Source organism: Microtus oregoni, unplaced genomic scaffold (genome assembly GCF_018167655.1).
Source record: "Microtus oregoni isolate MIOR12 unplaced genomic scaffold, Mior012 000052F_ref0000163, whole genome shotgun sequence".
NCBI lineage: Eukaryota > Metazoa > Chordata > Mammalia > Rodentia > Cricetidae > Microtus > Microtus oregoni.
Genome location: NW_024543828.1, coordinates 10,523,602 through 10,595,690, shown reverse-complemented (window position 1 = coordinate 10,595,690; position 72,089 = coordinate 10,523,602). Strand labels below are relative to the sequence as shown.

The 72,089-nt window shown below is 43.5% G+C and overlaps 2 protein-coding genes across 2 annotated transcripts; both read left to right on the top strand.

Moving 5' to 3' along the window:
* Positions 1-29,640: 29,640 nt before the first annotated feature.
* On the top strand, positions 29,641-48,395 carry LOC121437480 (zinc finger protein 449-like). The gene is made up of 5 exons (XM_041637348.1): positions 29,641-29,653; positions 30,516-30,961; positions 32,642-32,846; positions 47,233-47,346; positions 47,512-48,395. Exons 1-5 carry the CDS (start codon positions 29,641-29,643, stop codon positions 48,393-48,395), a joined length of 1,662 nt encoding a protein of 553 aa, XP_041493282.1.
* A 13,865-nt stretch (positions 48,396-62,260) lies between these two features.
* LOC121437434 (small integral membrane protein 10-like protein 2A) lies at positions 62,261-62,485 on the top strand. The gene has a single exon (XM_041637323.1). The coding sequence runs from the start codon at positions 62,261-62,263 to the stop codon at positions 62,483-62,485; it is 225 nt and encodes a 74-aa protein (XP_041493257.1).
* Positions 62,486-72,089: the final 9,604 nt, after the last annotated feature.

Here is a 72,089-nt window from a genome sequence, read left to right as displayed (position 1 = left end):
GTTGCCTTGGAGTCCACTGTCAGGTTCGTAGGCTCCCTTTGTGTGTTTCATTGGTTAGCTGGTTGTGTTTGGCTTGGTTTGCTTTTCCTGTGACTGGCCCAGTGCTAGTGATCACTCTTCTAGAACAGTGGTTCTCAGTCTGTGAATTGTAATTCCATTGTGCATATCAGATATTTGCAGTACAATTAACAACAGTAGCAAAATACAGCTAGGAAGTAGAAACGAAAATCATTTATGATTGGGGGTCAGCACAACATGATGAGCTGTGTTAAAGGATTGCAGCATTAAGAAAGTTGAGAACCGATCTTGTTGTAAAGCTGAGAGCCGGGCAGTGATGGTGCACGCCTTCAATCCCAGCACCCAGGAGGCAGAGGCAGATGGATCTCTGTGAGTTCAAGGCCAGCCTGGTCTACAGAGCTAGTTCCAGGACAGCCAGGGCTGTTATAAAGAGAAACCCTGTCTTGAAAGAAAACCAAACAATAAAACAAAAACAAACAAACAAACCAACAAACAAAAAGCCGAGAAAACATCTGTGAACCAAGCTGCCTAGGTCCTATCCTTCTGTTTCTCAAATCTAAGACTTCCAAGAGCCTTGATACTGGTTCAACACCATTGGCGGAATTAATCTGGGCACAATTTTTCATGCTGGTACTGAAAACACATGAGAGTAACGTATGTAGACCTACAACAGATAATGCCTCCTATCTCCTACCCCTCTGTTTTACATTCTAATGCCTAAAGAAATTGCGGCATGGGAATGCTGTGAATTATTTCAAACCATCTCCTTTATTCATGTGGATTTAACTTATTTTGACTAAAATGTAATAATTTTTGTACACATTTGTAGCTTGGTATTTCTGTGCATTTATATAGAGTGTGTACTGGTCAAGGCAGATAATAAATGTTTTGGTTTTTCAAGACTGGGTTTTTCTGTGTAACAATCCTGGCTGTCCTGGAACTCAGTCTGTAGACCAGGCTGGCCTAGAACTCAAAGAGATCTGCCTGCCTCTGCCTCCCAAGGGTTGGGATCAAAAGCATGTGCCACCACTGCCCAGCTGTGAAAATGATTTTTAATGGCACATATTTGTTTCACATTTAAAATATTATCATTTTCCTGAATAATAATATTAATTCTTACTCAAAACCAATCTATAAATTCAACACAATATAATTTATGTGCTTTAATAGGATTTTCTCAAGTAATGACATGAGCAGATTATTCAATTAAGAAAAGCATGCACCTGGCGGTGGTGGTGCACACCTTTAATCCCAGCACTCAGGAGAATGTGTATGAGGAATATAGAAGAGAATTGTCAGACGGTGGTGGTGCATGCCTTTAATCCCAGTACTTGGGAGAATGTGTATAGGAATATAGAAGAGATTTGTCAGACAGTGGTGGCGCACCCCTTTAATCCCAGTACTTGGGAGGCAGAGGCAGGTGGATCTCTGTGAGTTCAAGGCCAGCCTGGTTTACAAGAGCTAGTTCCAGGAGAGGCTCCAAAGCTACAGGAAACCCTGTCTCGAAACACCAAGATATATACCTGATAATGAACTTGACCTATAAGACATGAAAACTTACATGAAGGATTTAGAAATAAAGACATGACTTAAAATGCACCAGAAAAACAAAAGAGATTCTAGACACAGACCTACATGAATAACAATGTGGAAGAAGGGGTAGCATTCTTTTTTTTATTAAGAATTTTTTTATTTTTATTGAGCTCTACATTTTTGTCTGCTTCCCTCCCTGCCTCTCCCCTCCCCTCCAATCCTTCCCCAAGGTCCCCATGCTCCCAAATTACTCAGGAGATGTATTTTTCTGCTTCTCATGTAGATTAGATCTATGTATGTCAGGACTGTCAAAGCCCCATTCCACAAGAGAATGTGTTCTAAATCTCCAGTGGGTATCCACTATACGATGGCTTTTCCTACATGTCCTGCAACATTGCTATATAGTACCAGAATAAATCCGTCTTTCCGTGTTTATGCCCTGGCACTTTTCCATCACTGCTTTTATGCTTTGGGAGCATCATTAACAAAAAACAGGGTAACATTGACACAAGCTACAGATGTTGTGGAAGAGTTCATGTACACAGCTGCATGTGATAATAAACACAGAGGTGATTCATGCAGTTCCCATGCAGGACAGTGAGAAATGGCATGGGATTCCATCATGCCACTTCACAAAGGAACATAATTTCAAATTTAGAATCTCTTTTATTTCTGGAATTTCCCACTTACTATCTTCAGATCATGATTGACCACTAGTAAGTAAAGCTATGGGAATTGAAACTCTAGGCGAGGCAGGACTCCTGCATTAACAGTGATGTGGGGGCGGGGAAGGAGGTGATAAGAAAATGAGAACCTCTGAGGCCCGTGGCTTATTTGGATTTCATTATCTTTTATAGGCATCCTCCGCTGTGCTGTCTCCTTGAGACTGCGTGGGATCGACGAGCCATGGATAGAGGACAACCCGAGGTCGTTCCCAACCCACCAAGAGTGAGCCCCAGGAGGAAGGCAGATGAATACTTAAAGCGTGGCAAAGGCACCAAAAACGTGATGAGCTTTATATTAGGCAGACAACTGGGGAGGCATGAAGATGAAGCGGAAATGTACAGGTGGCTGTGGATGCTGACACGAGGAATGCCAGGCTGGAGGTGGCCGTTGCCCAAGCATCATATTACTTACATTCTTATGCCCATCCCAAATCATGGGAAACCCTCCAAGAAGAATGGAAATTAAAACTTCTTGCTTTTGCTGTTGAATACAAGCTGTATTTTCCATTTCTTTTGGTCTGTGTGTCTTTTTTTTTACTAAATGTTTACTAAAATATTTTACTAACTATCTCATTTAGTATTCATCTATGAATAGACTGTGTCTAGAACTAATCCATTCACCCACTTCCTGCTCTCCAACTTCTCCCCTAGCCCTGGCCCCACTTCTCTCTCCTCCTAGTTTCATGTGCTTCTTAAAAGTTTAATACCCACTGAGTCCATTTGGTGCCGCCTATTGTATATGTTTTAATCTGTCTTTCTATAGTCATGTTGGACAGAGAAGTCTACCCATCCTAACAGTCCATGTAGAAGCTCTCAGACTCAAGATAGTGAGATTGGGTTGCAAATCACATCTCATTCGCTGTCATCTGGAAAATTGGTGTTTATGCATGCCTGTAGCACTTGGCCATTCAGGAGCAAAGAATCTTTCCCCGAAGTCATTTTGGATAGACATCCACCATGTTGCTCTGTAAAGCCTGTCTGCCTTCCCTACTAAAAAGAAATTCTTGAGGGCAAAGCAGAGCCGATGGGAGGTTCTGAGTACCTTTTTATTATGGTGCTCATGAGAACATGACTTAGAAAGCCCAGTTCTATTTAATACAAAATAGGGCACGGAGCATTTTGTATTGGAAATACTATACATTGAGAACCTTGTTAAAGTCTTTTTTCAAAGAAGTGGAATTCCCAAGTGTGAGTTTTTGTAGGAGAGCCAGAGAGAGACAGGGTGGGGTGGGAGGACTTAAATATGTCAAGCCCCAGGTAGATTGAGTAGAATTCTTCTGTTTTGGTTTGGTTTTTCAAGACAGGGTTTCTCTGTAGCTTTGCAGCCTATCCTGGAACTAGCTCTTGTAGACCAGGCTGGCCTCCAACTCACAGGCCTGCCTCTGCCTCCCGAGTGCTGGGATAGAATTCTTCTGACCAACATGATGCTACCTCATAGTCAAGAAAGACTTAAGGAATAGCTCTTGTTAAAACAAAACAAAAACAAAAAACAAACCAGGTTGTGGTGGCACATGCCTTAGTCCTAACACTCAGGAAGCAGAGTCAGGAGTATCTCTGTGAGTTCAAAACTAGCCTAGACTACAGAGTGAGTTCCAGGACAACCAGAGCTGTTACACAGAGAAACCCTGTCTTGAAAAGCCAAAAACCAACCAAATAAACACCAACCTCTATCTTAAGGCTAGAAAGGTGGCTTATCTGTTAAGATCCCTTGCTGCCCTTGCAAAGGTCCTGAGTTCAGTTTCTACCTCATTGGGGGTTCAGAACTGCCTGTAATTTCAGCTTCTGGGGGTCCAGGGCTTTCTTTTGGCCTTGTCAGGCACCAGGCACACACATGGTGCGGTTATAAAATGCAGGCAAATGCTCAAAAACACACAAAAACAAAAGAGTAAAAAACAATAGCAACTTTATCCCTAAAAGGAATGGGCTGAGAAACACCAGAAGTCTACAACAAGTTTACAAGTCTAAAACGGATGTTGTGCAAGAATGAGCCTTGCAGAATGAAGGCAAACGTCAACAGGAAAAAAGAGGGCTAGGAGCCTGAGCATGGGAAATGTGGGTAGCCCAGACAGATGACAAGAAGGATGGAAAGGACAGGTGGGACGACAATAGGTTCCAAACACCTCTCTAAAGTGAAATGGCCAAGACTTGGAGGCGCCACCGTGAAAACATTCCTAAATTTCTTACATTGTTCTTGTTGCTTAATGTGAGATTAAAAAAAAATGAGACTCCATGTAGCCTTCACGGCAAATCGTTTTCTGCATCCTCACCAATTGTAGAGCTTTTTGTTGGAGAAGGTAGGAGTTATGGAGTTTTTTGTTGTTTTTCTGTTTGGTTGGTTTTTGTTTTGTTTTGTTTTGAGACAGGGTTTCTCCTGGAGATCCTGGGACTTGTTCGGTAGTCCAGGCTGACCTCAGAATCACACCTGCCTCTGCCTCCAAGGGCTGGGATTAAAGGTGTGCACCACTACTGCCTAGCTAATAGCGCATATTTTTTTACCCCTTTCTAAGTCTGTCCTTGGCTCTATCTCAGAGGATGTCACTCTGTCTCCCTTTAACTTCCTCTGTTCCAGGTCCTCATGTAGAATATGTTCTTCTCCCTGTCCCCCTTGATAGCTATGCTTTGATCCCATTGCATAAAAAAATACAGCCCCCCCCCCAATATCTATATAGTTCCAGTCTAGGTGCAGAGGTGCGGGTGGTTCTGTGAAAGAGAGAGTACAGTCACTCTTGTGATCGCAACAATGATCAGTCAAGCCCATTAAAACCATGACTGTGGGGAAGAGAGAACGAGCTGAGGCTGAAGGACAACAGCAGGGGAACAAGGAGACACAGCAGAGGAGTGGAGACCGGACAAAAAGCATCATCTCAGGGCCATCCAAGGCCAGAGAGAATTTTGCGGGGAGGCCCACGGGTGGCAACCATATGTGATCCCCCAGTGATCCAAGGGAGGGAAGTACACAAGTAGCTCAGAGCAGAAGAGGATGCTGCTGCCGGATAACTAGAGTTTACCGAGCAGAAGCTGGAGATGTCAAGGAAACCACTAGAAGGCAGCAGGAAGTTCAAGTGGAATGACCTAGTCTCTGACTGGCTGAGGCCTCAGACTAGTTGACGGCAAAGGTTTCATGCCTCACTTCCTGTCCTCCTGTGAAGGTGATCAAACCCAAAGGTAGGAGCTCTAGCTGCTCCTCCACGAGAGGGTGTGTACTCGCTAGGTGTCTGGAGGGGCTGGAGAACTGAAGGACTTCTTGGTGGAGAATGAGGGGTGGAATGTAGCCTTTATGTGTCGATTTCCTGATAATCAGAGCAGAGGGCACAAGGAAGGAGAAGAAAGGAGGACACATTGCATTGTACAAATAGAGTAACCAATACAGTCTGCCATTTTTCCCACACCCAGCTCCACAGTTTCTTTGGTCAGGTTAAAGGAGCCCTTTGACTAACAGAAGGTAACACGTGAAATCCTATCAGATATCGTGGAATGAGGTTACTTTTACCTCAATTCCACTTGGAACAGAAATTTAAATTCTAACTTTAAGGTTAACGGCAAGTTTTCACATATCATGTAGTGTAAAAGGGAAACCCCCTTCATGCATAGTTAATTCTGACAAAATCTCACATAGTAGATCACTACCCAGTGAGATGGCTCTTTTGTTCCCAAAAGACATCAGTGTTTGGAGCTAATACAATTGTGGAGTTCCATCCGTTCCCCGTTAAGCACTCAAAGTGGACACAGGAGTGAATTCCATTGCTCCCACAAAAGTCTTCTTTTTATTTTATACTTGTGAAGCAGAAAACTCAAGTTCTGTCTTGACAGTCTAGGTAGCCCTTTACATATATAGGTCTTGCTACCAAGTAGCTGACAGTCAACAGGGGACAACATGTCAGTGTAGTATCCACGCAGCGGGACCATGGGTGTGTCAAACTGAGAACTGTAGCCATCAAACCACCCAAATCGTATTTTGGGGGAGGAAGGAATGGAAAACTATAGATTGTAAAGAATTTTATAGTGGGGATTCCTGTTCTCAACTCCAAGCAACCTGAGGTGTCATTTGCCAAGCTCAAGCTGGAGAGGAGAGTTGGGGTGAGAAAGAAGGCAGCCCCACTTCATCCTTGCTTCATTTCAACTTCATCTTCAGCTCCATAAAGGCCAACCATGTCCATATGCATCTACTTTCGAATGCCTCTTTTCCTTTGGTTTTCCAGAGGCTCTCAATTCTCCTCTCCTGAGTTTACCTTTTCGTAAGCACTGAGCAGCATATTCTTCCCAGTGCCTGGAGAACCAAGGAGAAGCCAAAGGTGTGAGCATCACTCTCAAAGGCTCTAGGAAAGAGAGGCATGCTGTCTCCCCCTTGTCCTTCCTGGAACAGAGAGAACAGGGGGGAAAACAGAGAGAAATGAAACAAAAGGGGGGATCATCCTTTTGACCCCTCCTTTCAGTAAATGCTCTAATCTTCCCTTTTTCTACTCCAAGTGAGGGTCAGCTTGGAGGAAAGGGAAGGAAAAGGCTGAAGTGTGTGGAAAACCCTGTGTTCTGGCTGCTGCTGATCAGCGCTGTGGTCATGGGCTAATGGAGCTGGGTGTCTTAGACATGCGCATCTCACCCCTGGATTGGGGGTACTTGTTCATGTGTATATGAACTATGGCTTCTTAACAACAGGGTGTCCGAGGCCTGAACTACCTTCCTCTTAATTTCATGTCTTCTCCAGAACAATACCTGTGACGAATGGCAGAGCCCAGAGAGGGTTGGAGGCTCAGGACTGTGCCTTGTGGCCTTCCCTCTACTGTTTGTTAGTTGACCTCGATAACATCACTATCTTCTAAATCTTGTCCTTTGGCTTCTCTTTCGACTCTACCGAGTCAACAGATTCTTTCACCCCAATGTCTGCAATGATCCTTGGTTTTAGTTCCTGGTGTAGAAAAGAAGCTGTTTCAAACTGTGTGGTATTGGAGGACTAGGAGAACAAAGTAAGCGAAGTAGCAACAACGGACAGAGGGAATTAGAAAGCAGTAAATTGGAGATGTGGGCAAGACTGCGTTTTCTTTCTTCCTTCCTTCCTTCCTTCCTTTCTTTCTTTCGTTTTTCGTCTTCTGTTTTTCAAGACATGGTTTCTCTGTGTAACTCTGACTATCCTGGAACTCAAACTTGCTTTGTAGACCAGGCTGGCCTCGAACTCACAGAGACCCGCCTGCCTCTGCCTCCTGAGTGCTGGGATTAAAGGCGTGCATCACCGCTGCTCAACTAAGACTAGATTCTTATAGGACATCATTATGTCTGTAAAGATTTAGTATGACTCAAGCAATAGACATATAGTATTGAGTTTCCCCTTCCCCATTCAGTGCACCATTGGGGTAGGATGCCTTTTCTCCTGATAGCTCCAGCTCATCCACCAGGCTCTGCCTAATAGTCTCCTGGGGCCATCTGCTGACTCAGCTAGGGCCTCTCAGTCTTGACTTGTTAGCCTCCAGGCTCCCTTCTTGCTTCATCGCTGCATCCGAGAACCGAAATCCTTATTACGCACGTCAAAGGAAATGATAAAGTTGTTTACTCGATAGGCCAGCTCAGCTGTTTTCTGGGTATGGGGGAGAAGAGAAAAGGTCAGGGATGAGTCTGCTGTCTGACTACTCTGCCACTCAACTTTTAGGTCCCCAGGAAGCACGTTTACACACACACATATGACTGTGATATACACATATCTATGTGTATGCATATATGTTTGTAAAACAGTCCTTCCATATTCGCATAGTTCAATGAACGATCACAAATAAAACCTGGAACTAAACTCCCCGAAAGAATACAACCTGACCGACACCTTGACATTCCACTCCTGATTCCTCCTAGTCACATGTTTCCTTCCCTTTAACGTTACCAGCATTCTGAATGGTATCCTAATCACTAGTTTACCTTGTTTCGGTTTTTATTGTGTTTGCATTCTTAAATACATTTGTTGTTTTGTTTAGTCTGAAAATGAAGCATTTGACTACCATAGTTGTTGTGGTCTATATTCTCCCAAAATATGTATGTTAGAATTTAGTCTCAAGAAATAGAGTCAGGCGGTGGTGGCACACACCTTTAATCAGGAGGCAGAGAGGCAGGCAGATCTCTGTGAGTTTGAGGCCAGCCTGGTCTACAGAGCTAGTTACAAGATAGCCAGGGCAGTTACACAGAGAAACCTTGTCTCCAAAAGCAAGCAAACAAACAAAAACAAGAAATAGAGGCTTTGGAGTGATCAAGTCCTGAGGAGACTACTCTCATGGATAAGATTAATATCTTTACCAACAGGCTGGGCGAGAACCCCCCTTCCCACTTTCCTGCTATGTAAAGGCCTATGTAGCAACAAAGCAGTCTAGGAAGCAAAGAGTGAGTCTTGACCAAGGGTCACGTCTGCCAGCACCTTGGCCTTGAACTTCCCAGCCTCTGGAACAGTGAGCAATAGCTATGGTTTGTAAAGCACCCAGGCTGAGAGATTTTGGTCTAAGAGCTCAAAAAGACTTACCGTGGCATAAGTGCAGAAGACTGTTGGGAGGGAAACAGAGGCTTCCAAGCAGGAATGGAGGAGTTAGGCTTCTGCCACAAAAACTCCCATGAGCGCGGGGAAGCTGCTCCCCTGTTGAAGCCTTGGTGCACAGCCAGTGCATTGTAGTCTCTAAGAAAGTTACAGCCACAGACTCAGGAGCCTCTCCGGAGGGCCAGACACTTTCTTACCTGTGTCTAGATTCTAGGCTCTTGCCCATTCCAAACCTTTTTATTGAGAACCTTCAGCCAAGGTTTTCACCAGGTATTTCTACTCCTTCTATGAGAGAAAGGTCTTGAAGATGCTTTCTTATCTTTCATTTTAATTACTACTCCTAGCCCTACCCCTTTTTCTATTCTTGGGTCCACAAGAATGAGCCTTCTGTTGAGGGCTCCCTTTTCAATGAGACTATTCTCCATCTCTGTGCTGGCCGAGGATTCTTGATCCAGTGGTATTTTCAGGAAGAATATGGAGCAGGAGGGAGGTGACATTTGCACCCACTTAGCCTATTGCTAGCTATTACAGCGGTTAAAGGACTGGCTGCTACCATTTTGACTTGGCTTAGCAGCTACCTTGACACCTAGCAGCTCTTTCCTGCTCTCTCTGGCTTAACTTTGGCCTTGATGGTGTAAGCAAAGAGAACAATCGCATCCGGGAACCTCTGCTTTTCTGTCCCCAGGTGGTAGCTAATTGCTTTCCTACCTTGTAGCACTCTAGTCTGATTCCATCAATGCTTAAATATTATTTAAATTTGTCACCGTTTGGAAAGTTTGTAGATGCTGGCAGTTTCTGAGAGTTACATGACTCAGCTCATGGGTGACTTTCTTTGTATCTCTACAACCAACTTCCACATGCACACAAGCTCCCATTTGTTCAGATGGAGGAAATGGTCAAATCTTCCTGCTTCAAGGCGAGTCCCATCAAGTCCTTTCTGGTTTAAACATTAACCTCTTTGGGGCAATTGGTACTTATTTTGTTCTTTGGTTCAATGGTTTAGAATCTTTAGATTCAAATCCAGTAGTATTTTTCAAGTTTTAATGGTGTATTTATTTAATTAGTGTGCATGCACACACACAAATATGTACATATGTGTATGTACTAGGGCATACATGTGAAGGTCATAGGACAAGGTATGGGAGTCATTTTTCTCCTTTCTCCACGGGGGTCCTGGAGCTAGAACTCAGGTCATTGGGTTTGGGAGCAAGCATTTTTACCTGTGATGCTGTCTCACCAGCCCCCAAATCCAATGTTCTTAACATGGCCGTTCCACCCTTTCATGTTCCCTAGCCACTCCTTCCTTTTTCCCATTTCTTTTCCTTCCTTCGCTTCCTCATCCTTTCTTTTTTGTAAAACCTCCTTTCACTTACTTGCTCCTTCTTTCTATCTCCTCTTGGTAACCTGTCCAATCAATACATCTTCTTCCCTCCTCTTCTGATTCTTTTCCCTCATCCTCCTCTACTCAAACTATCTAGCTACTGATAAATATAGCAAGGATAACATACCTGAAGCCTTGGCACAACACCTTTGTATGTTTGCCATTCCCCACCATACTTCTGATAAACAAAACAGATTATCCCTGACCGTGGCACACACCAACATTTGATATTGGTATCTGTGGTTGCTGTTTTGGCTTAATGGGTTGTGTGCCTTGGGCCTTTTTCTGAGTCCCAGGCTTTGTTTCCTCGACCAGTACTCTTGGTACATCCAGGAAATCCCTTTCTGAGATCTTCAGCTGAACTTCATTCATGTTACAAAGAAGGAAACTCAAGACACCTATCACCTCCAAACCCATTCTCCCCTAATGATAGGGTACCATTTCTGACCTCCAATTGTCTAGTTCTGTTGGAGGGTGCTGATAATAGGTCCCTCAGGTATAGTTATCACTAAAAATGTGTGGCCACTCAAAATCCTCTGAGATTCTCAGCCTCGCTTGTTTTCTGTCCCAATGTTCTCTTTCCTTTCTTAGCCTCTCTTCTGGGGTTACCTCTTGTCACCATATAGACTGTGCACTCTGCAACCGAAGCAGAACCATTCATACACAACACATTCTGGAGTTGGAGTCGTGCACAGCCTACCTGAGAGTGCATTTTGCTGCATCTCCTTGAATAGCTCAGGAACCTCACTCCTTTCTCAGAAACAGAAATCAAGAATTACATCCTTTTGGGTACCAAGAGAACATTAGTATCAAAATTTCTTTTGAATATGTTATGCTAAAAAGATTGAAAATAAAAATCTTGCTATATTTCTACAAATCTGACTTAAAAACAAGTCCAGCACCATAAAAATGTGCACCCAAATTCTTTCTATATATAGCAACCACTGAGAGGGCCTGTTCCTTCTTTCTGATATTTTAAGTTCAGTGATGGCAGATAAGTGGAAATGCCGATCAGCATCTTTAAAATGTTCACTGTTTTCATTTTTCTAGAAAGACAAGCGATTCTAATAAAAGGTAGAAATTATGAAAGAATTCAGAAGAACAAGCGCCTTGTCTGAAACCAAAACTTTAGATTAGATATATTTCTCAGGACTGAGTGTGTGTGTGGAGGGGGGGGTATTCATTGATTCTTGTTTTTCCTACCGTAGGAAGTGTACTAAGTTCTCTAAGCTCTGGCAGCTGGAGCGTCACTCTTTGAGACCACTCTGCTTCTTGACAGGCAGCCACACTGAACTGATTGTAATGAGTTTTGGCCACTGAATGAAGAAGGATGTTCCATGCATAAGCTCAGTGTAATAAGTGTATATGGTACAAGATCCTGGCAATGAGCAGCACAGTCTTCATCCCTGAACCAAATCAACATGCCCCCCCCCCCATCTTCTATGCCCAGGATCTTGATGTCCACTCCCCGGGGAAAGTAGACAAAAGCACATTCACCAAGCATTCAAGCAACTGAAAGAGCTGAAGCTCCGAGAACTGTCGGATGGGATAACGTGAGAAAATAGGGGTACTTACAACGTGCTACAGGGTGGAAGGGTAGCAAACCCACGAGTGAGGTGTGGATAATACAAATTAAATTAAGGCAGAAGAAACATGTGGTGGAGAGAAAAAGGGCCCTCTGTAAGAGGCAGAAAGGGACTCGTAAGAGCAGCACTTGGAGAAGGGAAAGGTGATGGGGCATTTCCATATCACCTGTAGCCTTTGCCATCCCATTGTTTCGCACCATTTCTTCAGAAGAAAAGACAGGAATAAAGCAGGGAGAGCGTTCAGAAGGTGACAAAAATCCCACTAAGAATATCATTTCAAGCTGGGAGGTGGTGGCGCACACTTTTAATCCCAGCACTTGGGAGGCAGAGGCAGGGGGATCTCTGTGAGTTCGAGGCCAGTCTGGCCTGCAAGAGCTAGTTCCAAGACAGCTATGACTGTTGCACAGAGAAAACCTGCGTTGAAAAACAAAAAAATAAAAATAAAAAAAAAATAAAAAAGAATAGTATTCATAATTCTTGCCATCCCATAGACTAGTGGTTCTCAACCTTCCTAATGCTGTGACCTTTTATACAGTTCTTCGTGTTGTGGTGACCCCAAACCATAAAATTATTTTCATTACTACTTCATAGCTGTAACTTTGGTACTGCTAAGAACTGTAATGTAAATATCTATGGGTTTTGATGTTCTTAGGTGACCCCTGTGAAAGACTCCTCCACAAAGGGGTTGCGAGCCACAGGTTGAGAACCACTACCTTAGAAGATTACAAAAATAATATTATTCCCCAAGACCCGGTCTCTGCTCCTTAGGACTAAACAAGGCACATAAGGAAGTTAAGGAAATCTCCTTCCACTACTTAGAAAAGGCCCTTTCTACCAGGCTTAAGCCTTCCCTTTCCCGTGCAGAAACCCTTTGTGACCAGGAGCACAGGAAAAGCAGACCCGCCACAGTGACCTGCCTGGCATAATAACTGTCTTCAGCTTTGGGCCCAAGCCTGACTTCCTCAATCACACTCACCGTCTCACTTGGAAGAACGGCACAATGAATCAGGTTACAAAAGCCAGGCTCAAAAAATGTCCACCGTGCAGACAGAGGCCTCTAGAAGCTCCCAAAGCAGTGAACATTCTTCTTACAAAAATCACCCGAATCCTTTCTGCTCCCTGTAGCTATCAGGTAGGGAGAGGCCTATACACCTTTCACCTCTTCGAGCAGTGATAATAGCAAAAGCATGTGAGATACGAGCACTACAGCACAGTACTGGGAAAAAAATCGCTGATCTTCACTCTGTCCTTAAACTCAGGGTTCAAAAAGTACACCAGTACCTGCATGTCCAACCTAAATACGTGACAACCTCCTTCAAAACGGTATGATCATGACCTGGTGTCTTTCTACACTATAACCCAGATGTCTGCGGTACATGCAAAAAGTCACATACAAAATAACCTAGCCAGATGGTGGTGGTGAACATATTTAATACGAATGCTTGAGGATCTCTGAGTTCGAGGCCAGCCTGGTCTACCAGTCGAGTTTCAGGACAGCTAGGGCTACACAGACTACACAGAGGAACTCTGTCTCAAAAAAGTAATAAAATAAAATAATCCCAAAACAGACAAAGATCCCATCACTCAGGAGACAGAGGCAGGTCGATCTATTGAGTTCCAGAATAACCAGGATTGCACAGAGAAATACCATTTCAAAAAATCAAAAACAAAAACAACCCCCTCCAGAAAAAAAAAACAAACAAACAGAAAAGGTCATGTAGTGGTGGTGCATTCCTTTGATCCCAGCACTCAGAGACAGAGACAGGCGAATCTCTGTGAATTCAAGGCCAGCCTGGCCTACAGAGTGAGTTTCAGGACAGCTAGGGCTACACAGAGAAGCCCTGTTTCGAAGACCACAAGTAAGTAGTATGACATCTTTCAAGAGTAAAATATAAAGAATTGTCAACTACCAACTACCAATGTTCTTTCCTCTAAAGGGAGGAGAACAATGGTTGATACTCAAGATGATGGCAGTTAGAAGCAGAGAGCATGAAGGCACAGATGTGGCAGTCAAGTTGCTGTACCTCATGAAGTGAAGTGAAATGTTTATGTAAGTAAACTGTGAGTATTGAGACTCACCAGAGCCAGGCAGTGGTCACACACACCTTTAATCCCAGCACTCAGGAGGCAGAGGCAGGCGGATCTCTGTGGCTTTGAGGCCAGCCCGATCTACAGAGTGAGTTCTAGGTGGGGAGATTCAAAACAGGGTTTCTCCGTTTAACAGTCCTGGCTGTCCTGGAACTCTGTAGACCAGGATGGCCTCGAACTTACAGAGATCCACCTGCCTCTGCCTCTCAAGTGCTGGAATTAAAGGCACACGCCACCACTCTCCAGCACAAACACTGATACAGTAAACATAAAACTAAAACTTTTGCTCTGTGAAAGATCTTGCTAATAATATAAAAAATAAGCCACAAGCTGTGATAAATGATTTCCAAAGCTCATGCCCAACAAAGGCTAGTGTCAAAGCTATATAAAGGATACTTCAAAATTCAATTTAAAAACAGCTCCATTAAATAACAGGAAAAATATCGCAATAGGTATTTTATGGGAAAAGCAGAACAGGCAGCAAATAAGCACATGAAATGATATAAAGCATTCATGCACACAGTTTGATCCCAGCACAGTGGAAGTAGGAAGCAGGCAGAGCTCTGTGAATTCACGACAAGCTTGGTCACAAAGCAAGTTCCAAGCCAGGCAGGGCTACATAGTAAGACACTGCCTTAGAAATGTAAATGAGAGCTATAATAAGACAAGACATGTGGGGTATGAGAAAGGCTCAAATGAGGAACAATGCTGACACTCAGTACTGGCAACAATGCGGAGAAACCGAGCTGTTCATGCACTACTGGCTGCAGTATAAAATGATATATTCACTTTGGAAAATAATTTAAACATTTCCTTACAAAATTGAAGATGCAAAAAATGTTTTGGTATTGTTAAACAGTGTTCTGCTATGCGGTCTTAGCTGGCCTCTGCCTCCAGAGTGTTGGGATTGAAGGTGTATGTATGTGATCAGTCTGGGTTTCAGTATGCCACTATTTGGATGGCTTTGCCGTGTATCGATTCAGGTAGACTATAGTACTTACGGGCCAAACACTCATCTAAGCATTAGTGTGATAGTACTCTGTAAGTTGCTCCATTCACAGTTAGCTGATTTTTAAGAAAAGGGGACTACTCTTCATAAGTTGGGTGGCTCCCATGCAATGAGTTAGAGAACAAATACATTTTCCTAGAGAAAGAAGAAATCCTGCCTCAAATTGGCAACATTTTTGCTTATATGATAGGCTTCACTCTGCCAGCCTACCCTATAGTTTTCAGGCTTACAGCCCCATAATTTGCATAAACCAACTCCTTAAAATAAATATCTCTGTATACATACATACGTATACATGCATGTTCATATGTACATGGCCATGCATTACTATGGATTTATCTTTAAACAGCTAAACATGCATGAGTGTTTCTATGTGTGCATATGTGAGTGGGTTTCCTATAGCCTAATGATCCTGTTGCTCCGAACAACCCTGACTGATACAGATTTTAGTACCAAGAGTGGTTCCACAGGAACAGAATCTTAAGGTTAAGAGTCTTGGCATTTTTTCTTTCAATTTGATTAAACGTGAATGCACCGACTCAATTTCCTGAGTGAGAGAAGACTCTTGTTGTCTGTGCTATGGCAGGAGAAGCAGATAAGGAAAATTTCAGTATTAGGTAATCTTATTAAAAGACTTACAAAAGGTTGAGATCTGAGGTGATCATGAACTGGACATCTGGACACATTGACACATTTTATCATAACTAAGGAGTGTGATAAGGCTAGCTAATTGATCTAAGCTGGGCTAAAGAGAATGGGAATGAAAAAAAAAAGAGAATCCATATCAAACACCACAAAAAATTACCAGAAAGCTTCTAGACCTGCGCCCAAAGGAACCCTTATCTCCTGTAGTCACAAGCTGAAACCTGCATGAAACCACTCTTAAGGATAACTTTTTTTAAGGGCATTGATTGAAAAGAAAAGCTATTCTGTAACACCATCATGTGGATGTAAGGAGAAATCCTCAGAAAGCTCAGGATTCAGAACCTTCAAATTCCGCCACATATTCTCTGACAATTAAGAAAGGTGTCTTTCAGGTCGGACATGGTGGCTCACACCTTTAATCCCAGCACTCAGGATGGAGAGGCAGGTAGATCTCTGTGAGTTTGAGGCCAGCCTGGTCTATAGAGCGAGTTCTAGGACAACCAAGGTTGTGTAGAGACCATGTCTCCTAAACCAGAACAAAAGAAAATTTAAAAAAAAGTATCTTTCTACCAGTTTGAGATGAACCCTGAAAAAACTTTAATGACTTCTATTAGTTAGTTGCTTTTCAAGACAATGATGACTCGCCTCAGGATTTCCCTCATAAACAGACTTTTGTATTTCTAGACTGAACACTAACTAGTCTTAAATTCTAGCAGACCTCAAAAGGTGAGGTAGAAGAAGAAATATGCTACAGCTAAAGATTAGTTTATTTTCCAATTCATAAGAACACAAATTTAGACACTGTGCAAATGGATGCTAGAAGCGTGGGATAGGACCCGGAAGAAGGCTCAGCAGTTAAGAGCATGGACTGCTCTTTCAGAAGATCTGATTCTCTGAACTCACACGGTGACTCAAACTATCCATAACTCAGGTTCCATGGGATTTGCTGCCCTCTTCTGACCTCCTTGGGCAGTAGGTACACCCATGGAGGACAGACACACCGGCAGGCAGAACAGTCAAATACATAAAAAATAAGAAAAAAAATCTTTAAAAAAAAGGTGAAAAGGAAAAATCTTATGAACCATTCACTGAGAATTTTTTTTATATTATCATCTTTGTTTTCGCAGTTTCTAAGGGGTTAGGGTTTTTAACTTTTTTATTTATTTCATGGATATTAGTGTTTTGCCTGCATTTATACATGGGCCCCACATGTGTGCCTGTGGAGGCCATAGGAGAATGTCAGATTCCCTAGAACTGGATTTGCAGATGGCATGTAGGCACTGGAACCAAACCTTGATCCTCTGCAAAAGTAACAAGTCCTCTTAACACCTGAGCCATCTCTCCAGAGTCAGACATGTTTTATAATTATGATATTGGCAGAAATCACAAGAATGAGCTTCCTGGTTTATTGTATGTTTATTAAAAGCTTTTTATTCAGTAAACAAAAGAAAACAAAGCTTTTCTGTGTCAAAAATTGTGTGATTATAATTATAAAGTTTCTCCTCTTCCATTTTCTCACTCCATATTGTAATATGCAACCCTCCTTGGTTACCTTTAATTTTATAGCCTCTTTTTTTCTAATTGTTATTACAAAAATTATTTTTAAAAACCCAAAACTTCAGAGTTCAAAAATCTGAAACAATGTGGGAGTAATGTAAAGTTGGATTGAGTTGAACGTACTGATGTTAGGTGAGAACGCAGTGCTTCCGAATCTAATGCTAAAACCCAGAGCCGGGGACATTAGCTCAGCAGAGCTGTTGACTGGCATGTTCAACGACCAGGAAATCATTTCATTTATCTGTGGAGTGAGAATTACTACAAAAATATTGTAAAGGGTATACAAGGTGTAGAAAGAGGTCTACTAGTTTCACTGAAGCATGAATGAAAGTGTGCCTTGTGTTAATCAGAGTTGAAATGATTGAACTGCCTTGATATACTGTATACAGATTCTTAGGGAAATTACAATGCTAAAGACCCACTTACCCTCAGTGCAGATTTTAAAACTACAATTTAGTAACTATGTAGCATACATATGTGAAAAAGGCCCCCCTCCCGGATCTTTTGGATCTCTTTGATTGTTCTTCTCTGCAGAAGAAAAATTTCAGTGGTGCTAGGTGGTGGTGCTGTACTCCTTTAATCCCAGCACTCGGGAGGCAGAGGCAGGTGAATAGCTGTGAGTTCGAGACCAGCCTGGTCTACAGAGTTAGTTCCGGGACAGATAGGGCTACACAGAGAAACCCTGTCTGAAAAAAACTAAAAAAAAAGGGGGGGGGACTGGAGAGATGGCTCAGAGGTTAAGAGCACTGGTTAGTCTTCCAGAGGTCCTGAGTTCAGTTCCCAGAAACCACATGGTGGCTCACAGCCATCTGTAATGAGATCTGGCGCCCTCTTCTGGTGTGCAGCCATACATATCAGCAAAACACTGTATACATTATAAATAAATCCTTAAAAAAATTCATTGACAACTGCTCCCCATGAACCTGTTTACATAAAGTGATGGAGGTGACTGAACACCAGGGTGGCATGAACCAAGTCAGGACACTTAGAGACTTCCGGCATTGACTTAGCTGTTCAGAATGGCCCTTGAAGAGAGCCTACTGACGGGATGGATGGAAGACCTAGAGAAAATTCACAGGAGACTAACTGCAATAGTCCAAACCTCAGCCATTTTCAGATCTGAGCCAGTTACGTACCTAGAGCCTCCTGAATGAAAGGGGAGGCAGAGGCCAAGCACCCTTGAGAAAGGACAGGCTTCCTTCTTGCTACAATCTCAAAAACCTATTCTTATAACGGCTCTGCCAGGTTTCCCCAAAGGGAATTAAGGTCTCTTACCAGACGAATGGGAAGTAAGGAAAATGCCATCAGACATTTCAGAGACGTTGCTGACAGGAGATCTAAGCATCACTGTGATGTATCTACAAGTTTAGAGTGGAGGACTATGGAGGTGAGGTGATTAATGGAGTTTCAGCTCAGGTCCATTCTCCCAGTGAGACAGATAGGTCTCTGAAACCACCCTGCAGCTAATTCCCCACTTCCCAAATGTTTAACTGGAAAAAATACACTCAGCACTTGCTGTAATTCCCACAGCCTTACCTTCGCCTGTAGAATGAGCACTATTACAATGTATTAACACATGTGGTATAGTGATATTTTGAGAGAGGAATATAAGGCGAGAGGAGACAGGTGCTCAGTGCAGTCTGCGATGCAGTCTCAAGCAGTCAGTCTGAGGATGCAGTCAGAGCATGCAGCTTGAGGATGCAGTTTGAGGAATAGTAGAGACAAGATGCTCAGTCTGAGAATTCGGTAGAGATAAAAGGTATCTCTAGTAGCTGGCTAGTGCTTCTCTAATCCTTCAGCTTTCACACCATGATAGCTGACTCCGAGTTTTTATTATTAAGACCAAAGAGAAGTCGTGTTACAATGTGGATATTGTTAGAACAGCCTTTCCTGTAGTAAAGTCGTAAATTAACATCAGTGTTTCACTCCTGTCTCTAGTTAGGGTGTGGCTACCTGGCACCCAGGTAAAAAACCTGGGAGGAACCAGGTGTGCGCTCTCTCTCTCTGCAGGGTGCCCACCAGACAAATAGGATGTTGGACCTCCCACTCTTGTAGCGTGAGTTTCCCCTTTTCAACCATTAAAATATAGCTGTTATTTTTGAGCTGGTATGGTTAACTAGATGTGATTGGTCGATAGAGTTTCCCCATCATCCTACCACAGTGATTTTCAACTTTCTGGTCTACATCATAATGACTTCACAAAATTCATTTTAGTAAAATATCTTATTAATTCTTTGAAATTTTCATACACGCCTACAATAATTTTGATCATATTCATCCCCAATTCCTCTCCCTAAGTCCTCCAGTAGCCATTCATATCCACACAACTTTTATGGACATAAAAATGTCCTCTTTATTATTTAATAGCCCACCAAATCTAGTTTGTACTGCCCTTACATTCAGGGGTGTGGGGACATCCACTACAGCTTGGTTCACCTATCAGGGGCCACTGTAATGGTCTGCTCTGTTCCCTTTAAGAGACAAGCCCCGCCCACTCCCTCCCCAGTCCACACCTAAGGTAGGCACATCTTCCTTCTTGCCTGCAGCCCAAGTCTTTTCTATAAGTTCCAGTCTCTGACCTCCATCTTTGGAGGCCCTGTCCCTGTGCCCGCCAAACCTTGACCCCTCCCCAGAGGAAGGTCAAGACAGCTCGCCAAAATCTTGACCAGTCCCCCAGTCTATTTAAACTGCTCCCCCAGAAAGTTCCCACATGGTCTCTCCCCCACCCCCAGTTTATGGTCCCGATTTCCCCTAGGGGCCACCCAAGAGCACAGGAATACCATTAAACCTGGATATTTTTAATTTTGCTTGTTGTGATTTGGCGTGATTGGGATTTTTGCACAGGCAGAGAGCTCGCTTTAGAAAATTTCCTAACACTTTCCTTTCCTTCTCTCTCCCAAAGAGGTAGCTGCTGCCGTGGCTCCTCTCCTCTCCCCTTTCTCTCTCTCTCTCTCTCTCTCTCTCTCTCTCTCTCTCTCTCTGTTTCTTTTTCTCTGCTCTTACCCCTTCTTTCCTTCCCCCTTTTCCCTTACCCCTCCATAACCCACTAAATATATCCAACCTCAACGTGCACCTCCAACGTGCCTATCCGTGTCTTTAATCTGCCATGGCTGAGGCTCCTCTTGGGACTGGCTGCCCCTCCAAGGTCTCTCACCCACCTTGCAGCTCCCTGCCTAAGCTCCCTGCCTAGGACCCTTGGGCTGTCATGGCCTGCAGGCCACTCAGGGGCTCCCTGCCTGGGACTGGCTGCCTTTGTGACCTGCCATGGTTTCGTGCCGCTGCCCATGCTGCCTACTGCCACCACTGGGGCATTGTTTTATTTTTACCATTATAGCCACACCCTTCAAGGAAGCGACCTCTTCCTCCCCCAGGAGCTATCAACTGTTCATAGTCTTTCAGTTAGGGGTAGGGGATTCCCTCCGTGATGCAGTGTCCACTGGCTTGATCTTGTGCAGATCTTAGTACACAAGCACAGCTTCTGGAAGTTCACGTGTACAATGTTATGCCCAGATCACATAGTCCCCCCAAAAAACAACAAGGAGACCGAGTTCCATATGTAAAAGCAAAGAGCTTTTTGTAATGGTCTGCTCTGTCCCTTTAATAAACAAGCCACGCCCACTCCCTCCCTCAGAGGCAAGCTGATCTTCAGCTTCCAGCCTGAGTCCTTCTTTTTGTCTCTCCCCCAAAGACGCAGCTTCTGCCTCACTCCATTCTTCCCCACTTCTCCCCTTCTCTCCTCTGTCTGTCTCTCTCTCAGTCTCTCTCCCTGTTTCTCTCTGCTCTTTCCCCTTCTCCCCTTACCCTCTCTCCCCTTCCCTTCTGTTGTTCCTTTTGGAGACTACAGCTCCCAGCATTCCCCTGGACTACGGATACCAGCGCGCACAGGCGCAGGACATTTCTCCCAGACGCCCCTGCGTTCCCCGTTAAAAACAGGGGTCGCCACGAGCCCCCCCCTCCCCCTCCCTTTCCTTCCGTCTCTTCACACCCACCCCTCACCTGTTGTTACCCCCCCATTAAAGTGCACCCACGTGGGACTGCCGCCTGTGTCTCCTTCCTAACCCCACACCCGCCGTGTGTCTCGCAGTCCGTCTCCATCCTCCAACCCCGCAAAAAGAATAACATTTTGGTGCCGTGACTCGGATATCATCATCAAATACGGAGTCAAAGGCTCAGGCGGTAAGCAGATTCTTAACAAAGTTCCTTGACATAACAGGTCAGTCGCTGACTGCAGCAGTGACCCTTAAAATGTTAAGGAATATACGGTTAAAATCTATTTCTTTTAAGATACTTTCTTTAAGCTCCAGGACGCCAGCCCGACCCACCTAAACAAATCAAACACAAGAGGATCATTAACGGAATAAGTATCATTTAATTTTTTTTATCATTCTTAACCCCAGACCTCCTAAAAATCCCCCACCCCAAATCTCCCCTTTAATTTTCCAAACCTCCTCCCAAACCTCCCCTCCCCTTTAATTTTTTTCTCTACTAATGTGACTTTTGTCTTCCAGCATCTTAACTATGACCCAGCTACTCAGGAGGAGTCAGACAGATGCGATGTCTTCAATCAGCCACCACAAAACGCCAGCGAACAGGACATAACCAACAGGACATCGTCAAAATAATCGGACACTCCCTGGATCCCTCAACGCCCAAAGCCAGCAGGAAGCAGTCATGAGAGACCGGGTTATGCCCCCATTCCCTACCCTTTAAGACCCCCCCGAATTTTTTTTTATAAAACCAAAAGGGTGAAATGTTGTTCCTTTTGGAGACTACAGCTCCCAGCATTCCCCTGGACTACGGATACCAGCGCGCACAGGCGCAGGACATTTCTCCCAGACGCCCCTGCGTTCCCCGTTAAAAACAGGGGTCGCCACGAGCCCCCCCTCTCTCCCCCTCCCTTTCCTTCCATCTCTTCACACCCGTCCCTCACCAGTTGTTACCCTCCCCCATTAAAGTGCACCCACGTGGGACCGCCACGTGTCCGTGTCTCCTTCCTAACCCCGCACCGCCGTGTGTCTCGCGTTCCATCTCTACCCTCTAACCCCGAAAAAAGAATAACACCTTCCATAACCCACTAAAAAAATATCCAACCTCACTCTGCATGGTGTGCCTATCCATATCCATGTCTCCACCTGCGGCATGGCTCCCTGCCCAGGACCAACCAACTTCAAAGACCTGTGGCATGGTCGTGGCCTGCTCATCTGTCTGTCTCTGCTCATGGGACTCGCTGCCTCTCTTGGCCCACTGCAGGCACTCGGGCAACTGTGCCGTCCCTGCCTGGGACTGGCTGCTCTTGGGACCCACTGCCCTCTGTAGCCACTTGGGGACCTGCAGCATTTCTGCCGCTGCAGCCACTTGGGGATCCACAGTATTTTTACTTAATCCATTACACCTTTATTTTTATACAAGTTCGTGAACTCGGACTCTCTGTGTGTCCAATATATTAGCGTGATTGGAGAGCCCCTGAGCTCAGTTGGGGTTGGATTTTTAAAATAGCAAAGGTAGGGGTGAGGGATTTCTAAGGTTCAGGACCCCTGATTGCCTGACATTTGTTTAGGAATGTCCTGGTGAAAAGCAATGGGTGCATGTTGGCAGGTGATCCTATCTACAATGGTTGGAATGTTAGAAATTTCCTTTGGAGGGTCTGTTCCTGGGTGGTGTTTGGGTGGTCACAATTTGTGGTCTTGTCTTAGGGTAAACTACTGAGACTTGGGCTTCTATTGAGCTTGTCATGGCTGGGTCCTACATGCAGCAGTCCTGCCATGTCCAGTGGACACTTTCGCCCCAGTACTTCTCAACCTCCATTTATTTCAATCTATACATCTTCTACAATGGTTCCTGAACCTTGGGAGGGCACAAAATTCTTTATCACATTTCCCTTTCATTAGATTACATTTTAGCCTTTTACACTGATGACATGCTGACTGGACCAAATGAATTAGAGGTAGCAACTACTTTAACTGCAGGGCTTTTTTTCCCTATCAATCAATTGCTTTTGAAAACACAATAACTGCTATTCTGCTTCTGAAGGTAAAAGCCATTCCAAAAGCATTTCTGTTTCTAGCCCCCAGCTGGTTGTTTTTCAGTAGCAACCTAAGCTCACTCTTCATCACCATGGGGGGCCAACATAAAAGGGATCTGTTTACAGGAAACTGACAGCAAAGTTTCAACAGAATTAATCTGGCCCCAACAAGAGAAAGGGGTGGTTCAAACACAACGGTTTTTTCAAAGTCACACATCCATGCAACTATACATATGTAACTACACGTGGAGGGTTTGGGGAGAGGGCCCCAGTCAGCATTTATCTTTACCCCTTCCTTCCATCTTCTTCCAATAGAATCAAGCCTGTCCCTGACCACCAGAGAAGCTGATTTGAGAGCCATGAGTACCTCAAAGTCTCACTGCGAACAACTTTTTCAAGTTCACGATTAACTCTTCTCTGAAAAAGGAAAAGCAGGCTGCCAACCCTGACTTTAGTAACTGATAGTGAAGGGTCCAAGAATAAGATTATAAAAATGTAGATTCCAGAAATAAGAATGTAAAAGTAAAGAAATATAAAGTTGTACGCCTCGGAGAATGAGAGCAGGCTGTCAGCAGCTTGGTCAGCAGCTCAAGGATTAACTATTAACAGCAGGTTACTCCACTTTACAACTGGCTGCTCTGTTTACAAGAGTGAAGCAGCCCTCTACAAACTGATGGCCAGCTTTTAGATAACCCCCGTGACCACTCATGACGCGAGCTGAGTTAACTTTTAAATGATGGGATGTACCGTGAGTTTTGACTTTTTGGTTGTGCATTTTTCCATACCCTTCCCTGCAATGAGAAACTGGCAGTGTCATGGGAGGTGCAGAGCCTTGGTAAACACTATCAAGGGATACCAGGAAAGACAATAGATTAAGAACAAGCACTAGTTTAACTGAAAAAAAAAAAAACTCTGTTAATGGAAATTGCAAAGAAGGGCAATTTGTATCTGAGTTTTACCTTGAGATTGTAAACATTCTTTTGTTATTGCCTAATTCTTGCTAAAAAAGGAGGAGTTCGGAAGCTCTCCTTTGCCACAGCCTTACAAAACCCATCTCTGGTTGCAGTCTAAGCTAGCTGATAAGCTTTTTGTGCCCCATGAAGATTTTTTTTTAATTTTTTTCCTAGAATCTGGTTTCTGGAATCGTTTGCTTCTGGTTTATTAGACTTTAGTGGTCTGTCCCCATCTTTGCGCCACCCGTGTGGACCCGACAATAGTTTTAGCACTAACTGTGTCAGCAGAGTGATTAAAATGCACACTCTGCCATCTATCACAAACAACCTCAGAAGACTTGGAGGATTTCATCATTAGAGTTTTACCTATAGGGAAAGTGAGGCTAGGAGAAATAGTGTCTTGTGTTAGTGTCATGCAGATGGTAGGCGACAGGCAAAATCTGAAAGCACCTTTATTCATTCATTCATTTATTTATTTATTAAGACAGAGTTTCTCTGTGTAATAGTCTGGCTTTGTAAACCACGCTGGCCTGGAACTCACAGAGAGAAAGCACCTTTTGATCTAAGGACACAGCTGATGTTTTTATTGAAGTAACTCCGTCTTCCTATGGAAGCCAAAAGCAATACCACAGTATTTACTAGAGTTGGGGTTTGTGGAGAAAGCTTCCAGACTAAGCTATAAAAGGCATCACAGGTAGAGATAGGACTTCTTAGTGTAATCCAGAAAATCTGAATGGACAATGGATAAGTGGATAAAAAAAATAATATATACATACAGTGACATTTTAGTCAACCATAAAGAATGATATTACCAACTAGATGTGATGATGCATGTCAGGTATAATTCTTAAGAGGAGCCTGTCTGCCAACACAAATAATTCCAATCAGACCAAATTAGACCGAATAAAAGATGCCCACGTTTAATGCAGTGCCCCCAGATGGCCAGGAGCATGGTGAGGGGAAGAGAGTGAGGAGGAAGGAGACCATGGGAAACCCGAGACCATGTGTTCCTTTTCTGGGTGGCAGCCTCAATAGCCTGTGGGAGTGGCCCCTCTGCTTGGCGGGCTTTTTTTGACCCTCCTTGGGGAGGGGTCACTGCTTGGCAGGCTTTCCTGGAGGTGGAGTCCGGACCAAGGCAACTCTCAGGGGGAGGGGTCTTCCAAAGATGAATGCCGGGTATTATAGTGAACACTTACAATCCTACTATTTGGAGGCCAAGACAAGAGGATCGTCTAAAAAGCAAAGAAAAACAAAAGAAAACAAAAGACAGAAAATGGAACTAAGACATTTTCAAGAAAATTGATAGAACTGGAGATCATAAATTAAAAGAACGTGAAGGTAAAAGGGAGATTATTAGGGACGTGGGGGTGAATATGACCACAATATATGGCATGCATACATGAAAAGGCCATAAGGAAAATCTTTACTTTGCACAATTAGTATACGTTAATTAAAATAGTAGATGGAACATGTGGCCATATTGGTGTCCGAGGACCTTGCTGCCATGGGGCCATGCCAACTGAGTATAGCCTGTGCAGCCACATGGGGCTTCACCAGGCTGGTGCCATGGGGCCATGTCTGGGTCTGTGGCCCAACAGCAGCCAGGATCTGGACTGATGTGCATGGCTGGGTTACCACAGAGGGTCATAGGAACCATGCATGTTGAAATCCAAGAGCCACGCTGAGCCAGTACTGTCTCTCACTGGCCCCAGAAGAGGTGTCCCTGCCTCTGCTGGACACTGCAACAGGTGAGCTAGCAATGCCCCTCCACAAGAGAGCTGACCCCAGCACTCAGGAGAGATGGCCCTGCCCTTCACCACAGGCTTGGGAGAGCTGGTCACAGATGACATGGGCTGAGTAGAGCTGGTTCTGCCCCTCACCTGAGGGGGCAGTCCCAATGGCCCAGCCTGACCAGCTCAGCTACCACCCAGTCCCACATCCTGGGCCTTGGGTTGGCCCACCCTAGCATCTACCCCATCTATGGCCTGATGGAGTCAGTGAAGGGACTGGTCCTGCAAAATGATACCGCAGGATCTCCATGACTTGGGGCAACAGCAGGGTATCTGAGAGGAGTTTTGATGAAGACCCAGTGATGATGGTGTACCAGAAACTAGAGACGTTGAACCAGACCAATGAGTCATTGCAATGAGCACTTTTACAGGTGGGACTGACTGGACACAGGGTATATATAGTGCGTGACACACTGCAGCTCCCGATGCCACTAGGATGAAGGAAGAGATATTGGAACGATGAAGGAAGAGATATTGGAACAATGGAGAATCTTTTTGTTATTTGTTTGCTTTGTTTTATTTTTTAATTAATTTGGGAGGCATACTGCAGGGGTGAGGGGCAGATATGTAGGGACTGTGATGTAAGCAGGATTAGGGTGCATGATGTGAAATTTCTAAAGAATCAACAAAGAATTATGTTTAAAATAAAAAAAAAACAAAGAAAAGGTAGATGGATAATATTACACAAACACATTATATAAAGGCATTTTCAAAGAATAATTATTTTTAGAAAGGAAAAGGGTTGGGAATGTAGCTCAGTGGTAGAGTACTTAATTAGAATGCATGAGGTCGGCTGGGCAGTGGTAGTGCGGCCCTTTAATCCCAGCACTCGGGAGGCAGAAGCAGGAGGATCTTTGTGAGGTCGAGGCCAACCTGGTCTACAAGAGCTAGTTCCAGGACTGGCTCCAAAGCTAGAGAAACCCTGTCCAAAAAAAGGATGCATGAGGTCCTAGGTTCAATTCCAACACCAATTCCCAGAAGAAACAAAAAACAAAAAACCTGAGTGCAGCAGCCAGACAACAGAGTCTCAGACCTTAGAGCCAACTACGAAGCAGAAAAATCTTCCCTCGTAACCTACTCTCCAAACCTTACAAGTACTCTCCAAACAAATCACATGAGTTTTTTAAACACACACACATACACACACACACACACACACGCACACACACAGTTATAGCTTCTTCACAGCTCTCTGAGTACAGCACCTGCACTTTGCTGTGGATTTCCTAGAACAGGCGGTCAGGAACTAACTGCTCTGGCATCAGCATCCCCACGCTCTGCTCCTCCATGCACATCTTAAGCTGAATTCACCCATGGCAGTGCCCCAGGGAATGCCTAAGGGTTCTTTTGAGAAAATGAAAAATAGAACGCCTCTTGGAAACAGAATTCTCAGAAGCATAGGTGGGCAGCCTCTAGGGGTGTGTCTTGGGTCCAGCAGGGACAGGTTGTACCTCCACACACAACTGCAGTTTTACTATCAATCACCCTTTCCAGTTGGCTCTCAGATCAAAAGAATAATCAGACTCCCATACCACCTTAGTGGAAATCAGTTACTCTTGCTATCAAGAGAGCAGCAGTGAGTTCACAGGACTTTGGAGTCAGGGGCTCCAGCTCAGCTGATGAGAACATCTTTGGCTTGGGTGGAGCTGTCTTCAGTGCCTGCCAACAACCCCACTCCTCCCATGTCTGTCTCACTTCCCAAGAGATCCTCAAGGAGACACAGGAACAGGAAGTTTGTTCCTCGATATCTTGGGCCCACTCAGGCCTAGATACAGAATCTCAGGCAGACAAAAAAAGCCCTAGCACTAAAATCAGGCACCCATAGACCAATAGCCCCAGCTTGGTCCCAATATGAGCGTGGTTTTCCAGTCAGCACCATTGTATCTGGTGGCCTTTGGACTGAGTCTCAATCCTGAGAGTGGAAAGTTTGTTTCCAGGGGCGGAAACAGTGGGGGACCAATTTGAAGTAGTGCCAGCGGGCTAATCCTAAAACTCCAGAGACCACTGGTGGCCATACAAAGTGGAGAGGAATGGGAGGGTTTCGCTAGATGGAAGCTCCAAGTCTTCAAGAGAAAAAAAAAAACTAAGATGTATCCCCAAGGCCACTGTGACACACAGAGAAGACAGATCAGATTCAGCATCCCAGAAAAACTATTAAAGTGCGAATCCTTAAGCTCCAAGCTCTTTCGCTCTCCAGGGTGTCGGGTGGGGCCCAGAAACATGAATTTTAAAATGCTTTCCCTAGAACCTCCCCCCTCGAGGCTTGAGAATCACTGCATGGGTCAAGGCTGTTTTAAACGAAGTTATTCCCCCACCTGCACTGATTACTCTAAAGCTGCTGGGAAGACGTCCTTACTTGACTCAGGACTCAGGGCTCGTCCCACCCACTCCCCTAGGACCCAGAAGCTATAAGACCGGAAATAGGAGCTCTTCCAAAGTCGCTTGAGGCTAGGTGGAAGCCTGGGAGAGTCCCAGCCATTCCCACGTCAGCATCCTTCTGGGCTAGAAGAGCGGGCAGCGCGGAGCCTACCGGGAGATGTAGTACTGAACGCGGCTCCGCGCCTGCGCCTTGAGCAGTTGCCGGTGAGCTTGGGAGAGCCGTGGGCGCAGAGGCGGTGAGTCCCGGAGTGGCCAGAGGGCGTGGCTGTCCCTGGGGCGCGGGCACGGGTAGCGGGGCTCCTTTCGCTGGCTGGGGCCACACAAACTGGCAAATTTCATATGTGCCCTGGGCGCCAGGCCCCAGGAGCAACGAGGAGCGGCGGGCCCCTATTCGTTCAGGGACCCCGCCGCCGCTCCCTGCGACCCGGCCAGGCCTTGCTGGGAGTCCTCCAGGACTGGGAGTGCCCATCTGGGTGGTCGGGCATCGTCATCTAGGAGCTTTGGGGGAACCACATCCCTAACACTAGCATCGGATTTTAAGCCAGCTTTTAGGCTTTTGGGGGACATGTCACGCCTGCCGTTTCCCAAAGCGCCCTCTTTTCTTACATTGCTTTACGGGTAGGCCCTGTGGGTGGATTCACTGAGAGAGAGAGAGAAACCACTGTTCCTTAAAGAAGTGAAATTTTCACTAGGTAGGGCCCAGGAAAGGAAACCTAGAGGGTCGCTTCCCCGGTAGACGTGGTGGAAGGTTTTGGGTCAGCCAGGGAAAGGCTAGCCAGCTGTGAGGCTGGAGAAGATTAACTGAGTGGGTCCACAGCCAAAAGACTGCAGATCCTTGGGTGTCCTCCAGCAACGGTTACACGCCCGGGCTCAGGAAACTAGAAGCTTCCTAGGAAGGAGCCTTGACCAACGAGAAACTTCACTTAAGTCTTTACCTTGTGCCAGGCACGCTGCTATTCACTTTCGGTGCCATTTGGTCCTTGAAGGATATTTTAATGAAGTTGATGCTATAACTATGTGTGTGTTGCAGTCAGGGGCATTTGGGTGTGAGGATTACACAGAAAATTATGCCTAACCCCTGCCACAGAAGCATAGGTCACTGTCCCGGTGACAGGAAGCATACATAGGTTACTGTCACAGTGATGGGAAGCATACATAGGTTACTGTCACGGTGATGGGAAGCATAGGTGACTGTCATGGTGACAGGAAGCATATATAGGTTACTGTCAGGGTGACGGGAAGCATGCATAGGTTACTGTCACCGTGACGCGAAGCATGCATAGATTACTGTCCCGGTGACGGGAAGCATACATAGGTTACCTGTCACGGTGACAGGAAGCATAGGTCACTGTCACGGTGACGGGAAGCATGCATAGGTTACTGTCACGGTGACGGGAAGCATACATAGGTTACCTGTCACGGTGACGGGAAGCATAGGTCACTGTCACGGTGATGGGAAGCATACGTAGGTTACAGTCACGAAGACGGGAAGCATAAGTAGGTTACTGTCACGGTGACGGGAGGCATAGGTCACTGTCAGGGTGACGGGAAGCATACATAGGTTACTGTCACAGTAACGGGAAGCATAGGTTCCTGCCCACAGTGACGGGTGATAAGGAGTCAGTTTCGGATCAATTGACTGAACGGGAGGAGAATCGGACTATTTTTTTCTTGACTCACATCAGAAATCTTAAATAAGACAGGTATATACGGTACTGCCTCAACAAATGCAGAGAGATGGGGGGGGTCCATAGTATACCTGTATGTACAGATATGGCCAACCCTGTGACCCCACAGATCACACTAAAATGTCTTGACACTTTTAGTTATTTCAGAAGTGTTGCATTATCCCTATTTTTTTTTTGAAATCTCCCTATAGGAAAAAAGACTTGGGATTAGACTGGGGATAGTGGGGGCATATAAAAAGGCAGTTACCTTTGTCATTGTAAGATATTAGCAAAGTGCTTCTGGTAATGTTATTTCCTGAGCACCTTAAATTTATGTGGCATAACTGAGAAAGTAAGTTGAATTTTTGGTTAAACTTAGAATACCATATGTTGTTATTATCATATTGGATAGCATGTTCTAGAGGATATGTGGGGAAGCTCTTGAGATTTTTAGAAATATTAGAAACTGATTGTGTCTATAGATGTTGTTCTGGGAGGTGCGTCCCCAGCTTCTATCTGACTTGCAAAACCGCCAGAAAAGACTGTGAAGTGCTCCTTTAAGTTTTTGTGGGAGAAAGCAAATCTAAGTAAGTTAAAGACGGTGAGTGTGCCATCTTGTAACTGTTGCTTTTTCTCCTTTTTATGTTTTCCTGTCTTCAGCTGTAGGTGGCTCCCCCAGATCATTACAGAGAGGAAAAACCTGGACTCTGAGCCATAGACCCCAGATACACTGTAAAACTCTCGAAGAGGTGATAGCTGTGGCCCTGGGTTGTGCAATCCAGGCCTCCTTGAACCAGGGCTCTGTCCTGCAAGAGTATGACACAGACTGTGAGGTCTTCCGCCAGCGCTTCAGGCAGTTCCAGTACACAGAAGCTGCGGGGCCTCATGAAGCCTTCAACAAACTCTGGGAGCTTTGTTGTCAGTGGCTGAAGCCAAAGATGCGTTCTAAGGAACAAATCCTGGAGCTGCTTGTGCTCGAGCAATTCCTAACCATTCTCCCCACAGAAATAGAGACCTGGGTGAGGGAACACTGCCCAGACAATAGAGAAAGAGTTGTGTCCCTCATTGAAGACTTGCAGAGAGAGCTTGAGATACCAGAACCACAGGTGAGAAAAAAAAATGTGGAGTCTCTGTTCTTAGGGGAACAAAAAGAGGTACCCAGGCCAGGGGTCTGTAGCCATCATTTTGACTCTGATTCCACAGCCCCAAAACTTCTCCAGAGACTTTTCCAGGGTTCTCTTCTGCTGGAATCAGCATGTGGGTCTGAGATTCTCCCCTGTATCTGACCCCATGCCCTCTCTAGGACACACATATGAGAATGCCCCATTTGGTATTATTAAATGAAATTTGCAGACAGCATAGCTTATCTAGAAACATCAATTACAGTTATCCATACTCTGCTCTATGGCTTCCTAGCCAGTTCCTGTCATGGTATGATTGATTGTGACCACTAAGTTTCTAGGGGTTTTTACTTTGTTAATGACTTTCTTTTCAAAACAGAAGGAGGAGAGGATAGGGTGAATGTGGCCTGCACATTCTAAACTCTTTACTATTGTTTCTTTCCAGAATGATCTGGCTGGCATTGAGTCAAGTAGAGTCTAGAGAGAGTACAAGGAAGGCAGCGCAGTTTAGTGTAAACTGATATGCATTTCTCCAGTGCATGTGATCACTGCATGGGAGGACATGAAGTGGTCACATGCCAACCCCTCTGCTTTCAATTACTGTGATGGGACAGTCAGGAATTCTGAGCAAGGCTCCAGTGCTATGAGCAGTGTTGTCCCTGGTGATGTGATTGTACAGAGTGGCCAAAAAATCAGTTCTTGGTAAAGGAAAAGAAAATCTGTGGTTTTCTCTGGTTCGCACAAAAGTTCTAAACTAATAAATGTGCAAAAGCTGTTCAGTTTCTGCCTGATCACCAGGATGTGGTTCATACTAGGTTCTTTTTCTCTACATGAAGATTTGAAGAAGGAGTCCCATGTTTGGGAGAGTGTAGGAAGAGCTCTGATTGTAAGTGATGTGCCCATTGCTGGCCCATTAAATTCCAGTAGCACCGGCTGCCCGCATATTGCCTTGTATTCAGTACCACCCCTGGACGCTTCTGCTAGGGAAACCATCAGTGAACACAGGGCAAGCTGAACACAGGGCACTTTTCCCAGAAGGCAATAGCAAGAGCTTCTGTCTGACATTCACAATCTCTGGGGCTTGGGACACAGATTACTAGAGCAGTTGGCTTCACTGCAAGTAGTGGCTTGCCTAGGAAATCACCAAGGTCCCTGCATCCCTAGGATGTAGTTTTCATTACTTTCCTTAGCTTCCTGGTTTGGGTGAAAATAGATGATTTTTGTCTTTGGGAGGTCTGGGCATCTCTGCACATCTCTAGAGTTGCAAACCACTCCTGGCACTTGATCACTTAAATGCACTTAACAGTGCAGCTGGATCAGCTGTGAGCACACTCCCCAGAGACTTTGTATGAAGGAAAGAGCAGGTGGAATAACTCACTAGGAATTATTTGTGTTGATTACTATTGAAATCCTGATACTTTGTAGATGTTGTAATAAGGCCATCCTGGTACAGTCAACTTACCTGTTGTTGGTTGATGGTTGGTTGGTTGGTTGGTTGGTTGGTTTTTTTTAATGCATTGCCTCCCAGAACCCCTGGAGACCTTAAAGCTACATCTGTGGCTCATGGTACTGTTGGTGAGGAATGGCTGACTTTGAAAGTGGTAAACTGGCTTTAGTTCCAGTGGAGTCTCAACTCGGGAGTGATGTGTGTGGCCTCTCTCTCAGATTGACATGGATGACATGCTCTTGGAAGAACTGGCACCAGTTGGAACAGTACCCATGCCATCCACCTTGCACCTGGAGGCACCTGCGCTCCAAGTAATGGAACCTGTCCAGGAGCCCCCGGTGCCAGATGCCTGGATGCCACAAGCAGGGCCACAGGAGCTGAGCTACAGTGCTAATGGTGAATGCCAACCCTTTCTGGACCCTGGTAAGACACGACTTTTCTTTTCATTCTGGGTTTGTGTTTGAGAGCTAAAGAACTGGGAAGGTTTTGGTTTGAGTTAGAAATATGAATCCCCCAATGGCCCTGAACCACTGCCATAAAGAAGTGGAGGGCTGAGAACAGGAGGTAGATATCTTTTTCTAGGTCCCCCAGTGCAGTGAGTGATGCGCATCGGATCGAGTGGCCTTGGGAGTTGGGTATAGTGATGGCCTTGCCCAAGAGACTTTTCACCAAGAATGTTATTTGGGAAAACCTCTTGTGGGAGTTCGGATCCTCTGGTGAAAACACAGTTGTTCACCAAGTTTTGAGCCTGTGATGTGAGGTAGAGGGAGGGCAAGTTAGTTCCTTTTATGGCATGCAAAGTCCCATTTTAGAAGAGGACTTTGCAACATGCTTCCTTCAGATCCTTAAAAAGGGTGCGGTTCTTTATAGAATAAGGTGAAAAAATGTCAATTTCACCATGCTGTGGTGGCACATGTCTTTATTCTCAGCACTTGGGAGTCAGAGGTAGGCGGATCTCTCTGAGTTCGAGGTCATCCTGGTCTACAGAGTGAGTTCCAGGACAGCCAAGACAATACAGGGAAACCCTCTCTCAAAAAGCAAAACAAAAAAGGTCAATTTCATAAAACCCCTGACTAGAATGGTATTTTTAGAATGTGGTGAGGAGACCTCAGGCATTAGTTTAATACAGATAAATGCTACACACACTAGTGTTTGAAGCTCACTGACTCTGGCATAACAGGCGAGTTCTAGAAGGAGCTAGGTCCAGTAGAGAAACGCAGCTGGGCCCTGTAGCCTTTGTGCCCTTGTGTTTCCCTTCCCTTTGGGGTTCTCTGCTCCATTTCTCCCCTCACTGGCTCATGTGTGGCTGGAACCCTGACTCCTGGGGGTGGTGCATTTTGAACATGTTGGCACTTGAACTAAACTGGGTAACACTGAGACAGCAAAAGCAAACAGCAAAATGGAAATCAGTGAGAACAACCCAAGTTACCAAAGCAAAGTGCCTGATGCATGAGTAACTAGCAACAGCTAAGGCCTAGAATTCCTTTTTACAATTCCGTATTATTAATTCAGCCAAGATTAGGAGCACCTGAAAAGAACCAGACCAGACACTGGGAAATTGTTGATGCACAAAGCAAAAAAGCAGCCTTCGCCATTCTGGAGCTCCAAGTCTGGTGGGCAGTTGACACATTCCATGTATGATATGGAAAGTAATCCTGGAGGGCATAGGTGACAATGAAGCACATTGAGAGACACCTTACCACCAGTTAAGAGAACTGACTCCAGGAGGAGGGGTTAGGGGGAATGCCTATGGGAAGGGACCAGGATGGGCTTGCTGAGTGAGAGCCGCGCATACAGGGGGGGAGAGGACTCTGAGCAGAAACACTAGGGCCAGAAAGAACACCTGCATCTGCACTGGGAGGGACCGACTGGAGTACGAGCCAAGTTGGTGATCATGGAGAGGAAAAAGCAATTTCAAAAATATTCAGCCTATGTGAAACATAAGACTTGTGACTGACTGACTGGTTACTGAGTAATGAACGAGAAAGGTGAAGGATGCAGCCTAAGTCTCTGGCCTTTGACCTGGGTAGATGGGAATGTCACTCATTGGTATGGAGAACTCAGAGGGAGACTGGCTTTCAAAGGTCAAGATAAGGTATGACCACACCAGGCCAGAATAGTTTTAAATGATGGTAAGAAAGAAAAAAGAAACACTGTAAAGTCCATACTTACACATATTGGTTGAAGCAGAACTATATAATATTATTGTTTATATTCTAGTATTTATATTGCCTTCATTTCATAGTCTGTTGAGAAGTTTAAATTTAGCTGGGCGATGGTGGCTCATACCTTTAATCCCAGCACTCGCAAGGCAGAAGCAGGCAGATCTGAGTTTAAAGCCAGCCTGGTCTACAGAGTGAGTTCTAGGTCAGCCATGGGTACATAGAGAAACCCTATCTTGAAAAACAAACAAACAAAAAAAAAACCCAAAGTTTAAATTTTTGTACATATATGTTTGTAATTAATTTTAGAACTTAGCCATCCTACTCAGTTATAAGTCTATATACTCATTCTGATTTTGCATGTGATTTCTTTCTTATCTCAATATTGCACATATATAATCGCAGAGCAGTAGTATTAATATTATTAGTCATATTCATTTTCATACTTTCTAAAACACAAGTTTCTATCTCACTCAGTCCCAAAGCCATTCAGTCTCAAAAAACACACATAGGCTTATATTAATCATAAACTGTTTGGCCTATTGCTTATGTTTATTACTAACTAGCTCTTATGACTTATATTCCCTCATAATTCTTGTCTTTGTTTAGCCATGTGGCTTGGTACCTTTTCTCAGTGAGGCATTCTCATCTTGCTTCCTCTGCATCTGGCTAGTGACTGCATCTCTGCCTTTTCTCTTCCCAGAATTCTCCTAGCCTGGTTGTCCCACCTATACTTCCTCCAAGGCTACTGGCTAGTCTGTGTTTTATTAAACCAATATGAGTGACAAATCTTTACAATGTACAAGAGCATTATCCCACAGCACATTGACATTCAGTGTATTTTTAAAAACAGGTATAATGTATTAATGAAGCAAGTATTAAATAAAAATCGGAAGAAATTAGCCTGTTTAAAATGATATAAAATGGTGCAAGACTTATTATCACATTATTTATTTAAAAGTTACTTAAAGTTTTGATTTTTAAAAAAAATAAAAGCATCTCAATATTTTGCATGATAATCATTTTGGAAATTGAGTGAAAGATCATAAGATAATGGTTAGTGGGGAAATAAATGTAAAAGTTATATATGAATTTGAGTTTATCTGAAAATCTGGACCATATCCCCTGTTGGTAAAAAATGAACTTTTGGAGGATATAAGTACTGCAATTTATAATAAAATAGTCCCACACTAGCCCAGAATGGAGTATAATAAAGGTTTATTTATTTAGGGGTAGTCTCACATAAAAAGCAGTGACCAGTAGTCCTCTGCGTGAGCAGGGAACTAGAACCAAATCCAGCAGCCAACGAGTCTCATGTGCCCCTATATCTGCATATATAGTACATATGACTATGGCCAAAGTGGGCCAGCCTCCCAAAGGCCATTGGCTGAAGGAGTTTCCACAGCACCTCCCCATTTTGTCTAAATAAGAGTTCCAAACCCAATACAAAACTATATATAATAGGAAAAAATATCAAGTATAAAAATTAGAATTACAACAAGCATAAACAATATCAAGCAAGAAACATATGCTAAATGTTTTAATAGTTATCCTATTCTAAGCAGCCTAAGTCTTATATTAGAAATGGCTTGGTTAAGTCATGAGAGGAAAGTAACTATGGCTATCTAGTCTTCAACCCCATAAAAGTCCTGAAAAGGGAAATAATATTACTTGAGTAAACAGGAAGCACAATCAAGCAACTTCCAAAAGGTGTAAGAAATGACAGAGATAACAGACTACCTGGGCAATCACCCAAAGTCTCATTTGCAACACTGGAGCAACCATCTTTGGCTAAGGTCTAAAGTATCTGACAGACCATTTTCAGAAGCAGGAAAATTTTCAAAACTGTCTTACCCTGTTTTGGCAAGGTTTGACAGTCTTTTTGCTTGTATTCTGCTTGTCCAGTCTGGACGCCATGCATTTTGTCAGCAGTTGAGCAGGGGCAGTTCTTTGTTCAAAGGCCAGTTTTACCAAGAAAACAAACTCCAAGTGGAGTGTCTTCAGTGCCCAACATTCTCTCAGGAATAGATTGGTGCTGCCAGGAGCAAATGTGTCTCACATCAACAGAATACTAAGTTATTTAAATGCCATGTTTTACAGCTCTTTGAAGTGGATGAAGATTATCTATCTATGCAGAATATAATCTGTATGTAACTAAAGTACCTGACTAGTATAACCATAAGTATGACAAACAAGGATGACTATTGTTCTATAATTCTTAATACCTATATAGCTTAAAGACTAAGGCTTTATATTAAAATAGTAAAAAAAACTTTAAACAACTGTGAAGCAAATTGGGACAGTGACCTCCAAATGTAAACAATATATAAATATTTTGATCAGAGGTAGAAATGTATAGTGCAATATGATAAATATATTCCAAAATTGTATCAGTATACAAAGTATCTTAAGCAGAGGTAGAAACATGTACGCATACAATATGATAAAATAACTTTGCATAGGTACACAAATGTTGTAAAAAGAAATAGGAGAATATTCAATATAACAAATATAATTTGAATTTGTATCAATATACAAGAATCTATACCAATATAAGTTTTCTATAAATAATAGCTTACAAGTATTCTCACTATCACTATTATTATTAGTGTGAGTAAGCTCACACTAATCTACCTATTATCCCATCCAATTCCTTTTTTGCCTTAAGATATCCCTTATCCTACTTAATTTCCACCCCCAACTGTATACCACTTATAATCAACCCCAATAAATGTCCCTAACCCTGAGGACAAACTTTGTTGGGAGAGGGAACGTCGTTTTCTAGAATTACTTCCTGCTCTCATGGGGGTGATTTATTTCTATGGGATCCTGTAAAAAGTAAAATGATGGTTAAGTTCTAAGATTACTGTCTGGTGTAATTGCAAATAATTTCTGAGTAGTCAGTAGGGCTTTTTGAAGTTATGTATATGTATAGGAGTCATTTAATCATAGTCACTAACCTATTGCCACATTCGTTAATTGCAAAATTAAGAACTTAAATGCAAACTACAAATAGAGCTAACAAAGACAAAAGCTTTAAGAATCCCTCATTGCCAGGTGGTGGTGGTGCTCGCCTTTAATCCCAGAATGTGGGAGGCAGAGGCAAGCGAATCTCTGTGAGTTCAAGGCCACCCTGGTCTACAGAGCAAGTTCCAGGACATCCAGGACTGTTACACAGAGAAACCCTGTCTCAAACAAACAAACAAAGAAAAAATCCCCACATTTGGGACTGGAGAGATGGCTGAGTGCTTAAAAGCTTAACTTTATGCCTGACACCCTAGAACTTTGGAATACTGTAGACTATCTGCAGTCAGAAAGAAAAAGGGTAAGGAGGCACTAGGCCTGGGTGCTTAAACTGTATCATATAAACTATAATTAGTGCCTCGCAGCTAGAACACATTTTCACTTGCCTAAGCTTTGGATTTTTTGACTCAGTTAATGAGATTTCACTCTGAGTACATGAAAGATGCCAAAGAACACACCAAAAGATTCTTTTTCTTTTATTGTTTTGTTTTGTTTTTAGAAACAGGTTTTCTCTGTGGAACAGTCCTGGGTGTCCTGGAACTCTGTAGACCAGGCTGGCCTTGAACACAGAGATCCTCCTGCCTCTGCCTCCGGAGTGCTAGGATTAAAGGTGTGCACCACCACCGCCCAACCTAATTTTAAAAAAAAAATGTGTGTATGTCTGTGTGTGGATGTTTGCGTGTGAGTGCAGGTGCCCATGGAGGCTGGAAGAGGGTGCTGGAGTCCCTGAAGCTGTAGTTACAGATGGTTGTGAACACCTGACGTGAGTGTTGGGAACTGAACACTCATCTCTGAAAGAGCTGTGCGTGCTCATAACCACTGAGCCATCTCCCTAGCCTGAGAAGATTTTTTTTTTTTTTTTTTGGTTTTTCAAGACAGGTTTTCTCTGTAGCTTTGGGCCTGTCCTGGAACTAGCTCTTGTAGACCAGGATAGCTTTGAACTCACAAAGATCTGCCTGCCTCTGCCTCCTGAGGGCTGGAATTAAAGGCGTGTGCCACCACCACTTGGCTCCTGAGAAGATTTTTTTTAATAAAACAAGTTTATGTTTATTTATTTTGTGTGTGTGCATGTGTTGATGTCCATGCATGTGTGAATGTCAGAAGAGAGTTTGCAGGAGTCACTTTTCTCCTAGCGTGTGAGTTCCTAGTGTCAAACTAGACCTTCATGCTTGTGGGCAAACTGTTTTACCTGATGAGCCATCACTAGCTGAGAAGGCTATTGTGAATTAAATCTCTTTAGAATTCCCTGTTCCATTAAATGTTAATATAGGTAATATCTAATGCCCGGCTATAGTAATGATACCTCATAGAGCAGTGCACCTTTAGTAACATGATCTTTGCTAAGTGGAGCTTAGTAAAATGATTGGCTGAACATTAGTGAAGGATCTCTTTCTTAACCTCCAATTGTTTTATATCATCACACTCCACTATATTATTTCTTTTGTACCATAGTCTACAACTGTAAATCGCCTCTGAAGTTTAGCAGCTTAAAGGAGAAAATGAAAAGAGGGGGGTGCTTTTAAAAAATATAGACTTTCTATGAGCCAGGAATTTCCAGAAGATTTACAATGTTTCTGGCTCGGTCTCTGTGAGCTAGCAGAACCCTCAGTTTCTTGCTAAGGGGACTTCTCCATATGCGTGTCCTCAAGACAGGCTTCTCTCATAGGAGATGATCTAAAAGAAAGCAAGACATGTGCCACAATGTTGTTGGTAACCCAGTCACACACCGTCACTTCTGCAATTTTCTCTTTAGAACAAAGTCACAGATCCACCCACGCTTAAAGGGGAAAAACATCTCACTCGATGACTGTAAAATAATTTGATGACTTAGCTTATTTGAAAACAACCCATTCTTTCTTGCATTTAGAAATTGGATCCATTTTCAACAATGATTTAATAGCATGTGAGGGCGGGACGCCATTTACTTGTGTGTAGTTATCTAGCTGTGATTTCATTAAAAGCCTAAAAGTAAAAAGCCTCTTATTTTGCACTGAATGTGCTTATGACTGAAGGCCCATAGGTTTAGTTTACCGTTGGACTGATTGTTGGACATTGGTTCTCAAGAAAGGACTGCATTTACATTTTGTAGATTGCTGTTGTTTTTATTAAGTTTTACAGTCAGCTCACTGTGAGGATTGTGTTACGTCTGAAGATAGTTTGGAGAATACTGCTGTATTAATGATACTGTATTTTATGAAGCCTGAACCTGAAATGTGTTTCTATTTATTTGGACTTTCTCAGGTGTTTTCAACAGTGTTTTAGAGTTTTCAAAGTATAAATTTTACACTGAGCTTATTAAATTATTTTAGTCATATTAATGTTATCATTAGTGGGATTATCTTATTCAGTGCATTTTGGATTGTTCTTTGAAAATATATAGAAATGCTATTGATTTTTCCATATTGATCATGTAGCCTACAAACATACTTGCCTTGTTTATTATGATAGATTCTTTAGGGTTTCCTGTATATGTATAAAATTATGTCACCTATGAAAGGTAATAGTTTTGTATCTTTTGTTGTGTAGTTTCCCTTTAGAACAATATTAAATTGAAGTAGTAAAAGTACATCCTTGTCTTGTTCCAGGTCTGGGAAGAATTTTATTTCTTCTTTCATTATTACTTTTATATTAGGTATGGGGGCTTTCATAGATAGAATATATCAAGTTGAGGAGATAATTTTTCTCTTCCTACTTTGAGTTTTTTTTTAATTTGGGTAGCAATATTTTTGGATATATCTTATTAATTAATTGTTCTTTTACTCACTATAAAATGATACCCTTTATAAATAGTAAGTTTTGGGTTTCAGTATCTGAGTTGTCTAGCTGTCTTATGAATAATAATTATAAAACATTCCCTTTAATATCTTGGAGGCAGAGGCAGGCAGGAGGATCTCTGTGAGTTCAAGACCAGCCTGGTCTGCAGAGTGAGTTCCAGGATAGCTAGAGGTGTACAGAGAAACCCCGTCTTGAAAAACAAATGAAAGCAAACAGGGAGTGCAAAACTCCAGCAGGAGCTCTGCCTTTCCACTGAATTGTGTAGTCCGCTCAGATCTAGCCTGGTCAGTATGTAGTTGGAGTTACAGATGCCATTTTATTTAGTCTTCTATATAACTCTCTTCTCTCTCACACATGCACTGCTTTCTCTTGTGTTAAGTGAATATAGTGTAGCACTTTGCTTTAATGAACATTCCCTGTATCTAAGTTAGTTCTTAAGTAGATGATTACAGCTCCCCATTTATGCTTAAACTTATCATCAGTTCAGAGTTATATTAACAATGTCATTAAATACAGAAACGTTAGTGCTATATAGGTCTATATTCTTTACTTCTGTATTAGAATCATATTCTCAAACCTGGTATAAGCCCCACAGTACATTGCTATAATTATTACTCCACATGGTTTTCAGGATTTTAAAAAGAAATGAATGAGAAAGGAAAACAAATTACAGCTTTTTTAGCTTTATTGTCATGTACGGTTTTATTTCTTTAGAAGGATTTGAGCAGGCAACTCTAGTCATTTCTTTACCATGTACCAAGTTTTCTCTCACGTGCCTCATATGTGGTGCTGTTGACAAATACAGTACCTTCCTACATGGCATAGAACTTGTTTTCTCAAATGTTTGAGTCAAAAGAAACAGACTTTTTGATTTATAATGTCTTTTCCAATTATATGCTACTTTTATTTGTGCTATTTTTTCATGCGGCTTCAAGTTACGTTCTCAGAATCTCTCACTTTCAGACTGAGAGATTACCCTTTTTTAAAAACATATATAGCTATTTTCAGGCAAGTCGGCTAGCAGTGAATTCTGTTTTGTTTTTCAGGGATATCTTTATTGCATGTTCATTTGGGAAAGACAGAATTCTTGAATATAGGATTCTTTTTCCTTCCTTTTTATTTATTCATTTACGTATTTATATTTTATATGCATTAATGGTTTGTCTACATGTCTGTCTGTGTGAGGGAGGGTGTCAGCCCCTGGAACTAGGGTTACAGACAGTTGTGAGCTGCCATGTGGGTACTGGGAATTGAACTCAGGTCCTCTGGAAGAGCAGCCGTGCTCTTAACCACTGAGCCACCTCTCCAGCTCACTTTTCATTTTTCTTTAAGCACTTTGACTCTGTCACCCCACTGCGTTTTAGCCTCTTGTTTGTAATGGAACTCACAGTTTCATTTCAAACTAAATTGGTATAATTAAATCTTTATTTGACTAATTTGGGGTTTAACGTCTTAGTAAATTTGCTTGCTACTAACCTTAAAACTTTTATTACATTCATTTATTTGTATGTGTGTATATAAAAGTTCCTGGAATTGACTTTAAGTCACTGAGTTTGGCTGCAGGGGCCTTTACCTGCTGAGCCCTTATACTGCCCTCCTCTACTAACTTTAATCTAATCAGATTTAATCTCTATGTAAATAGTTCACTTGTAATTGGGGGTCATTTTTCTGATTTTTCAAGGTCTCTCTCTGTCTCTCTCTCTGTCTCTCTCTCTGTCTCTCTCTCTCTCTCTCTCTCTCTCTCTCTCTCTCTCTCTGCTTGCGGATCTTCTGTAATTATCCTACTTGGAATTCATTGACCTTCCTACGTATGTAGGGGAGTTCTTCTCAATATACTTTAGGGATTCTATCCATCATTTCTTTAACTATTTCCTCTGATGCCCTACAGAAATACCTGTCATTCCAGAGTGACCATGAAGAAGTTCTGTCAGACTGCTTTCTAATCCGTAGTTTATAGGGGGCTAGAAATCACTAAAATTACCCAGTCATCAACTTAACCTGGAGCACACACCACAGACAGCTCAACAGGTGAAGAGTGTCCTTTCCAAGTGCCTCAGTTGGACTAAACCTCTCGTAGGCAGCTCTGCTGGTTTCTGTGTCTTCCAGGCCACTGCTCTGCTCTCAGAGTCTTCTTTGCAGCTTGCCTGGTCTGAGAGTCTTCTTTGCAGCTTGGCTTGTTTACTCCTAGAATGAAGGGGCCCAGTGAATCTGGTCAGTTTCAGTAACTTTCTAGAGTTTTTTTTTTTTTGAGTTTCTAGACTTTTTTTGAGTTGTTTGCCTTCTGTCTTAAAGGCTTCCCTGCAGAACGAAGTGTTCATTTTTTAGAGGAAACTGCTATACAACACATTTAAATTACAGTTATTACAGTATATTATCTAAAAATACCATTGCCTTAAAAATATAAGATATGCTTGTGAACATAAAAATATACACCTACTGGAATGTGGAATGTAGTCCAGGCAGACCTAGAAACTAACTATGGAGCCCATATTGGCTTTTTTTTTGAGGCAGGGTTTCTCTATGCAATAGTCCTGACTGTCCTGGAAATCTCTCTGTAGACCAGGCTGGTCTTGAACTCATACAGATCTGCCTGTCTCTGCCCCCAGAGTGCTGGGATTAAAGGTATGCGCCACCACTGCCCACCCATATTGGCAGTCTTTCTGCCTCAGGCTCCAAGGTGCTGCAGTTAGTCATGAGCCAGCACAGCTGGTTGACCATCACACTTTTACAAACATCTGGTCACTTGTCCTTCTGTTGATTTCATTACTAATTCTTTTGCTGTTTTTTTTCTCTTTTTTCTTTCTTTTTAGTTTTTTTATATATACACTGGATAGTAATCCTCTAAGATGAATAGCAAAGATTTACCCATTCTTTAAGCTATTTCATTACTATTGTTTCCATTACTGTTCAAAGGATTTTTTTTAACTTAATAGGATCCCACTGGCCTGTTCTTACTATTATTTTCCAAGATTTGGAGTTCATTTCTGAAAGGTTTTACTAATACCTATATCAGGACATATTTCACCATGGTTTTTTTTCTGGTAGTTTAAAAGTATCAGGTCTAACATTAAAGTCTTTGATTTTTTTCTTTCTCTTTGGAGACAGGTTTTCTTTGTGTAATCCTGGCTGTCCTGGAACGCTGGGATTAAATGTATGTGACACTACTGCCTGACTTCTTTGAGCCATTTTAAATTAATTTTTAATCGAATTATTAGTAGGGATAAAGTCTTAATCATGGGCATGTAGAAGTTGGGTAGTGGTGGTGCACACCTTTAATCCCAGCATTTGGGAGGCAGAGGCAGACATATCTCTGTGAGTTTGAGGCCAGTCTGGTCTACAGAGTGAGTTCCAGGACTGCCAAGGCTACACAGAGAAACCCTGTCTCAAAAAAAAAAAAAACAGAACAAAAAGTAGCATTTACATGTAGATAAATTCTGTTTTCCAGGTACCATTTGTTGAGGAGACTATTTTTTTCCTCCAAGTTTTATTTTTGGCAACTTTGTCAGTATGGTTCTGTAGTATAATTTGAGGTCAGGTTTGATGCCTCTGGCATTCTTCTTTTCAGTGAGAGCTGCCTTCGCTGTTTGTATCCTTTGTGCTTCTGCATGAAATTTAGGGCCGATTTCTAGTTCTCTGAAGAATGTAGTTTGAATTTTGAAGGTTGGTTACACTCTACCACAGACCACTTTGGGCGACAGTGCTATTTTTACAATTTTAATTCTGCTACTTTGTGAAGTTCCTCAGTCTTCTAGTATATTCCTCTGATTCTTTCATACATGTTTTGTAGTTATATTATAGAGGAATTTTGCCTCCTTGGTTAGATTTATTCCTAGGTACTTAAAAATATTCTATTGTTAATTATGTGTGCATTTGGGGCACATGAATACAGTGCCTGCAGAGGCCAGAAGAAGGCATCAGATCCCCCAGACCTGAAGTTACAAGCAGCTGATGTCTTCTGATGTGAAGTGCAGAGACGTACTGCTTTTGCCATTTCTCCAGCCCCTATTCCTGGTATTTTTTATGGTATACTAGATGGCATTGTTTTTTCTGATTTCTTTCTCAAGGTCAAGTTTTATATTAAAAAAAAGTTACTGGATCTTCTTTGTTGATTTTGTATCATGCCTGTTTGCTGAAATTCTATCAGATCTTTGATTCTTCTATCTTAGGGTCTAAATACAAGAATTTATCTTCAAATAGGGATATTGGGCTTCATCCTGTTCTGTTTGTTTCACTTTTATTTCTTTCTCTTGTCTTGCTGCTCTGGCTAAGATTTCAGGTGCTATATATTAAGAGTAGTGAGAAAGGCTAGCATAGAACTTTCAGAGGCTTTGGTTAAGTCTTTTCCAGCAGCCAGCTGATTGGCTGTCTGGTCTAACACTTCCTAGATTAGTTAGTGGGTTTTCCTGTGGGTTTCGGGAGACAAATAAATGTAGGTAGCTTTGAATCCTGGAGCAGTTCAGGGGAGACCTTAAGTACTGCAGCATGATTACGTGGTGGGAAGTAGGGAAACTTCGGCCAGTGCCGGGATGCTATGCAAAGTCCGTGTTTCATGTCAAGGTTGACTTTTGCATACTGGAGAAGACTGCATTTTCTAAGTTTCTCCTTTTCTTTACTCCAGCCCCTGCCCGCTACTGTGCTATTACCATGTACAAGGATGCTCTTTCTTGTCCTCTGTTCTACTCTCCAGAAAGATTTGCATTTTCTCATATCTCTGCCTTTCCACCAACAACTAACACCAGCTACCTCAAGGGTAGTTAGCTCCTCTCTGTTTCAGTCCTATTCCCAGGAGAACTTGGCAGTGGTTGGGTGGGTATACTCTGCCATCTTGGACTGTTACCTGAATCAGTATTTTACACATTAGCTTGTTAGTCTCTTCCCAGTTTTAGTGTGTGCCCTCTGTTTCCTCGCAGCAGCTTTCCTTTGGGGTGTGACCCTCAGCTTTTTTGTCTACCCCATATTATCCCTTCATATTATCTTAACTTTGAAATCGAAACAAAAATCAAATAGCAAATTTTGAAGTACGTATCTTCTTTTTGAGGCAGGTCTCACTCTGTAGCCAAGGTTGACATGGAACTTGAAATCCTTCTGTCTGAGCCTGGAATTATAGCATGCACTGTCAACGCCCAGCACAGGAATCCATTTGAGCTCCCTATCTTTCATTTGTTAGTCTTAAAATTGAAACATATGGTTTCTTCTTGATAAAACAAACAAGGAATTTCTGTCCATTTCTCATGCCTTAATCTAAAATACAAATTAGTATTTGCCTGCATGTGCCATTTTAATAATTCTAACATTTAACCATCAGCCTATTTGTTAGCTCATTTCTGTACCAAATGTTCCTGTAGAGAAGTATACTTGGCCAGCAATGAGGAGGATGGAGAAAAAGAAACAGGAAAAATAGGGTGCCAATGAAGGCTGAAATGGTGGGAAACCAAGTAGTACTTAAGATGTTGGGCAGAAAGACCCACCTCTGCCAAAGCTACTTTGGGGTTTGATCCTCAAAAACACATCTATCTTATAGTTGCTAAATTTAAGTGTAATAATAAACACAGAGATAATGAATTTTAAAAAGATGTTGGGAAGAAACACTACCTAGCAGTTCATTTGGGTTATTTATTTTGAACTGCCCTTTCTAGACTTCTGCTGACACATAAAGACTACCTTTTGCTGCTGCCAATTAAGTACAATACAATGGAAATGTTTCTGTGAAGGGATCAAGTGAGCTTATTCCAGTAAGCAATTTCCTAACACGTGTGTTCACAGCACTCTTCTCCGACACCTGTGTTCACACCACTCTTCTCCGACACCTGTGTTCACACCGCTCTTCTCCGACACCTGTGTTCACAGAGCTCTTCTCCGACACCTGTGTTCACACCACTCTTCTCCGACACCTGTGTCTACGCGGCTCTTCTCCAACACCTGTGTTCACACCACTCTTCTCTGACACCTGTGTTCACAACACTCTTCTCCGACACCTGTGTTCACACTGCTCTTCTCCGACACCTGTGTTCACAGTGCTCTTCTCCAACACCTGTGTTCACAGTGCTCTTCTCCGACACCTGTGTTCACACCATTCTTCTCTGACACCTGTGTTCACACCACTCTTCTCTGACACCTGTGTTCACACCACTCTTCTCTGACACCTGTGTTCACACCATTCTTCTCCGACACCTGTGTTCACACCACTCTTCTATGACACCTGTGTTCACACCATTCTTCTCCAACACCTGTGTTCACAACACTCTTCTCTAACACCTGTGTTCACACCACTCTTCTCCAACACCTGTGTTCACAGTGCTCTTCTCTGACACATGTGTTTACACCGCTCTTCTGGGCACATATGTTATATCACTCTTCTCTGACATGTATGTTGATACCACTCTTCTCTGACATGTATGTTTAGACCACTCTTCTTTCACATGTATGTTTACACTCCTCTTCTTTGACACATGTTTACAGAACTCTTCTTTGACACGTATGTTTAGACTGCTCTTCTTTAAGCACTCAATAACAGTAATTCCCAGTTTTTAGTATACCAACATTCTATGAAGATTTACTCCATAGTTTATCTCTAGCATAAATAAATGTATTATCAAAATAGATACAGAGCTAAATGCATTGCTTTTAGCACATGATTCATTCACCTGAGATCACAAAAAGATGGCCTTCTCAACTGTTGTTTTGTTCTTATCTTTTCAAAAGACTCTTCTAAGTGACTCCAGATGAAGGAACAATTTGGGGAGGATATGAGTATTTAGAGGCTATATATCCATGTAGTCAGCCTATATGCTAGAAAAACCCTTGATGAACCACACTGTCATGCTTCTCCCTTTTGCTTCTGTGACCAGGTTATCAGTTACCAAAGCTTGACATGAACTTCCCATTGGATCATAGAGAAGAGTCATGGGTAAAAGAATTACAGGATCCCAAAGATATGAAACAATTGCTTGATCCCAAGATTGGTAAGTAATGGTTCCTTTCTGGTCCTGGGAAGGAGGGGAAAAAAGCGCAGTAATGGGGGTGAGGAGCATGGAAGTGTGTCTAGGCATTTCTATTCACTATTTACTTTCCTCCACTGATTCTCTTTTCCGAACACAGTGACATCTTCAGTTTCTATTTCTTCTCAGGTTTTGAGATGGGGCTAGAAAATGAAGAGGATCCTTCAAAAGAGAAAAAACTGGAAGATATGTACCCTTTTGTGGTAACTTTAGAAGGGAATGCTCTCCATGGTCCCATCCTGCAGAAAGACTATGTGCAGTTAGAAAACCAGTGGGATCCACCCCCAGAAGATTTACAGACAGACTTAACCACACTTGGAGACCCTCAGAACCCCACTCTAGGAGAGACACCTGAGACCTCCAATTTGGAAGAACCTCTCAGCCCAAAGCCTCCAAAGAAAAAGAGTCCTGGAGAGAAACCTCACCGATGTCCTCAGTGTGGAAAATGCTTCGCTCGGAAGTCCCAGCTTACTGGGCACCAGAGAATTCATTCGGGGGAGGAGCCTCACAAATGCCCTGAATGTGGAAAAAGGTTCCTGCGGAGCTCAGACCTATATAGACATCAGCGACTTCACACCGGAGAGAGACCCTACGAATGTACTGTATGTAAAAAGCGGTTCACTCGGCGCTCACACCTTATTGGGCACCAGAGAACCCATTCTGAAGAGGAAACATATAAATGTCTTGAGTGTGGGAAAAGCTTTTGTCATGGATCGAGTCTTAAAAGACACCTGAAAACCCATACAGGTGAAAAGCCCCATAGATGCCATAATTGTGGAAAGAGTTTTAGTCGCCTGACGGCGCTCACTTTGCACCAGAGAACACACACGGAAGAGAGGCCCTTTAAATGTAGCTACTGTGGGAAAAGCTTTAGACAGAGACCGAGCCTTGTAATTCATTTGAGAATCCATACAGGGGAGAAGCCATACAAATGCACTCACTGTTCTAAAAGCTTCAGACAGCGAGCGGGCCTTATCATGCACCAGGTCACACACTTCAGAGGACTTCTTTAAGAACTCTTAAGGGAAGCAGGTCCTATGACAGTTACCATTGGAGCCTATAGGAGCTGTTTGTCTTAGAAGCCTTTTGTCTGAACTTATAAGTACAGGTTTGATGGTGCTGTTTTTAAAGCCCATCTTTCAAGGTGTAGGAGTTCTAGAGTGACTACCTATCCTTGCAGTTTTTCCGAATTTCATACATTCTGTCTTTTTTCTGTTGTTTAATTGCAATGGAAAGTTTTGATTCCAAGGCAGTTAACTGTATGATAAGCACAAAGCATAGACATGGTGGCAGTCGTTTAGAGATAGGACCAGCGTAATGGAAGCACAGCGTCTGCCGTCCCACTGCCACACCTCTCCCCTCCGGAGTTGCTGAAGGCAGCTGTGTGAGAGTGGCCACTCAGATAGACATGCCTCGTGTGACAAGAAATGAGGCAGTGAATTTTGTCTAACAATACAAACGTTTCAGGAGGATTAGGGAGAGAATGCCATTGGCCGAAGGAGCAAGCTTGTTTCCCTTTCCAGTCTTATGCTTAGAGCTGTGACATTGAGCTCGGACTTTTGCGGGGTTTGCTGCTCTGCTTAGCTGGCCATCTGGGGTAATGGGGACTCCAGTGGAGTTCTGTGCTTCTGACTGCTAGGTCTAGCAGAAGTAACTCACAGTTGAAGTTGTACAAGTAGAATCTCTCTTTATCTGGATGGACTGAAGAACAAGTATCGTGGCTTTTCGTTCTGCTTTGGTATTCTCTCACGTTTATTTCAGTGCTTTTGAAACTGTGTTCATTCTCTATTCAGTGTCTCCCTAAGTATGTGTCATAGAAAACTTCGTTCTGCAAATCTTTGTGGAAACTGCTTCTAGCTTTTGTCCTTCCTAGATTCATGATGCTCATCAGCATATGAGACTCTTGGAAAGGGCGTAGTTTAGTAAAGGAGGCTAAGGCACCTCTTGTAGCTCGGTGCTTTCCAAACTTATTTGACCCCTGAACCTTTGTCATGTACTCGTAGTAATAGCTTGCAGGACTATTCTGCAGGTATCCCTTGGGACACACTGCCTTAAACCAGTATGTCTGTAGCTATCAGTGTAGTCCCGTAGCTCTAAACCTAGTTATTTCCAATTTCAAGGATTTTAGGAAAAATCATTTGAAAATATACATCTTTTGTATTATACACACATCATTTCAAGGACATTAAGATCACTAAGTGACATAATTTGTGGGTTACTTAATGATTTGCAGCCTCTGAATTTTATACTTACACATCATTTTCAGAGATGACAGTCACTACGTCACATAAGTTATGAATTACCTAGTGATTCTTGATCTTTTTTGAATTTTACTCATAATCACACACACAAACACATACATACACATACAGAGTTGCTACTTATATAAGTGTTCTAAATGTAATCATAGTAACAACTCAAGTCTCATAGTAAGGAAGAAAGTCATTATCAATTGAAGCTATTGATATGTGAAAATACTCGTTGAGCTTAGTCCTTGTTATTAGATACATGAAATGGGACATTCAAGTATATTCCCTTTATGAAGATGCACAGTCATCTTTAAAGTAGAACTAAGGAAAATGTATCTCTTCATTGCATTCAAGTTCTTTGAAGTGATATGTAAGTATTTGGCGGGTATGTATTATGTGCCTAACTTGTCCTGTTCTAGTCTTAATTGAAGCTAGTAACAAAACATAATTCATGTGTAAGGCTCATAAAACTTTATAATATCTCTAGTTAAACAAGAGTTGGGAAAAAATGGAGAAAATACAAGAGAGCTTATAATTAAGTGCCAAATCATATAAAGTGCCAGAGCCAGGATGTGTCTTTAATTCTTGGCATCCAGGTCCCTGTATGATGCTGCTAATAATTCTGGGATTAAAATTAGAGGAGTCTGAATGTAGAGATTAAAAAATACAGAATGTAGTGGCTTCTCTTTCTCTCTTGTGGAATTGCATTTAAACCAGAACAGTGCCTTAGAATGGATGTGCCCAACCGCTCTGTATTTATACACTATTTTAATAAAATGGAAATGTGTATGCTCTTTTTGATTCTCTTGACTTGAATAATCATTTGAACAATTTAGAGCTGCTTCCCTAAGCGGGGACAACAAGCGCCCCAATAGACTTCTCTGTGCCCATCCCAAGTTGGACTCGCTTTTCTGACTGCAACCCTAGTGCTGTGGTTAGCTAGCCGGACCAGTGGCAATCGTACTATAAACTGTATCCCCTCCTTTGTCTTTATTGTGAGTAGATTTATACAGGGTAGAAAACATTGTGGAATTTTTGTTACTTACTGTGCCCTGTGTAGAATAATAACCATTAATAAACGTTTGTGGCATAAAATCAAGAGGCATGTGAAGTAGTTCTTGGAAACAGGCTGCACTGTTGGTACACTGCATGCGTGTGCCTGATTGGGGCATATACAGGACCTACCTCCTATCATAAAGGTGATAAACAGCACTCACCTGATAAATACTATGAAGACTGAAATATATTTTGTTCAGGCCCTACACAGTATTAGCATTAGTAAAATCAAGCATATTGTACTTTATTTCTTTCTAATGTAATAATAAAAACATTTGAGATTATGGGTTTTCTCTTAAGTATGGCTTTGGTCACATTCTATAATTTTTACACATAATTTTTCTTGATTATAAAGTTGTTATAGTTTTCATTATAATTCCCCCCCTTTTAGCCCAAGTGTTGCTATTTTCATGTTCATTTTTGGTTTTGCTTTATTGCAGTTGAAAAAATGGTTTCATTTCATTGCTGCTTTTAAACCTCAATTTAAAAAGACTTGTATTTATAAAATTTGTTAAGCATCCTAAAAACTATAGAAGCTAAGGTTTCATTTGTGAACACAGTATTTAGAGTCCTGGCCTCTCCACTGCTTTAGTATCTTCCTCCCCGTTCTTGTGAAGGAAGAGGAGCATAGAGAGTGGGTTGCTCCCAATTCTGTCTCCCTGCACACCACCTTCCCTTGCTTCAGGGGAACTTTTGTAATGTCCTGTGAAATCATGTTACAATGTGGGTAACAGTCTGAGTAAGCCAAGAGTAAACCAACTAGGAGTAGTATGGCCTCTCCAAGCAGGCTCAGAAGATTCACCCCCAAGATCCCCTCCTTGCCTCTCCTGAGAGCAGCCAGAACGCACCGGAGTCCCTTAACGGTTTTCCACAGCCCTAGCCTCCTAAGCAGCAGGGCTTCTTTCTTTGCTTGCCAGTTTGTTCACCCAGGACTACAAATAGGCAAACAGTTCACTACTGGTCACCACAAGGTGCCTCCTTCCTTAGCGTTTGCTGGAAACCAGGGTTGGGCTCTTCCAGAAACTGCACAAGTTGCAGCCCATTACCCTCTGTCGGTGCTTGCCTCCTGGCCTGGCCTAAATATGCTTTTAAAAAAACAAACAAACAAACAAAAAACAGCCGGGCAGTGGTGGCGTATGCCTTTAATCCCAGCACTCAAGAGGCAGAGGCAGGCCTGGCTCTACAAGAGCTAGTTCCGGAACAGGCACCAAAGCTACAGAGAAACCCTGCCTCGAAAAACCAAAAACCAAACAAACAAAAACCAACACCCCCCGCCCGGGCCTGATGCTGCTTCTGTAGTCATCTGTATCACAGGTGTAATGCAATGGGAGAGAATTCAACTCTCAGCCTGTCAGCTCGGGAACCTGTTTTCTCAGTCCCCCACTAGGCACTTACCCACCTAGTTTTCGTAAGGGACCAGATGCCTTTCTCCGCTCAGCGCTATAGGTTACCTCTTTTCAAGCCTTTTCCAGCTTACACTGTTAGGCAGGCCTTCTCAAAGATCTAGACAAAACTAATTTCACATTTCCTAACTATATTAAGACGTTAAAATATTGCGATTTTTATATTTTAAAAATTTATATTTAATACATTTCAAAGGATATTTATGTGTGTGTCTAAGCGTATATGCATACCATGTTTGTGCATGCAATCATAGATGTCAGGAGAGGGCATTGAATCTCCTGGAACTGGTGTTACAGGCAGTTGTGAACTTCTGGATGGGTGCTGGGGGTCGAACCTGGGTCCTTGGAAAGAGAAGCAGCTACTCAGTCCTGAGCCATATGCACTACTCTGTGCCCTAATGCATGAATTATGAATTACTGGAGATTGCCTCAAAATTTGAAGGTCTTTTTTATAATCAAAACCTACCTGTTGGCCCTTGGAGAAAGCTATTTTCCCTTATTTTTAAAATACATTCTTCTGGGTGGTGGTGGCACATGCCTTTAATCCCAGCACTAAGGAGGCAGAGATAGGCGGACCTTTGCTGAGTTTGAGGCCAGCCTGGTCTACAGATGAGTTCCAGGACAGCCAGGACTACACAGAGAAATTCTGTCATGAAAAACCAAAAAGAAAGAAAGAAAAGAAAATACACTCTATATATTTCTTTTTTTTTGGGGGGGGGGGTTTCGAGACAGTGTTTCTCTGTGGTTTTGGAGCCTGTCCTGGAACTAGCTCTTGTAGACCAGGCTGGCCTCAAACTCACAGAGATCCGCCTGCCTCTGCCTCCCAAGTGCTGGGATTAAAGGCGTGCACCACCACTGCCCGGCTCTATATATTTCTTTAGCTATGTATTTCCCCATAAGATTCCCTCCCTCTGTGAAAATAGAAGAAATCAAGTCCCCCCCCCGTCTTAATTGGGAGTGAAAGGACACTGTCTTCAGAGACAGCTCATCCTGGCAGAGTTGGAGTCTCTCATCTTAAGATGCTATTTACATGGTGCTACACACACACACACACACACACACACACACACAACCCGCATGCCTATGTATGCACCAGGGGACAAGAAAGGGAAGTCTGTACTTCCTATCCCAATTCCTTCACTTTTCAGACAAAGAAAAGTGTTATTAGTACTGAGAGGTTCTGTGTTTACCAAGCAAATGACCTTGGCAAAGGCGCCAACGCTTGATTTCTTAACCTGTTGTGACAGTTAGCAAGCCTTTCTGGAAACTCTTAGCTGGGTTTCCATCAACACGCACAGTTAATGGCCCTTGCCTTTGGATATGGGCACCTTTGAGATTGCTACAAAAAGAATGTGGCTGATGTGACTCTGTGTTCGGAGATGAGACCATGAAAGACGTTACAGTTTTACCCACTTTTCCACTCAACACTCTTGGATCCCAAGCTACAAATGTTACTATTTTAAGATCACCATTATGAAGAGGACACACATAGGGTCTTGGGAAGCTGTAAAGTAATGCAAGTTTTAGTATACTCTTGAAGCTAGGATATACATTAAACTAATTTGTTTTAAATTAAGACATTAATTGTAATCTCCAGGGTACACACTGAAAAACTGGCCTAAAACTACAGGTTTTTTTTTATAAAAACAAAACAAAAACAAGCCCTACATCTGGTAAAAATATAAAGAATAAATGACAATTGTGGGGAGCCCAACCCTGATTAGTACATCTCCAAGGCAACGGGTAAACCTAAGGCTCAGGGAACATCTCCGAAGAGGAGGTGGAAAGATTTTTAAGAGCCAGAGAGTACCAGGGCAGCTGCTGCTAGCGTCTTCCAGACAGAACAGGGAAGCAGAGCCAACATGGAATCTCAGCGGTATGGTTGCCTAGACAAAGACCTGCATAATGACAACACCAGTTGAGATGCCAACATGGACGGCCAGAATTTCAGAGGTCTCACCCCTAGATGAAGAGCTGCAGGCGATCAGTGGCTGCGGAGAGAAACGGTTTCTCCAGGGATGAGCTCTCTTATAGGTGATCAGTCCCAAAGTGCTCAACTGTAGACACATGTATATGCAAGCAACACTAAATGGACTCAATAGTAGGTGTAGGGGTGTGTGTGTGTGTGTGTGCACTTCATAGTGAGACTCTATCTAAAAATTAAAAAACAAAAACTGGACTCAATAGGCAGGTGTGTGTGTGTGCACTTCATAACTTCATAGTGAGACTCTATCTAAAAGTAATTAAAAAACAAAAGATAATACCACATTACCAGGAAAATAATTCATTTAGTAGAGTGTTTGCGGCACAGGCATGAGACAATAAACTGAATCCCTAGAACCCGTTGTAAAAAGCCTGACTCAGGTGCATACATGCCAGTGATATCAGCACTGGGAAGGCAAAAACAGGATAATCTCTGGGGCTCACCGATAAGCCAGCCTAACCTCTTCAGTGAGCTTCTACAAGTGAGTGACCCAATTTCAAAAGCAAAGTGTGGGCTGAGGAGGTGGCTGAGCGGGTACAAGCACAAAGACACGAGTTCAGATCCCCAGCACTCATGTGAAAAGCTGGATGTGCTGGCAAATGTGTAACCCAGGCACTGACGGGTAGGGTGGGGATGGCTGGAGACAAATGGATCCTGGAAGGGCAGTTAGCTTGTAGCTGATCCAGCCAAGAAACTGCGAGCTCTAGGTTTAGTGTGAGACCTTTTCTAAAATAATTAGAAGTAAGGCAATGGAAGAAGATATTCCATGTCAATCTGTGGTCTCTACGTACACATATACAGGCAAGCACACTCACCCATATACACATGCATACAACACACACGCGCATATGCACACACACACACACACACACACACACACACACACACACACAGAAATAAATAAAATGGATATCTCCTGAGGGATGACATTCAAATTTGTTCTGCAGTCTGCACATGTACATGCACAGACACAAACACATACACACAAAATAAAGTGAAACCGTGTGCCAGGAAAGCACCTGTTTAAAATAAAAGACAGGGGGCTGGAGAGATGGCTCAGAACTTAAGAGATTTCCAGAGGTCCTGAGTTCAATTCCCAGCAACCACATGGTGACTCACAACCATCTGTAATGGGATCTGGTGCCCTTTTATGATATGCAGTCAGAACACTGTATACATAATAAATAAATAAATCATTTTATAAAGGGGAGTAGGAAGATACATATATTAAAAAATAAATAAAATTAAAGGCAATAAAGTATTGAGGATATAAGACACAGAAGACATAAAATACAGAAAATATCAAAATGAATACTATACATCCTATCTTTTGTTTGTTTTCCGAGACAGGGTTTCTCTGTAGCTTTGGAGCCTGTCCTGGAACTAGCTCTTGTAGACCAGGCTGTCCTCGAACTCACAGACATCTGCCTGCCTCTGCCTCCTGAGTGCTGGGATTAAAGGCGTGCACCACCACTACCCAACTTTACATTTTATCTTATTGGTAATCACATTAACTTCATTTGATTTTATTTTAGGTGAATGACTGTTTTGTCCCAATACCAGGTGCATGCCTGTTGCCCCAGGAGGCCAGAAGAGGGCGCCAGATCACTTGTGAGTCACCCTGTGGATACTAGAACTCAAACCTGGGTCCTCTTTAAGAGCTAACCCCTGAGCCTTTTTCCCATACCCTAGTTGCATTAAATTTGAATGAGCTAAATTATCAATAAAAACATAAACATTAGCTGACTGGATTTTTCTTTCTTAAGAATGTTATATGTAGGGCTGGAGAGATGGCTCAGCAATTAAGAGCACTGGCCGTTAGTCCAAAGGACCCCAGTTCAATTCCCAGCACCCACATGGCAGCTCACGGCTGTCTGCAACTCCAGTTCCAGGGGACCCAACACCCTCATGCAGGCAAAACACATAGGTGGTTTGCCTACATATGTCTGTACACCACATGTGTGCAGCGCCCACAGAGGCCATAAAAAAGCATCAGATCCCTTTAGGACTGAGTTACAGAGAGCTGTGGGATGTGGGTGCTGGGAATTGAACTTTCATTCTCTGAAGAACAGACAACAACCACTGAGCCATCCCACCTTATATTCCTCTCTAGTGCTGGGATTAAAGGTGTGCACCACCACCTGGCCTCTATGGCTAACTAGTGTGGCTGCTGGGATTAAAGGTGTGTGTGTAGCGCCACTGCCTGGTTTGTATGGCTGACCAGTGTGACTGTTTTGCCTTCTGATCTTCAGGCAAACTTTATTTATTAAAATACAAATGAAATATGACTACAGTGTGGAAAATAATACATTTTAAATACACACACATAACAATATTAATTGCAGAAGAAGAGATCATGAACTTGAGAGGGAATTGTGGGAGAAAAAGGAATGGTCATGACGTAAGTACAGTAGTACATAATCACTATTAAATTCTTAAAAAACTAACTTTAAAAAGTGTGAAAAAAGACTGAACTATCATGTATATCCCTTAAATACATAATTATCATATGCAATTCAAAAATAAAATAATAAATTACATTAAAATGTGCAAAACTGTACCCCCCAAAAAAGCTAAAATTGTTATATTAATGTCAGGAACAGTATATGTTTTATTTTTTTAGTTTTTCTTCTATTTTTGAGATAATATAGTTATATTTCTTCCTTGCCTTTCCTCCCCACTTAATGCCTCCTTTCTCTCTTTCAAATTCATGGACTCTTTTTCCAATGTTGTCACATGCATGCATATATATATATATACCTCAAGCTTATTATTAACTAGTTCTTAAAACTTAAATCAACCCATTTCTAATAGTCTGTATTTTACCACGAGGCTCTTGGTTTGTTACCTCACATCTTGTTTTTCCAGCTGCTGCTGGTGTCTCCCAAACTCCTCCTCCTTTCTCCCTTTAACGTTGCTTGGATTTCCTGCCTGGCTCTATTATGCCTGGCTGTTGGCCAAATCAGCTTCTTTATTAACCAATGATAATAAAATATATTCACAACATACAGAAGAACATGCACATCATTTACATATATGTGGATATATATGTGTGTGTATATCTTTTTGGTATCATATTATATATATAATTTAGAAATTATATATTATATATAATTATATTATATATAATTACTAAGTTGTTGTAACATTTTATAAGGTATTTCTCCTTGCTGGTCAAAATTCTCCATGTTACAGGGGAAACAACATTGATAAAATAGTTTAGCCACTTAACTCAAGAAACAATTAAGGAACAAGGACAGTGAGTCCAGGAGAGATTGATGTCTAAAATTGCTGCAGTATTATTTTAACTGTCCATTCTTTCATCAAAGCCTGACAAGCTAAAAATGGCAGAGGAAAAGCCACAAATAATTCTCACCTCCAAAATATCAGTAAAACTACTGGCAAATCATTTCAATCAGCATTTTAGGGTCATAAAAATAACTCAAATGCTTATGTTTGTCAGGAAATGAAAGGAGGAATTTGAGAAAACAGGTGGCAGTTCTGCTTGTTGTCAAATGAAGGAGGAAGTCTAAGTCCCTCAGATAGTTATTATCTGATCTGTTCAGAGGCTCCCTGGAAGACCCCATTGATAAGGAGGGTTATATTAGACTGAACTTTGCAGTCACCCATAAAAAACTATAGGGTTAGGAAGGGAGTTTTATAATAAAGGTGCCAATCTAGCAGGAAGAGCAATATACCTATAACATTTATGTTTCAGTTAACTAACACCATATCCCTAGACTTAATTTCTATCGCCCAAAAGAAACTAGCCTTGAAAAATGTAATAACTATCCTTATTATCAATCTAAACCTCAGAGATTTAGGCAAGTTCTTACTATATGCTCCAGGCTGGACTTGAACTCACTGTGTAGGCCATGCTGGGCTTCATCCTACCTCAGCCCTCCAAGTTCCAGGATAGTAAGCATGCACTACCATGCCTACTTTTTCTATTACCTCCTCTAAAAATTCTGGCCTGTTTGAAGTTTTTATATCTATAACCATGATTCAAATTCATGTATTCTTCTGGTGTTTTATATTTTCATGCCTAGGCACCAGTATCCCAGTCTAATGTTGTAGACTGAGAAATCTGGGGCTGTAATGAATGAAAAAAGTTGAGGGTAAGTTGAAGTTTATATGCAAACACTCCTTGAAAGAATTATTTTGCTAGGGACTGGAGAGCTTGCTTAGCAGTTAGGAGCACTTGGTGTACAATCATGAAGACATCAATAATTAAAAATGGAGTTTGTTGATCGAGATTTTCTGTCCCACCTGGTCCCACGGTCATTCAGTACCAAAGAAACACACAGAGGTCTACATTAATTATAAACTGGTTGGCCTAGTGGCTCAAGCTTTTCTTATTAATTTTTATAACTTATATTTTTGTCTGTGTTAGCTGTGTGGCTTGGTACCTTTCATCAGTGAGGCATGCTCATCTTGCTTCCTCTGTTTCTGGGTGACAACTGTAGACTCAGCCTTTCCTCTTCCCAGAATTCTCCTGTTCTTGTCACCCTGCCTATACTTCCTGCCTGGCTACTGGCCAATCAGCATTTTATTAAAATACAAGTGACAAATCTTTACAAAGTACAAGACCATTGTCCCACAGCATTCACCCACACACACTTTTTTTTTCAAAACAAGAATTCTGAATCTAATGTCCCTTGTTTAGCTTTCTTCCTGACCATTATCCATAACAACATGTATCCAACACTCTAAACAAAGAAAAATATCCATTTTTTGAGAATGTGGGCATAGTTTTTCTACTTCCTGCTGACTGGTGGCACTGATAATCTTATGGGTACCTAAAGAACATTTAGAATTATGAGCAAGTCCTGACTGGAGTATCCTGTGAGGCTTGATCATCTCAGCCAGCAGTTTTGAATCTGTTCTAGATGTAGAACTCAGACATCTGGGCCATCTGGATTTCTCAGGAGGTCTTCTTTGATCAAACTTGAGTTTTCTTAACCCAGAATGAATCCAGAGCCTCTCATTTCCTGTCTAAACAAAAGCAAAGCCTCTTCTCCAAAGTAACATATATTTTGACTTATATTATAAAGTCAAGGCATTTTCAAAATACATAGGTTGGATTAATTCAGCAACATTTATAATCAAATGTCGTTTAGCAGCCGTAACACAATAACATATAGTATCAAGACTCTGTGTATTCTCCATCTTTACGTGGCTTTATTTTAAACTCTATTTTTTTTCTTTTTCTTTTTAATTTTTGGTTTTTTGAGACCAGGTTTCTCTGTGTATCTGGCTGTCCTGGCACTCACTCTGTAGAACAGATTGTCCTTGAACTCACAGAGATCCACCCGCCTCACTGCCTCCACCTGTTGGGATTAAAGATGTGTTCTACCACACCTTGAATTCACAGAGATCCACTGGCCGCTGCCTCCCAAGGGTTGGGATTAAAGGTATGTGCCACCACACCTTGAACTCACAGAGATCCATCCACCTGCCAGAGTTAAGATCCCAAGACTGTGTAACATGCCAGCCGCACCTAGCAAACACCCATAAGTGATTCTAGTGCTGAGATAGATAGACAACTTCTTGCTTCTGCACAGGACAAACATATGCAGCTACACAAGCACGTGCAGGTGTATGTCCCTGCTAGCATGCATGTACATACACACATTTTTAATGTGTTTGGCGTTTGTTCATTATAAATACAATTAAAATAATAACACAAAAGTAAGACCAGCCTAGGTTACATAGTGAGTTCCAGGCAAGTATGGCTACAGATTGAGACTGAATCAAAAAGTTAGGTATATGAAAGTTTAAAATAGTACTTTTTTTTTTCATCTTTTGAGACAGGGTTTCTCTGTGTAAGAGCCCTGGCTGTCCTGGATCACTCTTTGTACACCAGACTGGCATTGAACTCACAGAGATCTGCCTGCCTCTGCCTCCCAGTAAGGGGATTAAAGGTGTGCACCACCACACCCAGCATTGTAATCTTAGTTTCTAAAGATACTCAAAATCAGTGATTTAGAAAACGCATTTGCCCATACACGGCCATTAGGGTATCAAACTCTTACATTCAACCTGGCACTGTGAATTCTCTTCACTGCAATGAGACAAGGAGCAGCTAGAATAATGAAAAGACAGAGAACTGTTTGTACACAATAAGATATTCTAGTTACCAAGTTTCACAGTATTGACAAAAAGATCCCTAGAAACAAGCGGAAAGTTTGTCTTCTTCCCTGCACACAAGATGAATGCACAGAAATGTGTATTTCAAGGGTAGGAGGAAGGCTCCAAATGTAAAACACAACGTTGACATGCCCAGTGTAATGATGTGTTCTGTCTCTTTAAGAGACAAGCCACGCTGCTCACTGCCTCCCCAAGCCAGGCATGGAGGCACAGGGGGCAGAGATGGTTTTTTGGTTTGTTTGTTGGGCTTTTTAGTCCACAGGCTCACCATGCAGGCCTGACTGGCCTGGGACTTGTTATGTAGACCAGGCTGGCCTCAAACTTACAAAGGTCTGCCTGCCTCTGCTGCCTGAATGCTTAGGATCAAAGACTTGTGCAGTCATACCTGGCAGTGACACAAGCTTAAAATCCCAGATCTTGGGAAGGCAGTGACAGGCAGATCCCTGGAGCTTGTTGACCCTCTCTCTGGTCTACTGGAAGGGCTCTTAGCCATGAAGAGATGGTCCAACAACTGAAGTAAATAGGCTCCATGGGTTGTCTTCTCGCCTCCACACACAGGAATGCATGCACACCTATGCATACATGTGAATCCACACAGGAATGCATGCAGACACATATACATACAAAGATACATTTATATATACTAATGATGAACAGGCATATGGAAACTGAGATTAAAGGTCCAAAATCATTTATAGTGCTTTCAAAGGAAATGAGTATTTTTGAGTAGCTATAACAAATGTAAAAAGGATCTCAATGCCAAAGCATACGAATTTCAATAAAAGAAATAAAAACATCTTGATGAACAAAGACAGACTCTATTCTTAACATGAAACAATCTACATAAAAATGGTGTCAGTTCTCCCCAAAACTAGTCTATTTAATACAGTTTCAAGCAATGCCTTTTGTACTCACTATTTACTTCTTAAATTATGTGGGTATGCACAGCCCCTAGAATAACTAAAGATGTGCTGTCAAATAAAAATAGAATTTGGAGGGATCACTCTACTCCCTATTAATAAATACAGATGATCTTTGATTTACTCTGAAGTTTATCTAGATAAATCAATTTTAAGTGGAAAATATCCTAAGACGAAAATGCCCTTCGGGTACCTAACCCACTGAACACAGTAACTGAGAAACGCTCTACAATGCGGAATCTTGGCTGTTTTTCTCTCACCCTTGCATAGGTGACTGAACGCTAGCTACCCACATCGCCAGAGACTATCTGGCTTTGGGTTGGATTTGGTTTAACCTGTTGATCTAAAGATTAGATGCTAACGTGAAAAGGCAGCCAGCAAACACAACAGAAATGGAACAAAATGCATGCACCATTGATCTGATGGCACTGCTTGGGGCAGTTCAGGACATTATGCAAATAATGAGAGGTGCAATGAGTCCTTGGACCTGGTTCCCGAGGAGGCGGTGGAAGAGGGCTGTTAGCGTGCACAGGAGAGAACTACTGGATATACTTTCCTATAGAATTAGCAAAAGTGGTCCACGAGAGCTGGCTAGTCCTTAAAAGAAATAAAAACATCGTGATGAATTCTAGAGTATTTCTCTAGAGCTAGTCCCTGCAGCGCACCATTCACGCCGTTCAGTATTTGTGCACTCTAGGAATAACAAGCTGAACAGGTGGGACAGGCACTTGGTTGGTATGAGACTTCGTGGAGAGAGGGTTCCCATCTGTAGGACTGAGGTAGTAAGGCCAAGCAAGCCCGGCCCGACCTCTGCCACCATTCTGTAGCAGCAGGACTCAGGATGAGACAAAGATACCTGCTGAACTAGGTGGGGGGTGGGGGAAAGAAAGACTTCTGCCCAGAGCCTGAGGCGAGGGGGCGGAGCTGAGCAGCTGCAGGTCTCACAAGAAGGCTGAGAGCCACTGAGGCTGCGGGGTGGTGGGTGGAGCACTGGAGGCTGCAAGGACCCGGAGCCCGAGGGCGGGGCTGCAGGCAGCCTTGGGCAACTTGTCGCGGTGCAGCACGGTGAGGCACACTGAGCTGGCTCTGCGGCGGGTGAGCGGGTGAGCCAGGCCGATGGCGGTGTCGACGGCCCTGTCGGCTGCAGCCCTATCCGGCCTGGTAATGCGATTGTCGCGTTGGGCGGCGATGCGCGGCTCCTACAGCGCTTTCTGCAAGGGGCTCACGCGCACGCTGCTCACCTTCTTCAACCTGGCCTGGCGGCTGCGCGTGAACTTCCCCTACTTTTATATGGTGGCCTCGGTGATGCTCAACGTCCGCCTGCAGGTGCGGATCGAGTGAGCCATCGCCCGCCACAACAGCGGCCCCCCGGGTGGAGAGCGCCATCTGCATCACCCGCGCCACCCCCCCATCCCCTCCAGGCGGCCGCTTGAAGGACCTTGGGGCCGCTCAGGGCCCAGAGACAGTGGCGGGGGGCGCAGACGGAACTGCCTGGGTCCCTCCATTTTAGGCCTCCGCGGAGGGCCACAGTACTGCATCCCATACTGCAAAAACCCTTCGCAGCCGAGTCATTTTCCGCGGCATCCAGAGAATCATCAGAGTCTGGCAAACCTGTTGCCTCCGATTGGCCAGAAAGAGGGAGAACCCGAAAGAGGGTGTGCTACTGCAGGATTTACCAGGCCCTGTGCAGTAAGGTAGGTGCGGACAGGTTGGAATGGGGGCTGGTGGGTATAACTCGTTTGTGGAAATAGGGAATACGCCATGGCACACCTGCTGCGTAGCCAAGCTTAGAAACTGAAAAGGTAGGCAAGGCTCTCCCGTGTCTCTGGTGGTGGTCCCATGATAGGGTATCGGGAGACAGGGAGCCCCTCTCACCCACCTCCAGGCCTCAAGTCCCTTTTTTGTTTGTTTGTTTTCGAGACAGGGTTTCTCTGTCTAACATTTCTAGCTGTCCTGGAACTAGCTCTTGTAGACCAGGCTGGCCTCGAACTCACAGAGATCCACCTACCTCTTCATCCTGAGTGCTGGGATTGAAGGCATGGACCACCACCACCCTGGCTTCAAGTCCCTTTTTTGTAGAAGCCTCCTAAGATGTAACCTGAACCCCGAATGACAGAGTGAATTGGGCCAGTGAGCCCCCCAGGAAGGTGCTAGAAGAGGAAATATTTGTCCATCGGTCTCCCTATGTCAGGTGGTCAGATAAAATGGACAGTTCTTTTCTGAACCAAACCTCAGGTCTGTCCCCTTCTTTGCATGCAGGCCCAAGGTTAGTCTCTGCAGCTCTGTGCAGCCCTTCTCCAGACTGCCTCCTGCACTCTTGGGGATGGGGCAGGGGACTGTCCTCTGCCTGCTCCCCCTGCTCTCCCTGTTGCTCCCCTAACCCAGTCTGGGGCATTCCTGAGGCTCTCTGCATCTGCAGACAGGAAAGAACAGGAAATATTGGTTACAATCGTCTCTTTCCCCCACAGCCTGCTTCTCCCATCCTCCCTGTCTGCCCAGCAGCACCTGTGATGACACTGGTGAGACCCAGAAGCCCATCTTCCAGCCATGAGCAGCCTGGCAGCTGTGTGCCACAGGATCTGGGGAAGTGGGAAGGATTCCAGCAGCAAGCATCTGCTGTCGGGATAGGGTGGAGAAGCAGAGTGCACAGGAAGCCAACTCTGAAGTCTTTTTTTTCAAGCCTTGGTCTTCTGGGTGATGTCTCCCTTCTGTGATCATTTCAAGATGGATCCCTATGTAGAGATGCCTGCCTCTGTTCCTGAGCAGCCCGGGGAGCAGCTGAGTGAAGAACCTGCCTAGAAGAGGAAGGGCCTTTCTGGTAGAGGCCTAGAGAATGGTGGGGTTGCTCAGGCCTTCTGGCCCCGACATAAAAAAGATGCCAGTGTCCCTCGGGCACTGATATTTCCCAGTAACACTGTGAGGGAGACATATTCCCTCATCTCATGAACACAATGGGGCTCAAGTACCGGGCGTGGTTTGCCCTTGTTACACACAGAAGAAGGGAGGAGGCTCAGCCTGCCCTGGACCTGCATTCCCCCACCCCTTCTGCAGTCTTCTCCATGACCTAGAAGGACACTGGGGTGGGGAGGGATTAGAGAGCTGCCAGGGGCCTAGGGAGAAAGAGAGGCTGTGGGTTAGGGTAGCTGGGTATCTGCCTTTCCTTGGAGTGGACTAAAAGACAGGCAGATGTTGAGTTCATGAACAGAGAGGTTGGTTCAAGAACTTCCTGAAATTAGTCCTCTCCACCTCTCTGGTGCTTGACCAGGGGCCCCCAAGCAGTTGTGTGGTAGTGGACTGCAATGATGACATTGTGGTTCATGGGAAGTCGAGGAGCTACAGGCTGAGACCCATGGTATGGCTCTGTTTCTTTGTTCCCAGGCTTGTAGCCCCATCCCAGGCATCACATGGGAAAAGCTTCTCCTCCAGATATACTGAGCACAGTCTGTCCAGGAGGCCCTTCTTAGGCTAGACTCTCCAAATGCCCAAGGATGGCCCAAGGGATACTTTTACTATGTCTCCTACACTCCTCAAGCTTCTCTGGCACTGGTATCTCAAGGTCCATGCATTCCATTCCTGATATGGAAACCTTCAGCATGCTGGTCAGCCTTGGCCTACTGGGAGAAATGAGTATGGAGATGGAGGCCCTGCCTTCTTAGACCTCCTGCTCCAGGAAGCCCCTCCCTGCTCATGTCCAGGTATGGGCTATGGTGTGAGGTCAGAGGCACTGGCAATGGACTGGACTCTGGGCCAGTAGATGCGGGTAGAACTAGGACTCTGCTTTGTGTTCGTGTCCCATTCTGGCCCTGAGTAGTCTGTGAGCCTCTGTTTTCCCCGCCCCCTTGGTTACTTTTCTTCCTCCACAGTGCCCTGGCTGTGTGATGGGGTCGTGATACACTTTATCACCTTGCTGTCTGTATTGCAAGCAGCAGAGCTTCAAGCAGCTCAGAGACTGAACCCGGATGGCTGTACATTTACATTTGTGATGAACTCTGCTCTGCCAGCACTGTCTGGTCAGAGATGCTGTTTCTGATGTTGCCCCAATGTTGTTGTCTCTCAAATTTAAAAGAAAATCTTCGAGTTCAGTACACCAAATACTGCCTGGATGCCTCCTGTTTTTCTCTGGTGCCATACCGTACCTAGTGTGGGAAAGTTGGTGGGGTGCGAGACAGCACTGTCCAAGCCCAGCAGGGGTCACCCAGAGAGCTGATCAGGGAAACTGCAGCTTCAGAGCCTCCTCCTAGACCACCCTTGACAGAACCACCACCCTCTGCTCCCCCCACACCAAGTGGGTAACAGTAGAGCCAGGACCAGAATGTTCCAGTTGGTCAAGAAGGTCTTTTCTTTGCTTCTAGAGACTGATGTCAGAAATGTTTAACTGAAGTTGAACTTCAAGGGTAAAGGGAAGTGTAGCTGTGATCTTGGAGGTCACTTGGTGCTGGTCAGAATTTCTAAGAAGATAAATGACCCATAAGGGAATGGTGCTGAATGCCTGCTATTTCGTGGCCTTGGGAGTCAAAGTCTATTCTCTCAGAGTAACATTGCCCTGGGCTCCTTCAAAGAAACCAGGAACCAATCGGATTGAGGTGAGAAGGTGGTTGACAGACAAGCTGCCCAGTGGTGGCGCACGCCTTCAATCCCAGCACTTGGGAGACTGAGGCCAGCCTGGTTTACAGAGGGAGTTCCAGGACAGCCAAGGCTACAGAGAAACCCTGCCTCAGAAAAAGAAAACAAAAATCTACAAATGACATTAAGAAATTGGGGAATCTGGGTGGTCATGGCACACTTGGGAGGCAGAGGCAAGGGGATCTCTGAGTTTGTGGCCAGCATGAGCTACAGAGTGAGTTCCAGGGCTACACAGGAAAATCCTGTCTTGAAACATGTCCCTGCCTCCAAAAGAAGTTGAAGAAAATAGAAAGAGGGAGTGAGGTTCAGGGGGAGGGCGGGAAAGGAGGAATCTAGGAAAGTGGATGGGGAGCTCCAGGCTGGGTCCCTCCAGAAGAGGCCAGAAGCCTGGGAAGGAAGAACGTGGAGCGTGCGGGTGGAGAATCCACCATACACTAAAGAAGCATGCTTCAGCAGAGGAGTACAGCCTGAGTTTAGGGGCTCAGGTTATACTCATTACAAGGCTCCAAGCACTCCCCGGGGGCCAGGGAACCGGAATAAGGACAACACTCCTAGCAGTGGTGGAAGTGAGTCCCTGTGGCATCTGCCAGTCCAAGCACAGATCTGAGCCTCTGAGCCTACCCTCTCCATCCTGCTCACCTCATTAGCATGTACTCTCAGATCTCCTGGACCAGCAAACCAGAGGAGGCAGGCAGGCTTGGCCTGTCATGGTGATAGGTGGTGCCAAGCAAACGCCGAGCCAAGCTCTCCGCCTTAGTTCTGCCAGATGCCTGGTACAGAGGTACGGCACAGCGCACCGCACAGCGTGCATTGGTTTGGTTTGTTCAGTGACCTTCTCGTGCTTGTGGGCATTCAGTGGTGGAAAAGCTGTGTGACATTTGTCAACAGGTCATGGAGCGGCCTAGTTACTAGGAAGAAAAGGAACTGAGTGATGAGAACTGACCTCCAAGGAGATCTTGCCCGGTGATTGCACTGTGCTTTGCATTCTGAATCTCAGCATAATCCCACACCTTTATCCTCTGTCCAAAAAAGAGGTGGGGTCTAAAATAGACCAGGAAAGAAAAGCCCATTTTCTGCATCCCTGTCCCTGGGTAGGAAGAGAAAGGCGGGCTGGAAAATGGTGGAAGAGCAAAGGTAAAAAGGTCCATTCTGCGTGAGGTCCAGGACTCGGATAAGAAAGCCTGGGCTTTGGGGAGTTGACCTGCTCCAAACCGAGCTCTCTATGGGGAGCAGCTAAGGCCATGCAGAGATGGGCCACCTTCTCTCTGTACCACCTCTGGAAAGTTCTAATCTTAGTGACTGAGTCAGGAGAGAGCAAGTTGGCAGTAATCAGGCAGTTCTAGGATAAACAGAGCAAAATGTATGAAGAAAGTGAGAAGAGCGAAGAGCAAACAAACGTTCCTGTCACTGATCCCCTGCTGCACCTCCCACAAAGGCTGCGGAGTCTTGGGTGAATGTGGAGGCACAGGGGAGTAGAATGTGAAACTGAGCTGTGGCAAATCCGTTCTTCGTTCCTCCCAATTCTTGCTTATCATTCCATATAGTTGATTTTTTTTCTATATTCAAAGCTGCCTTAGCCCCTTATAGGAAGGTATATTGCATTTCTCCATGTTTTCTCATGCCCTTTGTTTCTGTTTTCTGGAAGTTTTTTTTTGGGGGGGGGGTATCTTTTTTTGTTTGCTGTTATGCAATTTTATAGGCGATGAAATGACAACTGTCATGAAGGATAAATACGTGGCATACTCGTGATGGGTTTCTAAATACATGCTTTTAGATGTAGATGAAAGGTCGGCATGGGTGGGGCTTTTGTTTAGCTCCAGCATCTTGGTACCAAGTTACTTTCCTCAGCTCAGCCAGGGGTGAGAGGCTTTTTTGAGGAAAGGGTCACATTCTGGGTCACAGCAGCATTTAAGAATGCTACAGTCTGCCAGGCAGTGGTGGCGCACACCTTTAATCCCAGCACTGGGGAGGCAGAGGCAGACAGATCTCTGTGAGTTCGAGGCCAGCCTGGTCTACAGAGTGAGTTCCAGGACAGGCTCCAAAGTTACAGAGAAACACTGTCTCAAACAACAACAACAAAAAATGCTACAGTCTTCCATTGCCTCAAGCTGGGTACAGTTCTCTCTCTCCAATACCAATATATTCAGTTGAGCCCATTACTTTCCTAAAACTTTTCTCTCTTCACCATTCATGGCCCAAATTAAATCTTGTCTCCTAGTCTCTGTGGACAGACATCCATTAGGCTTATAACTATTTCAGTTTGATGCATTAAAATGGCTTATTATAAGAATCCATTTTAGATTCCTTTCAATACACATTAGGACAGTATGTGGTCATATGTCTATTGGCCACTTGTATTTGTCTTTTCAAACAGAAGCACTGTGTTTTTAAAAAGAGGAAATGGGGTGTTCTTTTCCATCATTGATTAATGGGAAATGATTTCGGGCCAGGCTGTCAGCATGAATGTGTGCGGTAGACAAGTGGCGATTGTTCCATCCTCCACCCTCTCTACTAACACATGGCATAGCATCATTTAGGAACACTAGCTGCTCTCCAAAGTGAAGCAGACAGAAACAGCAGGCGGCCAGAACGATGAGTGGGACCGAAAGCGGGTCTGGGGGGGGGGGGCGGAAAGTCAGCCAGCAACAAATAGGCACCCCGTGCAGGGTGAGGGCAGGGTGGGGGTGGGGCTGTAACTATGTGATTTATGCGGGCCTTTGTGGTACCAGTGTACTGTTTGCCACAAACGGGAGCCAGGACATCTTGACTTGCTTGCTTGTGACTCAAGAAAATTAATTCTCATGTCCAAGCCGTGGCTTGAAAGAGGCTCACCATCAATCCCCATGAGAACCTTTCTGTTAACATAGGCTTCATACATGGCTTTGGGATGAACACCTGACCAACTAATCTAAGGGCTTAGGAATTTCTCAGCACAGAACTGTGATGCCATGAGCAGAGCCTTTCTGAAAAGGTTCCACTCAAACTCTACTTTGGGAAACATGAATTCCTTGCATTTTTCTTGTTCATGGGACTTCCAGCAATCTTTGTCAGACTGTACTCAAATACATATTGCTGCAGCTCCGTATGTACCGAAAGGTATTCACTGAAGCAAGTTCACTGAAAATTACATATTGTGGGGTTGGGTCAGAAACACAGACATAGGCTGTGTGGTGGTGGCGCACGCCTTTAATCCCAGCATTCAGGAGCAGAGGCAGGCGGATCTCTGTGAGTTCAAGGCCAGCCTGGTCTACAAGAGCTAGTTCCAGGACAGGATTCAAAGCTACAGAGAAACCCTATCTCGAAAAAACAAAAAGAAAGAAAGAAAAGAAATGTAAACATGGAACTCATGTCTCTTGAGTACTAGCTGTGCTAGCAGGAAATTGAATAAATTTGTGCAATCCCGCGTCCTTGCCCAGGTTTAGAAGTCCCTAGTGGCAGATGGTGGAAGTGCAGGACCTGCTGGGTTTGGGTGGTGATGCCTGAGATCTGGATGTGTGCAAGGCTGTCAGACAAACGCTGTGGCATCGGGGAGCTAATCTTGGAGTGAACTGCAGTTGGGGGCACTTTGGTCCCATGCTGCCTTCTACCAGCAAGCAGGAACACTGAGGCCATTTGAATGTGCTTTCATCCCCAAACACACTTCCTGCCATTTGCTCTCGCCAAGGGGCACACAGCACAAGGAGACTCCGACAGAAATGAAGAGCGTGACCATGCCCAGCCAGAGTAATACCCACTGGTACACAAACACTACAATGGAGACAGTATTTTCTCACTAAGATCTTCTTTCTCAGGTTGAGCATGGTGATGCACGTCTTTAGTCCCAGCCCTCAGGAAGCAGAGGCAGGTGGATCTGTGTGAGTTTGAAGCCAGCCTGGTCTACAGAGTGAGTTCCAGGACAGACAAGGCTGTTACACAAAGAAACCCTGTCTCTAAAAACACATACACACACATACAAAGATTTTCTTTCTTTTTCACTGATGAACTATTCAAGCATTCAGGGCCATGACTAAAAAGACCAAACTTAAGGAGCTGGAGAGATGGCCCAGTAGTTAAGAGTGCAGACTGCCACTGCAGAGGACCCAAGTTTTGTTTCCAGCACTCATGTTGAGTTTCTCACAACTGCTTGTAATTCTAGATCTGCAGAATACAAGATTGTCTTTTGGCTTCTGTGAACATCTTCACTCATGGGTATATTACCCTTTACCTGTCTTCCCATAATTAAAAATAAAATAATCATAAGACCAAACCTTGGAAGGGGAGTGGCTCATGATCTCCCATACTTAACTGAGGAGCTATTGACAATTGGTGGCTTCTAGGAGGGGGAAAGGAACTAATTTAAGAGTTCAACCCCTAGTGGGTCATCAATGTTTCAGTGGATGGTTCCCAAACCTGGGCGTATCTAGTAAGCACACATCAGACAGGGTTGTTTTCTCATTCCTTCCTTCTTTCTTTTTTTAAAGACACAAAGTTGAGAGTGGACAAGGAAGTGGGCATGGGACCTGAGAGGCATTAGGAGGAGGAGTGGAAGATAAATGTGACCGGCATACATTATATGAAATTCTCAAAAAAATAATACATATACTATATTTAAAAATATGGAAAGGTGCTTGTAAGAATGTTGTTCAATATTAAATGTTCAATAAACATTAATTGTTATTCTTAGAAAAAATATCAAAAGTAAGTGTTCAGGTGTAGAAGGTACTGGGGGTATGGATGAAAGTCACAGAAAATCTCTACGGTTAAATAAGAGAACTTCTGTTGGGAAATTCATGACGCAGATATCTGAATACAAAATGCTTTTAAATTCAACAAACAAGATGAAAAATACTTTCCCTGTGCCATTCTATAGTTTATCTTTGTGTGCTTTTGAAACAAGATCCTGCTCCATAGCCAAGGCTGGTCCTGCCTCAGCCTCCCAAGAACAAGGGTTACAATCGTGAGATGATATTCATATTCACAGTTCAAATGCTAAGAATAAAGTAAAGAGAATACTAGAAACTCAGGAATAGAAGTACCAAATTACTAAAAAAGACAGTCCATATATCCATATAGGATGCAGGGCAGTGGTGGTGCACGCCTTTAATCCCAGCACTCGGGAGGCAGAGACGGCCAGATCTCTGTGAGTTCGAGGCCAGCCTGGTCTACAGAGTGAGTTCCAGGACAGGCAGGGCTGTTACACAGAGAAACCCTGTCTCAGAAAAACAGAACAAAGCAAAACAAAACAGCCACCTATGTCTCAGTAGAAGCCCCAAAGGCCAAGGGGGCGTGTGTAATACAGTTCAAGCTCTCACATAAAAGAACTGCTAATCCAGTTTACTATAGCCAACAAAGTTAGCATTCACAATCAAGAAAAGCTAGGGTTTTTCAAGATAAGCTTCAATTTAAAGAAATCATGACTGCTAAATTATCACTGCAGGAGACACTTGAAGGCACCCTGTACACAGGAAGTAGAAGATAAGACAAGCGGGAGAGGGTAGTCAACTTCCTGGCAGGAGTAGGTCAGCTAAGGAGAACTAGGAAAGAAAGTCATTAGGAAGACAATACCTCTGAAAGCAAATTCTCCATTATAAAGCAAAGACTGACTAGACTGAAAATGACATTTAGTTGTTTGTTCCTTCCACAAACGCATGGGTAGGAAGTCATACAGAGTCAAAACATGGAGAAAAACAACAACGAAAACCCTGTATGTCTTTAGCCATTAGGGCAATGCCAGTCAAGACTATAATAAGTTCCATTCCTACTGAAGCAGAATGGCTATTATCAAGAAAATGAGACGGGAGAAAATTCTGGTGAGAATGTGGGAGGAAGAAGCCTTATGCACTGCTGCTGGAAATATAAATTAGAATAGCAACTATGGAAACCAACATGGACTTTTCTCCAAAGACTGAAAGTAGAACTGTCTTATGTTATTCCAGAGTATATTCCCCAAACAATTAAGGACAGCATACAACAGATACCTCAACACCCCTGCCCATCACACTGCTATTCACAACAGCCAAGCTGTGGAATCGGCCTGGGCAGCCATGAATGAATGAATGAATGAATGAATGAATGAATAAAGAAAATGTATAGGACACAAACAACCAAAGTGTTAGTTGTAAAGAATAAAATTGTGTCATTTTCACCAAACAGATAAAACTGGAGATCATGTTAAGTGAAATAAGCCAGATCGGCATAGTGGCACACACCATAAGTCCCAACACTCTGGGGTTAGAGGTAGGAGGATTCAGAGTTCAAGGCTACAAGCAAACTGAAATAAAGCAGGCTCAGAGAGAACAGGTTCATGTGTTTTCTCTCACGTATGTGTAATCTAGGGGAAAAG

Excerpts from the sequence above, each read along its gene's own strand:
- LOC121437480 (XM_041637348.1), top strand. Across the intron at positions 32,847-47,232 it reads CCAACCCTTTCTGGACCCTG|GTTATCAGTTACCAAAGCTT; the intron begins GTAAGACACGAC and ends TTCTGTGACCAG. Across the intron at positions 47,347-47,511 it reads ATTGCTTGATCCCAAGATTG|GTTTTGAGATGGGGCTAGAA; the intron begins GTAAGTAATGGT and ends ATTTCTTCTCAG.
- LOC121437434 (XM_041637323.1), top strand. The coding sequence starts at position 62,261 with ATGGCGGTGTCGACGGCCCTGTCGGCTGCAGCCCTATCCGGCCTGGTA.